Source organism: Canis aureus, chromosome X (assembly GCF_053574225.1).
Source record: "Canis aureus isolate CA01 chromosome X, VMU_Caureus_v.1.0, whole genome shotgun sequence".
In the NCBI taxonomy this organism is placed as follows: Eukaryota; Metazoa; Chordata; class Mammalia; order Carnivora; family Canidae; genus Canis; species Canis aureus.
The window spans coordinates 46,964,789-47,036,877 of NC_135649.1; the positions used below are offsets into that span (position 1 = coordinate 46,964,789).

At 39.9% G+C, this 72,089-nt stretch overlaps 2 protein-coding genes and 1 long non-coding RNA gene across 6 annotated transcripts; 1 reads left to right on the top strand and 2 right to left on the bottom strand.

Annotated features, from left to right (window-relative positions):
* Window positions 1-3,805: 3,805 nt before the first annotated feature.
* On the bottom strand, window positions 3,806-15,508 carry TCEAL3 (transcription elongation factor A like 3). 3 transcript variants are annotated; one of them, XM_077888575.1, is made up of 4 exons: window positions 14,946-15,508; window positions 5,954-6,222; window positions 5,005-5,074; window positions 3,806-4,671 (listed from the first exon to the last, which is right to left on the bottom strand). In XM_077888575.1, the coding sequence occupies exons 2-4, from the start codon at window positions 6,216-6,218 to the stop codon at window positions 4,059-4,061; spliced, it is 948 nt and encodes a 315-aa protein (XP_077744701.1). In that variant the 5' UTR covers window positions 6,219-6,222; window positions 14,946-15,508; the 3' UTR covers window positions 3,806-4,058. The 3 variants fall into 3 exon arrangements, with proteins under 3 accessions (XP_077744701.1, XP_077744703.1, XP_077744704.1); XM_077888577.1 differs by lacking the exons at window positions 5,954-6,222; window positions 14,946-15,508 and adding an exon at window positions 5,611-5,783; XM_077888578.1 differs by lacking the exons at window positions 5,954-6,222; window positions 14,946-15,508 and adding an exon at window positions 5,599-5,783.
* A 106-nt stretch (window positions 15,509-15,614) lies between these two features.
* On the top strand, window positions 15,615-18,068 carry LOC144308252 (uncharacterized). The gene is made up of 2 exons (XR_013374793.1): window positions 15,615-17,570; window positions 17,765-18,068. It is a non-coding gene; the product is annotated as an uncharacterized LOC144308252 (long non-coding RNA).
* On the bottom strand, window positions 15,659-17,952 carry TCEAL4 (transcription elongation factor A like 4). 2 transcript variants are annotated; one of them, XM_077888573.1, is made up of 3 exons: window positions 17,801-17,952; window positions 17,146-17,212; window positions 15,659-16,809 (listed from the first exon to the last, which is right to left on the bottom strand). In XM_077888573.1, the coding sequence occupies exon 3, from the start codon at window positions 16,780-16,782 to the stop codon at window positions 15,829-15,831; it is 954 nt and encodes a 317-aa protein (XP_077744699.1). In that variant the 5' UTR covers window positions 16,783-16,809; window positions 17,146-17,212; window positions 17,801-17,952; the 3' UTR covers window positions 15,659-15,828. The 2 variants fall into 2 exon arrangements, with proteins under 2 accessions (XP_077744699.1, XP_077744700.1); XM_077888574.1 differs by having other exon boundaries at window positions 17,747-17,803.
* Window positions 18,069-72,089: the final 54,021 nt, after the last annotated feature.

Here is a 72,089-nt window from a genome sequence, read left to right on the forward strand (position 1 = left end):
AAGTTTTCATTTCTCTTAGGTAAATACCTAGTAGTGAGATTACTGGGTCATATGGAAAAATGTATGGCTGCCAAACTTTTCCAAAGTGGCCATACCATTTTTTTTCAATTTAAAAAATAAACTCTAGAGCCAACATGGGGCTCAAACTCATGACCCCAAGATCAAGAGTGCCATACTCTACTGCCTTGAGCCAGCCATGCTCCCCAGGCCATGCCATTTTGTATTCCCACCAACAGTGAGAATTTCAGTTGCTCCATATCCTTGCTAGGAAGTTTTAATAACAGCTTATTTTGTTTTTGTTTTTGTTTAGTTTAGCCACTCCAATAGGTGAGTAGTGATATCTCATTATGGTGTTAATTTTCATTTCCCTGAAAATTAATGTTGAACATATTTTATCTTATCACTTGCCATCTTCATATTTTCTTTGGTGAAGTGTCTATTCAAATCTTTTGGCTATTTTTAAATTGTATTATTTTCTTGTTATTTGTCTTATTACTGAATTGTAAGAGTTTTTTGTATATTCTGAAGACAGATACTTTATCAATTATCTTCCTCCAAGTGGAAGCTTGTCATTTCATTTTCCTAACATTTTGGTGGCTTTTGAGGAGTTGTTTAAAAATATTTTAATATTTATGTGGTCCAGGGGCATCAAGTTGGCTCAGTCGGTTAAGTGTTTGCCTTTCGGCTCGGCTCATGATCCCAGGGTCCTGGTATGGTGCCCCACATCAGGCTCCCTGCTCAACGGGGAGTCTGCTTCTCCCTCTCCCTTTGCCTGCGACTTCCCCTGTTTGTGCTTGCTTGCACTCTTTGTCAAATAAATACATAAAAATCTTTAAAAATATATGTATTTATGTGGTCCAATTTATAAACTTTTTTGTTAGCACTTATATCCTCTTATGAAAGGTTTGCCTAACCCAAGATAACCCCTTTATTCCTATTTTTGTAACAATATTTTATTTAAAATATATTTTACATAATCTCCACACTCATTGTGGGGCTTGAATTCACAACCCCTTGGGCTCTGGATCCCAAGATCAAGAGTTGCATGCTTCACTGACTTAGCCAGCTTGACACCCCTCTACCAATATTTTAAGTTTTATTGTCTGCATTTAAATGTTTTATCATTAGCGTTTGATTTTTCCATTTCTTAGTAGGAAAAACTGGAACTTATTAAGTAGGTGGTGGCAGAAAAATAATATCAAAAGTATATAAACCATTACAACATTAAATAAGCAATATTTTATTTTGCAACTACAGATTATCCCATATTTTTTACTATTTTTAAATGAAGCTTTAATAATTTTTGTTTTTGCATTTTGATTTATGAGCCATTTTGAATTCATATTTTGCATATGGTGTGAGGCAAGGGTACTTTTTTTATATAGATGTCGGCTATAGACTGAATGTATAATCCCAAAATTCATATGTTAAAAATTCTAACATCCAATGGTATCTGGAGGTGGGATCTTTGGGGAGTGATTAGGCCATGTGGTGGAGCTGTCATGAATGGGATTAGTTCTATTATAAAAGAGACCCCAGAAAGCTCCTTTGCCCTTTTTGTCATGTGAATATATCTCTTTATGAACCAGGAATCAGGCCTCACCAGACCCCAAATTCATTAGTGCCTTGATCTTTTACTTCACAGATTCCAGAACTGTGAGAAATAAATGTGTGTTAAGTCACACAGTCCATCCACCAGAACTAAAACAACATCTAATTGTTCCAGAATCATTGTTGAAAAGTCTATTTTTCTCCATTAAATTACTTTCGGATCTTTAAAAAAATGAATTGATTATATACCTGTACACCTATTTCTGGAATGTCTGTTTTATTCCATTGATCTATATGTCTATGCTTATGCCAATACTACACAGTCTTGATTACTGTAGCTTTATAGTTAAAGTCAGGCAGTGAGTCCCCCAACTTTGTTCTTCATTTTCAATATATTTTGGCTATCTTATGTCCTTTGCTTTTCCATGTAATTTAGAATCCCAGTTTGCTGAGATTTCTATTGGGATGGCATTGAATTTATAGATCAATTTTGGAGAGAATTACCATGTTAACTTTATTGAGTCTTCTAATCCATGAATAATTATCCTCTAAATTCAAGGATCCTGATTCAGTCATAATTTATTAAGTATATGTGTCAAGGACAGTGTAAGGTATATCAGGATGAATAAGAAAGTGCTTTGATAAAGGAAAATACTAGTGGGTTAAATAAAATGCCTAACATCAAGTTAATATTTTTAAGAGCACTATTACCCTTTTCAGTTGGAATTGGCTTGCAATGGAAAGGGATATTTTCAGCTTGAAACTCAGTTGTGTAATCTTCTGTGATTACGTGTAGACAGGTCCCTTGATTTTGTATGGCAAGCCAGCCAAGGTACTTTAGAAAATTCACACTAAGAAAGGTATATAAATTGGGGTGCCTGAGTGGCCCAGTCAGTTAAGCATCTGCCTTCATCTGCCTTCAGATCAAGTCATGATCCCAGAGTCCTGGGATCTGAGCCCCAGTCTGGCTCTCTGCTTGGTGGGAAGCCTGCTTCTCGCTCTCCCTCTGCCTGCCGCTCTGCATACTTGTGCTTTCTCCCTCTCTATATCAAATAAATAAATAAAATCTTTAAAAAAGAAAGATATGTAAATTTATATATGGTTTCCTTGGGGTACTGTGGTGTAGTGTTCAATTCAAATCACCATCCATTGTCTGGTCCATAGATTAGTCTCAGGACAGCCCCCAGTGTACCCCAAATATCTGAGTCCTCTGAAGAGAAAACAAACTATAAGCAAATATAAAATGAACTAAAAGTGGTAATGCCTATACTAAGAACTATGGAATACAGGACAGCCCAAACAGCTGTGGGGCAATACCACCTGAGTAGCACAACGTTGAGGCTGGGAGAGGCTTTATCCACACTCCTATTGCAGTCAAGTAGGGGCTTTGGCCCTCTAGGGATGATAGGGAATCAGAGGGGCTTTGTCATGACTCCGTATCAATAACTGTTAGTAGAGGATACAGGGCAGAGCTTGAACAGGAATGCCCAGCAGATATGGTAGTACCCAGAGAAAGGTGGCACCCTCTTCTCAGCTGCTTGATCTTGTTCCTAGGCACTGATGAGACCTACCTTCAGTCTTCCCCTGAGTATTTGACTGTCTAGGGTCCTAGCAAAGGTGCCAGCCCAACATAGCCCACATACTCAGTATCCCATCTGATCCACTCAGCAGTATGTGAAGTTAAGTTTTATTCCCATTTCACAGATGACAAGACTGATGCTTACAGCACTGAATCTGTTGTTATAACCACCGGGTCGATTTCTCTAGCTATGAGTCCCAGAGATAATGTGAGTTTTATGTATCATTTTACATTCGGGCAACAGGAATTTTAAGTGTCTTCATTGCCCTCATAAATTCACTGAATATTTCAGTTTATCATGTATTGATTTCTAGATTTTTTTTATTATGACAAACAACCATCCTTTAGGAAGAAGTGGTTAGTGACAAAGCAAATAAAAAGAATCACACATGGTGGGAACCATAAGATGGTATTGGACTCTGAAGGAGTGGCAGTGCCCACTGACGTGGTTATAGCTAGGGGGAGGCATGGGAATGAGTAACATTCAGAGGAATGGCACGGAGGTACCTAACCATCAGGTGATTGGACTCCTGTTTGAATACAAATGAGACCTTTTTTGGCTACCATACAGGAAAAACCATCATTTACTTTTTAGTGTATACATTTTCAGAGCTTTCTCTGTGCACAAATGCATTATGCAAACATATTTCTACAAAAATGTTCTGATACTGTATATGTGGTTCTGAAAACTATTTTTATTGTTATTTTACAGTGTACCATGAATATTTCTTCCATGCACATGGGTTAAAATCCCCTACTGAAAGACAGAGAACACTGTAATTGGATCAAAAGGCTGCTGGTAACAAAAGTGACACCTAAAGCAAAGTATCAGCTTAAGGTTAAAGCACATAGCCTGGCAAATGCCTGCCAGGGAAAGCAGGGTCAGCAATATTCTCATTAGAGAAGTTAGAATTGAAGGCCAAAGGCATTAAAGATATGGGATATCATGTAAACCCCTTTGGCCTCTACCTCCGCCCCTCACCCCCCTGACACCTCGTTGCCCCCTTGGGGCAAACGGATCCTGTACATCTCTTTGCATCCAATGAAAACCACCCATTTTCTGTTTTTTCCTTAATTCTTCCTGAGCCCTTGACATATCTCCACATTCTCTCATCATCTCCTCACTTCCCAAGTGCTTTTCCTGTAAGTCCTCCTGATAGTCCTTGGGGGAATCGTCTGTCCCCCTGTCCGTTTTTCTTTTTGCTTTCCTCGGCACATAATCTTCAGCTGGGCGCTTTTCGGCAGCCCGTGGCTCACCCTCAGGCTTTGCCTGGGATTCTGGCTTGCCCTCACCATGTGGTTTTCCCTCATTTTCAGACTTGCCCTGCTTTTCTTGCTTTCCCTCATCATCTGGCTGTCCCTTATTCTGGAGCTTTCCCTCATGCCCTGGCTTCCCTTCCTCTTCCAGCTTTTCTTCCTCATCTGATTTTCCTTCATCTTCAGGCTCTACTTCATCTTCTGGCTGTCCCTTGATTTCCAGCTTTCCTTCATTTTCATTGTAGAGTTTTTCCATGTTGAGATTTCCCCTTCTTTTCCTTGTCCTAGGGGGTGGGGGAAGAGAAGACAAAGGAGACAAGGGAGACTGAGGGCTTGGAGGTGGAATGCAGGTGCTGATAGTACTAGCATCCTTCCCTTGGCTGGGTTCTCTTGACCTGGCCAAGCCGTCCAAGTGTGACTTCTGCCCACCTTTTACCCTACAATTCCTCCCACATGTGAGAGCCAGCCATTTCCCTGGCAGGCCCTACCATTTTCTGTACCATCCTTCAGCGTGGTATGGAGGATGGGCAGTGGGGACCTCAAATTCTGCATTCGGTGTGCCCTCTACACCCTCCCCACACTGTTTCTGTCCAGTGCCCTTCCTCCCTTTCACTCACCTGCAGGGATTCTGGACAGGTTCCTCCTCCTTTTCTAGCCTTGTAGAGTGCTGGGGATAGACACACAGACCTGCAGATAGACAGGAGACAGGGGCAGGGCCTGTGCACTCAGCCAACTGAAGTTTCTTTCCTGAATCAGCCCTACTCAAGGAACATTTCCCTCTCCTACCTCCCCTGCCTCCCAGCCGCCATTACTTTTCAGGCCTCAGGATCCAGACCAGGATGCTTTCCAAACTGTTTAGGTCTGGGTCCCCCTCCCCTGCAGGCAAGCCACCCACTCCCACCCCCTTTCCGCTGAGGTCAATATTTCCTTTTAGATGCAGTGTGAGGGGGTTTATTTCTAGAATATGTCTACATTTCACTGTCGCAGGGCGCCCCCCCCATTTCAGGTCCAAAAACGGATGGAGGGCGCAGAGGAGGGGCGTGGAGGAGGCAGCAGCGGGGCCTGCTATGGGGTGCTCCTCCCCACCTGCCCACATCTCCGCTGCGCCCCCCATCCTCACCAACCTCCCAGACCCCTTCCTGCTCCGTGCTGCTCCCGGTTCCTACTCCCATCCACCTCCACCCTTGCTCAGGGTTGCCCGCAGCGCCCACCTTCACACTGACCTGCCGGGCCCGGGCAGGCCTGCGCCTCTTCGGGCTCGCCGAAGCCCGCTCGCCCCTCGTCAGCCGCCCGGGCAGCTCAGGTAGCTGGTTCCACACGGGCGACGCGAGCGGACAGAGCAGGGACCGGACCGCGGGGCGAGCAGGCGAGCGGGCGGGAGCGGGGGCTGCTGCCCACGTCGGCGCCCGGCTGGTCACGTGAGCGCCGCGTCAGCCGAGCTCAGTCCCCCAACCCGCCCCCTCACCCCCATCCCCAAGGGAATGAGCAACCACACACAGTGGGGGTCGGGGTGGCAAAGAGAGAATCAAGAAGAGCCAGGCGGCTTCCCAAGGGCAGGTGCTTTACCTGGCGCATCGCAGGTCCTCGTACAGCATCCCTCTGAGATGCACGTCATTGCCAGGTGTGACTGCTGATCACAGGGAGGGTACGGGACTTTGCCAGGAGCGCTGAGCAACTGCGTCCCACAAGCAGCTTTCAAGACCCGTTCTGACTCCAGAGCCCAGGTAGTAGTGCCGGCCAGGAAGCAGCCCTGCCACCTTGAGTGGCTGTGTTCCTGGGCCTCCTCTCTCCTCAGTCCACAAGTTCTCTCTCCTGAGAGATTTCTGTTCATTTCCCTTTAAGCACAGATGATTCTCAAATCTCCATCGCCAGGATGTTCCCTCCCCTTGAGCCCTAGACCCCTTTTGGTTTCCCATTGGCAGTATAAGAGAGTGCTGGTCTCTTCACACCTTTCCCAACATGGGTTGGAATACTTTTTAATTTTCACTAACATGATAGGTAAGTAGTAGTGTCTCAATGACATTTTATTTTGCATGTTTTGGGGACAAATTTAATACCATTGTAAATTGTTCATGTCTTTCCACATTTTTGTTGGGTTATTGGTCCTTCTCCCCTCATCTTTCAGTATTCTTTATACATTAACTATATTAGGATTTTGTTACAAATACTTCCAGATTGTTAGTTGCTTTTCTACTTTGTATATAGTGTATTTCTATCATGCATTAAAACGAATAGTCAAAATTTTTAATAGTTTTATTTTTAAGGTTTTATTTATGAGAGAGAGAGACAGACACAGGCAGAGAGAGGCAGGCTCCACCCAGGGAGCGCGACGCTGGATCCGAGGTCTCCAGGATCTCGCCCAGGGGCTAAAGGCGGCGCTAAACCGCTGAGCCACCCAGGCTGTCCACGAGTAGTACAATTCATCAAACTTTTTATTTTATTGCATCTAGATTTTGATTCATAGTCAATAATGCTTTTCCTACTTGAGGTCAAAGAGGAATTTACCCATGTTTTCTTGTAGTATTCATAAGGTTAACTATTTGTCCCGAGGGCATCTGTGGTTAGGAATAGAGGTTAAGTAATACACCAATGCCAAACTGAGTTGAAGCTACAGCTGACTCAAAGCAGCAAATCAAAGCCCAAGACTCATTACAAGGGGAGAGATTTCCTAACAAACCATCACCCATAGGATGCTGGGAACCTCAAATGTTTCAACTTAAGTGTAATTATAAACTGGAAGTAAACTAGCTCTCACAAAATCTTTTACTTTGGCCTTGCAACATCTAGGTGAACTAGTAAACTAAACTTTGAACATAGATTATGGTGTTTCCAAACAGGAAGAACCGTTATAAACCCTGACCAATGCAAACAAAATCTTCTCTGGAGTTAAGTGTCCATTATCTTAAGCCCCAAATTATTTCAACAAACAACTGTTCATGTACAATGCCCACACAAAAAGATAACCAGGAATACAAATAAAAAAGACATCAAAAGTAAGCAGTAGACAAAACAGTCAACGCAAACAGGTCCATTAACTTTGAATTATCTGAATCATCAGATTGTTAAACGACAATGCTTAGTGTATTCAGATAAATAAAATCCGATCTTGAAAATTTCAACAGGATGCTAAAAATCAGAAAAGAGTGAAAAAAAATGGGAATTCTAAAACTACAAAAAAACTCAGCTGAAATTAAAAACTCAATGGATAGCTTTAACAGATTAGATGCAGCTCAAAAGAGAACTAAAGAACTACAAATTATGTTCAGATGAAACTATCTATAAGGCTGCACAGGTAGTCAAAAAGATGGAAAACTCTGATAGGAGGGCATGATAAAATCTAACAAATGTTTACTTGGAGTTCTAAAAGAAAAGAGAAATGGAAGTGTTCAGAGGCAACCTTTGAAGATACAACTGAGGATTTTTCAGAACTGATGAAAGACACTGATCCATAGATCCATGAAGTCCAAGGTATCCCAGAGTAAAAAGAAACACACATAGATGCATAATAGTGACCTTGCAGAGAATCAAAGACAAAAAGACAATCATAAAAGTAGCCAGAAAAATAAGAGTATGCCTTGAAAGGAACAAAAGTTAGGTTGATTGATGGCTTCTCAATAGCAACAATGGAGGTATGAAGACAGTAGAATGCTATCTTTAGTAACTTGAAAGAAAATAACTGCCAGCCAAAAAAATTGACAACCAACAGAAATACCTTTCAAAATTAATGGTGAAATAAAGACCTTTGCAAATAAAATGAGAGCTTTCCATCAGCAGGGAAGAACCAAAGGAAATAGTGAATGCTAAAGGGCATTTTTCAGATAACAGGAAAATGACCCCAGATGGTATGCTGGATATCAGAAAGGGAAAAACAATTTAAAAGATAAATATGTATGCAAACTTGAATCAATACCAACAAATAACATGAGTCAAGAGGGCTGGAGTAAAAGTATTTAAAGTTCTGGCATGGAACACCTGGGTGACTCAGTGGTTTAGCATTTGCCTTTGGCTCACATTGTGATCCTGGAGTCCTATGATCAAGTCCCATATCAGGCTCCAGCAGGGAGCCTGATTCTCCCTCTGCCTAAGTCTCTGCCTCTCTAAAAGTGTGTCTCTCATGAATAAATAAATATAATCTTTAAAAAATTAAGTTCTGGCATTATCAGGGGAGTCTGTGAAAGTACAGAATTAGTATTAGCCTTTGATAAGTTGACTGTGTGCTCTAATTGCCAGAAAACCATTAAGGCAGAGTAAAAGTGTAAAACTTCTAAACAGAGGGGGAAAATAAAATAATCCTAAAGAAGAGAAAACTAACATAGATCAGATGGGACACAGAGAAGGAACTTGATAAAATGGTTAACATATCTATTAATATCAGTAAGTACATTAAATGTAAATGATTTATATGAAGCAATTAAAAGACAATGATTTTCAGACTGAAAACACACAATGTTATATTGTTTATAAGACAAATATAAAAATAAAGACTGAAAGTAAAAGTATAGAAAAAAATTATAAAATGAAAACAGTAACCAAAAAATCCATTATGGTAAAACAACAAAATAGACTTCAAAGCTAAAAACATTACAAAACATAAGGAGTGTCACTTTATGGTATTTTAAAATTTGTATGCACTTATGAAATTGACCTCAAAATAAATAAATAAAAATTCGACAGAACTATAAGGAGAAATAACTAATCTTCCATTTCAGCATTAACAGTCCTATCTATGCAACTGTGGAAATAAAGTGTTGAAAGAAAAAACTCCATCAAATTAAAATTTTTATAACCAGCAAAATTATCCTTCAAAAGTGGAGAAATAAAAATTTTCTCAGACAAGCAAAAACTAACGACTAGCAAACCTTCCCTTAAAGAAATGTTAAATGAGGGATCCCTGGGTGGCGCAGCGGTTTGGCGCCTGCCTTTGGCCCGGGGCGCGATCCTGGAGACCTGGGATCGAATCCCACGTCAGGCTCCCTGCATGGAGCCTGCTTCTCCCTCTGCCTGTGTCTCTGCCTCTCTCTCTCTCTGTGTGACTATCATGAATGAATAAATAAAATCTTTAAAAAAAAAAAAAAAGAAATGTTAAATGATTTTCTTCAGGCAGAAGAAAGTTGATCACCAACTCAAAATAGGTCAGCAACTCCAATCTTCATAAAGAGAAATGGAAGTGGAATAACTGAAACTACAATGAAATTTTTTTTCTTATGCTTAAATGATACAAAAGACAAATGTCTAAAATAATATTAACAATATAGTGATTATAGCATATGGATAAGTGAAATGAATGATGAATACCCTGTAATAAGGTACCTATACTACACATCGGTGAAGCAGAAGAATGCTCTTTGAAAGTGATCCTAGTTAAAATTATGTATTGTAAACTTGAGGGATATCACTAAAATTTTTTTAAAGAAATATAACTGATACACTAAGAGAAGACAAATGGAATCATGTAAAATACTCAAAACTAGAGAAGGCAGAAGCAGCAGCAAGCCTTGGAAATAAATAGAAGTTATAAACATGGTTGATATTAATCTAAATATATATCAAAAATCATTTTTAGTATGAATGCTCCTAATAGACCTATTCAAGACAGAAATGGTCAGAATGATCAAATAAAATCGTTTTTGGACAAAAGGCCCACTTTAAAAATAAAGACTTTGAATGGTTACAACTAAAGCAATGGAGAAAGATTTATACCACCATATATACTAATCAAAAGAACAATGAACATAAAAGGATGCTGGAGTTCAGTGGGTAGAGTATTTGGCTCTTGATCTTGGGGCCATGAGTTCAAACCCCACAGTGAGCGTAGAGCCTACAAAACAAACAAACAAACCAACAATGCTGGAATAGCTATGTAACTTCAGATAAAGCAGACTTGAGAACAATTAAAGTTTCAGAGATTAAAAAAAAAGGCACTACATAATAATAAAGGGATTAATTCTGGAAAAAAACATATAATAATCCTAAATATATATGCATCTAACAAAAGTGTCAAAATATAAGAGGCAAAAACTGACAAAACTGAAAGGAGAAACAAATCTATTATTAGAATTACAGACTTCAACCCCACCCCCCCCAGTCAGTAATTGACAGATTAGGCAGGCAAAATATCTACAAGGATATATTGACCTGAACAGCACTATCAATCAATTTGATCTAAAATGTCATTTATAGAACATTCCATCCAATATCAGAACATGATTATTTCAAGTTCACAGAGAACATTCACCAAGAATCCATATTCTAGACCATTAAATACACCTTAACAAATTTAAAAGAATAGAAATCCTAAAGGTATGCTCTCAATGGAATTAAAGTAGAAATCAACAACAAAAAGATGGAAAAACACAAACATTTGGAAATTAACACATAACTAAACATTCTAAACAGGAGTCAAGGAAGAAGTCTCAATAGAAATACAAAAATATTTTGAACTAAATAAAAATAAAATATAACCTATCAAAATTTTGGGGCTGTAGAAAAAGCAATGCTTAGATGGAAATTTCTTATGTGAGAAAAATGAAAAAGATCTAACATTGATTAACATAAGTTTTCTCCTCAGGAAAGTAAACAAAGAAGAATAATTTTAGGGGATCCCTGAGTGGCGCAGCGGTTTAGCGCCTGCCTTTGGCCCAGGGCGCGATCCTGGAGACCAGGGATCGAATCCCACGTCGGGCTCCCGGTGCATGGAGCCTGCTTCTCCCTCTGCCTGTGTCTCTGCCTCTCTCTCTCTCTCTCACTGTGTGCCTATCATAAATAAATAAAAAAATTTTTAAAAAAAGAATAATTTTGGGATCCCTGGGTGGCGCAGCGGTTTGGCGCCTGCCTTTGGCCCAGGGCGCGATCCTGGAGATCCGGGATCGAATCCCACATCAGGCTCCCGGTGCATGGAGCCTGCTTCTCCCTCTGCCTGTGTCTCTGCCTCTCTCTCTCTCACTGTGTGCCTATCATGAATAAAAATTAAAAAAAAAAAAAAAAAAAAGAATAATTTTAAGCATAGTGCATGCAGAAGAAAATAAATTAATAATTAGGAATCAATACAAGTAAAAAGGGAAGAAAGTAGAAAAAAAAAACCAAAAGGCAATTCTTTGAAAAGATTAAAAAAAATTGTTAAATCTCTTGCCAGGATAATCAAGAAAAAAGATCCAAATTAACAAAATCAGAAATGAAAGTAAGGTTATCACTAGTGATTACATGAACATTAAGAAGATAATGAAGAAATTCTATGAACAACTCTATGCCTACAAATTTGATAACTTAGATACAACGAACCAATTCCCTTCAATAAGGCAAACTGCTAAAACTCACACAAGGAGAAAAAGATAACCTAAATAAGTCCTGTATCTATTAAAGAAATTAAATCAATAATCCATAACCTTCCAAAGATACAAATAACCAAGACCAAATTCTACCAAAGTTTAAAGGATCACCAGTGAACATTTAGAGGTCATCAGGGAATTCTACCACACTTCTGAGTAAGAAATAATACCAATTCTCCACAATGTCTTCCATAAAACAGAAGTAGAGAGGGATGCTTGGGTGGCTCAGCAGTTGAGCATCTGCTTCTGGCTCAGGCATGATCCTGGTCCCAGGATCAAGATCCATACTGGGCTCCTTACAGGGAGCCTGCTTCTCCCTCTGCCTATGTCTCTGCCTCTCTCTGTGTGTGTCTCATGAATAAATAAATAAAATCTTAAAAAAAGAAAACAGAAGTAGAGAGAATGCTTGATTTACTCTCTGAAGTAAATTCACTATTACTCTAATTCCAAAAACACACAGAAGACATTACAAGAAAGGAAAACTACAGACCACTATCTCTCATGAACACAGACACAAAATCCTCAATAAAGTATCAGAAAATTGAATGCAACAATGTTTTAAAAATTATGTACCTAAAAAGTGGAATTTATTGTAGGCATGCAAAACTGATTTAACATTTGAAAATCAATTAGTATAATCCACCACAAACACAGGCTAAATAAGATATATGATCTTATCACTTGATACAGGAAAAGTATATGACAGAATCCAACATCCATTTATCATAAAGGTTCTCAGAAGGGAACACCTCAATTTGAGTATCTATAAGAAATCTATAACATCATACTTAATGGTGAGGAGAACACTTCACTCTAATATCAGGAACAAGGCTAGGTACTCTTTTCTCATTGCTCCTATTAAACATCATCCTGGAAGTCTTAGCTAGTGCAGTAACACAAAAAAGGAACTAAAACATATACAGATAGGAATGGAGGAAATAATACTGTCTCTTTACAGATGACATGATGGTCTATGTAGAAATGCCACAGCACTGACAAACTGGCTACAAGGTCTGTAAAGCTGTAAAACTAATATACAGAAGTATTCAGAAGTCAATTGCTTTCCTATATACTGGCCAAAGAACAACTGGAATTTTAAATTTAAAGATACCATAAATTACAGCACTCTCAAAATGCAGAATGTGCCTACAGAAACTAAGTGTATTACAAATGTATGAAACAACCCCACTGAAAGGGATGGGGGAATAAGGTGTTGACACAGATAACTTTGTAGGTGAGTGGAGTCTATAAAACTAAGGGAAATTTTTTCTCTATATATAAATAAATATATAAAAATAATTAAAGATGGAAACATATATAAACATGCATCTATACACATGGGTTATTTCTTATTAACAGATCTCTCTGCTCTGTCAGCTGCGAGGGCCTAGAAGCAATGATACCCCAATAGTAATGAGTACTCTTGGCACCCAGATCTTGGTTTTGATACCATTCTCTAACCAAAGGTATCAAGGCCCCTTGGAGAAATGGCTTGGACAGAAAATATACAGGACTACACCATCTTGTAGTGCCAGAAAGTGTTAAACACTCACATATATGGGCACACATGCACACACACAGTGATGGAAGGAGGTACATTAAATAAACACAAGAGCCAAGTGAAAGAGCTCCCAATGGCCAAAGTTGGAAAATATGTGTAGTATTAGATTATAATACAAAATTATAAAATACTGATTACTGGACCATAAGGTAGTTATATTTTTAACTTTTTGAGGGACAGTGGAATATTATTTAGCCATAAAAAACAATAAAATCTTGCCTTTTGCACCTAGAGTATAATGCTAAGTGAAATAAGTCAGAGACAAATACCATATGCTTTCACTCATATTTGGAACTTAAGAAACCAAAAAAAATAAGAGAGAGACATAGCAAGAAACAGACTTTTAATTATAGAGAACAATCTAATGGTTACCAGAGGGGAGGGTGCTGTAGGGATGAGTGAAATAGGTGATGGGGATTAAAGAGTGCATTTGTCATGATGACCACAGCGTGATGTATCAAACTGTTCAATCACTGTATTTGTACACCTGAACTAATATTATGCTGTATGTTAACTAGAATTAAAATAAAACCTTTTTTAAAAACAAGAGTCCATACTGATATAAATAAAATACATTAATAGGAGAATAGTCAAATATTTTATAAATTACAAATAAATCTATAGATACTTCACTCTCAGGTAGGTGTAACCTAACATCACTGAGTCCTTAAGTGTGGACTATGCAGTGACTTTCTTCTAAAGAGTACAGTATGGAAAGGGAGAAATAAGAGTAATTTTGCCATGGAGAATCCTAAAACTACCTCACCCAGGTGATGAAAGTTAACATCAACAGTGTAATATTGATAGTTTTGATAGTATGTACTTTTTTTTTAAAACACCCAACATGGGGCTTGAACTCATGACCTCGAGATCAAGAATTTAATATTTTTTTACTATGCCAGCCATGCACCCTGTAACATGTACCCTTTACATGATGTGGTGAGTATGGCACTTCCTTCCTGGTGTTCTTCCCAAAAAGCATTTAATGCCTATGTAACCACAAGAAAAAAATCAAGCAAACCAAAACTGTGGGACATTATACAAAATGCCTGACCAGTACTTCTCATAAGTGTCAAGGGCATCAAAAACAAGGAAAGTCTGAGAAACTGTCACAGCCAAGAGGAGCCTATGGACAAGATGACTAAATGTAAGGTGGTAACCTGTATAGGATCCTAGAACAGAAAAAGGACATTAAATAAGATGTATCAATATTGGTTCATTGTAACAAATGCACCATACTAACATAAGATGTGAATAGAGGATACTGGGTATGAAGTATACAGAAATTCTGTACTATTATTGCAATAATTCTGTAAATCTATAACTCCTAAAATGAAAGTGTATTTAAAAAACACTAAAAGTAAAAGGCTAATGAAGAGTTGGGGGTGGGGCAGGGATCACATAGATAGATGGATCTGTTGAAATGGTAAGGCAGGGCTTAACACAAACTTCTTGAGACAATTCCCTAAGAGAAGTATCAGTAGACAAGAGATTAACAGGTGAGAACAGCACAGCATCTGGTCAGATTTTTCTGGCTCAATCTCCAGTATCTAAATCCAGTGGAGATGGCTATATGCAAAAGCACACACAAATCAACAAAAAGTCTGGAAAGGAATGTTTTCTAAAAACTTTATAAAATATCAAGGCTCTATGACAATCGGGTAATACCCACCTGAGTTAGGGTAACTGTTGTAGGTAGAGAATTCTCCATCTTTCTGTTGAGACACCGTTGCTTTAGTCCATTGTGGTCTCCAGCCCACCAGTAGCAGCTGGGGCTTCAGGAGGGTACAGAGCCCCTGAGAAGGAGCACAGTGCCCAAGAGACATGGCATTACCCTGGGGACAGTGATACCCACTTTTTATCTGACTTACTCCTGGACACAAGTGAGAGGTCTTTTATAGCTCCCCTAAACATATGACAGAGTTCTGGTTCTGCTACTGCAAGGCTAAGAGTTGGAGCCAGATCAACACAGCTCCTAGTATTACCTCATCTGATCTTCTCTACAGCCCTGGAAGGCAAGTATTATCCCATTTGATAAGATGACAAGACTGTTACAGCAATGGATCTGTAGTAACGGCCAGGTTGAGTCTTCCAGCTTCCAGTCTCAAACATGAATTTTACAAAACATTTTATATACTGACCAAGGATTTTTGGTGTCTCCACTGTATTCATAAGCTAAACGAACAGTTATTTTGATTGCTTGGTATATATTGTTTTCATAATGAAAGTAATCTATGTTTTTTAGGAGAAAATATACAATGAACAAAAAAGAACAGAAAAAAAAATCAGCCACAGATAACCAGGACACAGCTTTCAGTTTCCTCTGTACATAAATCACTAAGTAAATACCTTCGTAGTTTTACAAAAATGGACTGATGCCATATATATGGTTCATCAAACTCTTCTTTTTAATTTTACAATATGCCATAAACATTTTTCCATGCAATGGACAAAAATCTACTGAAACATCAAGGGTTGCAGTTGGATAACAGAGTGATAGCTAAAGCAAGTATTAGCATAAGGTTAAAGCACAGGGCAAATGCCTGCCAAGGGCACTACACAAAAGGAATGTCTTCAAAGCCCCTCTGTGGGGCCCTGCACCCACCCCTCAGTTCCCTTGGGCCCCTCGGGTGGAAGGGGTCCTGTAAACTTTTTTGCATCCACATAAACCCCCCCAATTTCTGTCTGGTTTTCTTCACCTCATCCTCTACCCTGGCCATCTCATCAAATTCTCTTATCATCTCTTCATTGCTCAAATGCATATCGTGTATGGCCTCCTTATATTCCTTGAGGCACTGAGCCAGCCCCTTGTTGGTTTTTCTTTTGGCCTTCCTGGGTACATCATCCCCAGCTGGGCGCTTTCCTGCAGCCCTTGGTTCGATGGCTGGCTTTTCTTCTTTTGGCTTTTCCTCATTCACTGGCTTTCCCTCACTCTCTAAGTTTTCTTCTTTTGGCTTTCCCTCACTCACTAGCTTTCCTTCTTTTGGCTTTCCCTCACTCACTGGTTTTCCTTCTTCTTTTGGCTTTCCCTCACTCACTGGTTTTCCTTCTTCTTTTGGCTTTCTCTCACTCACTGGTTTTCCTTCTTCTTTTGGCTTTCCCTCACTCACCGGTTTTCCTTCTTCTTTTGGCTTTCCCTCGCTCTCCACTGGCTTTCCCTCGCTCTCCGCTGGCTTCCCCTCGCTCTCCGCTGGCTTCTCCTCGCTCTCCGCTGGCTTCCCCTCGCTCTCCGCTGGCTTCCCCTCGCTCTCCGCTGGCTTTCCCTCGCTCTCCGCTGGCTTTCCCTCGTTCTCCACTGGCTTTCCATCCTTTGGCTTTGTCATACTTTCTGACTTTTCTTTATCCTTTAGTATTTCCTCATCTTCTGTCTTTCTCTCATTTTCTAACTTTTCCTGGTTTTCCAGAGTACAATCTACTTCGGGTTCTTCCACATCCTGTGGCTGTTCTTTGTATTCCATCTTTCCTTGGTTCTCAGTCATTCCTTCATTTTCATTGCAGAGTTTTTCCATGTTGAGATTTCCCCTCCTTTTCCTGTCCTAGGGTGGGGAGGAAGAGGAGACAAAGAGGAGACAAGGAAACAGGGCTTGGGGGTGGAATGCAGGTCTGGATAGTACTGGCATCTTTCCCCTTATCAGGGTTCCCCTGACCTGGCCCGGCCTTTCCGTGTGCCTTCTGCCCACCCTCTCCCCTCACACACATGAGCCAACCATTTCTCTGGCAAGCCCAGCCATTTTCTCTATGCTTGTTCAGCACAGCAGCGTGTATAAATGTGTTAGGAGGTGGGCAGTGGTGCCCCATATTCTGCTGGTGCTCTACCCTCCACACTCCCCACCCCCCTGGATCCCTGCCCAGAGACCCCTTTCTTCACTGACCTGCAGGAATTCTGAGCAGATTCGTCCTTTTCTAGCCCTGCAGAGTGCTGAGAACAGACACGCAGACCTGCAGATAAGACAGGACACAGGGGCTGCGCATTCGGGTGGATGCACAGGGACTCGGAGCCCCTTTCCAGAATCCCGGCCCTTCTCATCCAACGTTTCCCTCCCCCACTTCCTCCGCCCCCCACACCCCAGCCGCCATTTCTTTTCACGCCTCCGGCGCCAGACCAGGATGTTTTCCAAACTAATTTTGGATCTCTGTGTCCTTCTTCCCCGGAGGCAACTCGCCTCCCCACTCTCGAGGTCAACTTTTTTTCTCTACGCATGGAGTGGGAAAGGGGGTTTATTTTTACTGTCTCACTGGCGGGGCGCCCCCAAGCTCACCAGCTCCGGCTCCAAAATGGACGGAGGGCAGCGAAGAGGTGAGGAGAAAGGGGACACGGGTACTAGGGGTGTCCGCTCTTCCGACCCTCCGCCGATTGGTCGCTCGCTCACCCTTTAGCCATTTTCCCACCGCCATCTCTACCTACACTCTCGCCAGCTTTCCTCAACACGGACCCCATTCCCACCCTTTTTCTTCTCCGTGTCCGTGCCTCACCCCCATCCCCCATTCCAGGGTTCCGCAGGCAGCGACGAAGGCCCTCACACTGACCTGAAAGAACCTGGAGCAACAATTAAGAGCTAGCAAACCGCTCCGGATCCGACCGCAAGGAAGAGGGCGGGCTCCCGGACTGGTGCCCAGATCTGCGCCGGGTTGGTCACGTGAGCGTCGCGTCACCGGAGCTCGCCCCCCTCCCCCCTGCCGCCCCGCCCAGCAGCCGGGGCGGGGGGCGTTGCGGGTCACCCCGCACCTCTCTGGGCAGTTTTGACCTTTTTCTCTTCTTGAGGTGATCCAAGGAATAAATTTAATAAAAACCTCAGAGGCTTTTTTAATGGGTTGAGCGGTGCGGGGGAGGAGTCTTGACCATGTTGCTCTTAATTTCCATTGAAAGAACTAGAGCCAGCCAATGAAATCGTATGAATGTGAACTTTAATGTCGTACATAGAATATTGCACTTTTATTTTCTAAAGATTTATTTTTTTATTTTAGAGAAATAAAGGGGGAGGGGCATCCAGCGACTCCCAGTTGAGCTCGGAGCCCCTACCGGGCTCCATCCCAGGACCCTGAGATCCTGACCTGAGGGGAAATCAAGAGTCTGAGGCTCAACCGACAGAGCCACCCACGTGCCCAGAATATTGCACTTTAGAAAAAAATTAGGAAACTGTTCCCCTCAAAATGAAATTATTCCTTTTTCCTGACATGCGCACATACATTTTCTAATTATTGAAATCTAAAACTAAAATTATATTTGAAGCAGAATAAAAGAACAATTTTTTTTCTAAGTGAGAGACTAAATATACAACAGACAATGACCTGATCGTACATGACAATAGAACTGAGAACCGCAACCTCTGCAGCAAGCAGCCTCAGGAAGCCAAACCACAGCCTCTGATCAACGATTGACAACCTCCCTATTTTTTGAACCCCTCTCAACAAGAGAAATCCACATATGCTCCCCAAACCAATCACATAAGATGTTCTCTTAGCCTGCTTCTAGCAACCCTATGCCAACAATCTCCAATCCGAGAATAATACTTAGTCTTCTCTTTTGCTTGAGCTAAAGTTTTTCCACTCCCTAGAGACTTCCAGTCTCTGCCAAATAAAAGTAATGGTGGCTGACTGCCTTGTTATAACAAGTTCTGAATAAGTAGTCTCTGTTTCCACTTAAGCTTTTTGTGTAGAAGGCCTTTAAAAATAAGATAACAAAGACATGAACAATTAAGGAAAACCATTGATCTATCTGAAAATGCATACCGATTTCTTAAGGGATTGGGGACATATGCACTCTTTCCTGCTCTTGAGTGGTATGGTAAAAAAAATGTTCTGAAAAGTAAGCTGGTAAATTGTTTTAAAATAAATATGAAAAATAAAATAAAATAAATAAAATAAAATAAAATAAAATAAATATGACATTTTTTAAAATTTTTATTTATTTATGATAGTCACAGAGAGAGAGAGAGAGAGAGAGGCAGAGACATAGGCAGAGGGAGAAGCAGGCTCCATGCACCGGGAGCCCGACGTGGGATTCGATCCCTGGTCTCCAGGATCGCGCCCTGGGCCAAAGGCAGGCGCTAAACCGCTGCGCCACCCAGGGATCCTAAATATGACATTTTGGTTCAGTATTTCCTTCTAATATTTACCCATGGAGAGAATTAATAATGTGCTAAAACTAATCTTATGTTTTAAAAAATGCTTTGTATTTTTTAAATTCCCATAATAACTGTTTGTTATGCGTTTATTCTTTGCTGGAACTGGGAATACAGTATCAATTATGTAGGCTTTGTATGTAATGGAAAAATGGAATATCACAATTGTCCATCAGTACAGATTTCATTACATACTTCTTAATACATTGTTTACCCTGGTTATCCTTGGATGTTTGATTAAGAAAAATAATTAAAATGTTGGGCTCTAGAAAAAAAAGTAAAAATTATTAACTATTTATAAATCACAATTACTATGGGTGGTGGGACACAAAGGATAACCACAGGATGTGGTATTGCCCTCTAGAGAATACCACCTAAGTGCCAGGCACTGTGTTGGCTACTTTATCTTACCTAGTTTGGATTTCATTTATACCTGATAAAGGAACTCACACTTCAAGGAAGCAGAATGATTTATAAAGCTACAAGCTAAACTCAATGTGGTATTGGAATAAGCATAGCAGGAGGAATAAACCCAGAAATCCCACTAACATACCCAAGTATAAAAGTATTTAGTATGTGATAAGAATCCATCTCTGGTCAGTAGTGAAAAATAGGTTATTATGGAAATTATATTTGTATAATTAAATAGTTAAAAAATGAAGATTCTTATTTTCTGACATAATCAAGTACTTATAAGTAAGTACAATGAAATAAAAGGCATCCAGATTGTAAGGGAAAGAAATAAAGCTTCCTTTATTTGCAGATGACATGACCTTATATATAAAAAATCCCAAAAAATCCACTAAAGAGCTATGAGAACTAATAAATGAGTTCAGGTCAATATAAGAATCAATTGCATTTCTATATGCTAGCAGTAAAAATTTGAAATGGAAGGTAAGAAAATGTTTCCATTTAAAATAGCATCAAAACAAATAAAACACTTAGAAATAAATTTATTTATTTAGACAGATAATAGGTGTTGACAAATATGTAGAGAAATTGGAACAATCACACAGTGATGGTGGAAATGTCAAATGGTGAAGGCACTGTAGAAAATGATAAAAGAAACCAATCAGAAAAGACTAGATATCATGATTTCACTCATATGTGGAATTTAAGAAACAAAGCAAATGGGACGCCTGGGTGGCTCAGTGACTGAGTGTCTGCCTTCAACTCAGGGCGTGATCCCAGAGTCCCACATTGGGCTTCCCTCTGGGAACCTGCTTCTCCCTCTGCCTATGTCTTTGCCTCTCTCTGTGTCTCTCATGAAAAATAAATAAAAAAAGAAACAAAGCAAATGAAAAAAGACAAAAAGACAAAAAACAGGCACTTTAAAAATATTTTAAAATTATTTATGCCAGAGAGAGAGAGAGCACACAGGAGCAGGGGCAGAGGGAGAGGGAGAAGCAGATTTTCCTGCTGAGAAGAGAGCCTGACACTGGGCTCAACCCTAGGACCTTGGGATCATGACCTGAGCTGAAGGCAGACACTTAACCAACTGAGCCACCCAGGTACCCCTAGACCCTTAGATATATAGAACAAACTGATGGTTACCAGAGGGGAGGTAGGTGGTTGGGCAGGTAAAGGAGATTAAAAGTACCTTATCATGATGAGCACTGAGTAATGTATAGATTTGTTTAATCACTCTCTTGTACATCTGAAACTAATATAACACTGTACATTAATTATACTGGAGATAGGTAGATAATTGTAACTTCCCAGACATTCTACACTAAAAAATAAAATTAAAAAGACTACATATGGTATGATTCCATTAATATGAAACGTCTAGACTAGGCATATTTTTAGAGACAGAAAGATTAATAGTTGCTTAGGGCTTGGTTGGGGAAAGTTAGTGGAAAATGAGTAGTTACTGCTAATGAATATAGTTTCTTTTGGGGTGATGAAAGAGTTCTAAGATACATAGTGGTGATGGTGGCACAACTCTGTGAATAACTAAAAACCACTGAATTAGGCATTCTAAATGGATGAATTATATGCTATGAGAATCAAAACTGTTATAAAAACCTGTCATAATTTTGATAATTTCAAAGTATTTTATTATATAGATTTTTTGAAAAAAATATTTTATTTATTCATGAGAGATACTGAGAGAGAGGCAGAGACATAGGCAGAGAGAGAAGCAGCCTCCCTATGGGGAGCCCGATGTGGACCCAACCCCAGACTCAGGATCACACCCTGAGCCAAAGGCAGATGCCCAACTGCTGAGCCACCCAGGCATCCCTATTATACAGATTTTTTATTCAGCAAATTGAACGAAGTTCACATAATTTTTTCCTCTATTAGGAATGTTTTGTATTTATATGTTAGTGTGTTTCTTTGGTCATTTTCTTTGGATTTATTCTTCAGTGTATAAATGTCTAGTAGTATTGACATCTTAGCAATATTAAGCCTGTCATACCTGATTTGTATGTATTGATTTCATATCTTACAACTTTGCTGAATTAGTTTATTAGTTCTAACAGTATTTTTTGTGTGGAATCTTTATATTTTTCTATATATTAGAGTATGTCATCTGTTAACAGAGATAATCTTTCTTCCTTTTCAATTTGGGCTTTTAATTTATTTTTCTTACCTAATTGCCCTGGATAGAATTTTCAGTACTATGTTGAATTAAAGTGGTAAAAATGGGCAAACTTGTTTTGTTCCTGATCTTAGAGGAAAGATTTTAGTCTTTCACCATTGAGTATGATGTTAGCTGTGGGATTTTCACATTGTACTTTTTTAAAAAGAGATTTTATTTATTTATTTGGCACAGAGAGAGAAAGAACACAAGCAGGGGGAGAAACAGAGGGAGAAGGAGGAGTAGGCTCCCCGCTGAGCAGAGAGCTGGACTTGACTTTGGCAATCCCAGGATCCCAGTATCATGACTAAGCCAAAAGCAGATGCTCAACTGACTGAGCCACCCTTCACATTTACTTTGAAAGCTTCTTATTATTGGGGTGCCTGGATGGCTCAGTTGGTTACCCATCTGCCTAGAGCTCAGGTTGTGGTCTTGGGGTCCTGGTCCTGGGGTTCTGGTCCTGGGGTCCTGAGGTTGAGCCCCACATCGGGCTCCCTTCTCTGCCTGCAACAATGGCATCAGCAAGATACAGGCCTCCAATCCTCAATCTGCAGTCACCTTTCTTTGTGGTTCCACTTCATTTTGCTCTAGTATCCTAAGAGCAATGTCCCAATGCCCACAGCAAACATGCTGTAGTCTGACAGGCTCCACTTATAATTGATGGGGCCATAGCCTCCAGTCTGGGGCATGTCCTATTTTATTGGACATCTTCATCATCTTCATTGCTACCATGCTCCAAGGAGCACACATTTTTACTGAATCTATGCACATCATTCTATTGCAATGGAAAGTAAGAAGATCCAATTAGAGTTTGTAAATTCTACAGAGGGTTAGGGGTCAGTGAGAAAAAAAGTCAGTAACAAATGTTTTATTTCAATTTACAAATACATTATGTAGTAAATTGTTATGGGTTACAGATAATGTCAGAAAGATGTGGGGCCACATTATATACCCAGAATATAGATTAAACAATATTCCAAACAAAAACTACAATCATCCCTCATCAGGTCAATTCAGTCCTATATAATTAACTCTTGTTCCGCTGGATCTTGGGTTAGTAGTCTCATGGACCCATCTACTGAACGAAAAAAGCATCCTGGAAATCATGACTAAGTTCATTGGTATGGTTTAAGTTGCTGAGGCAAAGACTTCAGAAGTCCATATCCACAAATGTACTCTTTCAAGTGTCAGTAGGGTAAAATACCTAGCATAGTCTTTTTTAGGGAAACATCTCCTTTCTAGCACTGCAGCAACTTTGCATCAGTCCACATTGGCCATGTAGGCTAGACTTGAATCTCAGCTCATCTGAGTCATGAAAGAATGCCTTTTGTTGGTTTTCCAGAGCATGAGAGCACGGAAGCCTTCTGAGAAGCTGTTACCACAGCATTTCCCACTTGCCTTCTTATCTAGCAGGAAGTTATCATAAGAGCTTCTTGTTGCTTCCTGGAATCTGATGAAGTGTAAGTCTTTCTGCCTCTCTTTTTTGAGGTACTATAGGCCATAAAACTGTTTCGCTCCAGGACAGTATTGACTCCCCAGAAATAGGGTGTCCTATAATCCATGTTGCAGTCTTCTGGCTCCTTTTGCATTTTTCCCCCAATGCTAAGGTAAGAGGAACCTTTGGCTACTCATCCTTTTAATATATATGTAAATAATGTAAAGGGCTCACTCATTGATTTCTTTACTAGACAAATTCTCAACCTCTTTGTATTGACATCGATTTCCACAGCGTTCTGAAGCAGTTCTTCTTTCCCAAAGACATAAACTCTGTCATGTAGCTGATTTCAGGGACTTTGGGCAAGCATCACAGTAAAACAAAACCTATTTATTTAAAAAACCCTATTTATAGATATGACATTTTGGTTTATAATAAGAAATATATATTTGGTCTTTGTCTCTGTTCCTAGCACAGAGCTCCAAAAACACTTAGAATTTCCTAAGTGAAGAGAGCAATAATATTATCTTTTGTTATGCTAATGAGGCAATTTGTAAAGGCCTGAGGTAACCTAAGATTGGGCTGGTTTGTAGGGGAAACAATCTTGCAATTAGAGAGTTGGAACTTTCTGTCCTATCCCACACTACCCTTTGTGGAAGGGAGACGGGCTGGATACAGAGTTCAATAACCATTTGCAGGAGCTCCTGGCTGGCTCAGTCAGTAGGGCAAGAGATTTTTTTTTTTAGATTTTATTTATTTATTCATGAGAGACAGAGAGAGAGGCAGAGGCAGAGGGAGAAGCAGGCTCCCTGCAAGGAACCTGATGTGGGACTCCATCCCAAGGATCCTGGGATCACGCCCTAAGCCAAAGGCAGATGCTCAACCACTGAGCCACCCAGGTGTCTCAGGGCAAGAGATTTTCGATCTTGGGGTCATGAGTTCAAGTTCCACATTGTGCATAGAAATTACTGGAAAAAAAAAACACTTAAAATAAGCAACGGTCAATGATTTAATCAATCATGCTTACATAATGAACCCTCCATAAAAACCCAAAAACATGGGGCCCAGAGCCATTCTGTGTTGGTGAACACGGTGATTTGGGGAAGGTGGTACACTTGTAGATGGTATGAAAGCTATGCACCCTTTTCCCTATACCTTCCTTTATGCATCTATTCCATCTGGAATTTGGAAGAGTTATATCTTTTTATATTAAACCAGCAATATAGTAAGTACAATGAGTGAGTAAAATAAGTAAATAAAATGTTTCTCTGATTTCTGTGATCCATGGTAGCAAATTAATCAAACCCAAGGTGGGGGTGATTGGAACTTTCAAATTTATAGCTTATCAGTCAGAGGCATAGGTGAAAACCTGGACTTGAGATTGATGTCTGAAGTTAGTGGTATCTACTCTAGGTAGATAGTGTCAGAATTTATTGAAATGTAGGACGCCCAGCTGATGTTCGAGAACTGTTTCATGGTGTGGAAAAACATGGGAATCGTGTCAGAATTGGAATAGATTACAGAAGCTTAAAATAGCTGTGGTTAATTTATTTTATTTATTTTTTTTTTAATTTTATTTATTTTAGAGAGAGCACAAGTGGGGTGAGGGGCAGAGGGAGATGGGACAGAGAGAACCCTAGGCTGACTCCACACTGAGCATAGAGGCCTGATGCAGGGCTAAGATCAGGACCTAAGCTAAAACCAAGAGTTGGATGCTCAACCAACTGAGTCACCCAGATATCCCTGTGGTGAACTTATTGATGGTAATTTTCGAAAGTGAAAAAGTTGAGGAGCTTATAACAAGAATAATATAATTGACAAGGAAATTTTGTTTCTATGGCATGCAAAACAATGATAAAAAAGACAATCCACAAAGTTTTAGACAAAATGTGTTTAAGGATCATTATTATGCATATTTTCAATGAAGACAATGAATATTACATCTGATTTGCAAAAAATAGATGAACATAATTTTTAAAAGGGAAATTAAAAAAAATTCAAGATATATAATAAACCAGGGCACCTAGGTGACTCAGTCATTAAGTATCTGACTTTTGATTTCAGCTCAGGTCATGATCTCAGGGTTGTGAGATCAAGCCCATGTTGGGCACCATGCTGGGTATAGAGCCTACTTGGGATTCTCTTTCCTTCTGCTCCTCCCCCATACCCCCACTCCTGCTAGCACATGAGTTCTCTCTCTCTCTCAAAAACAAAGATATATAATAATCCCAGGACATAACATACACAATATACCATGAATATACCAAGCATGCAGTAAGAATATACTTCAAGGGGATGTCAAATAAAGAGAAAGATTTGTTAAGTCTAGGGTATGTCCTAAACATCTATATTTTAATAGAACTTCATAGGATAGTCATATTCCTCACTATATGTGAGGCCTGATGTTTAGTTCCTAGACCTGTTCTGAAAGCATAAGCAAAACTATAGTTACATTAGTTCCATTATTAACTTAGCTCCACATTGTTTTGTTCCCTACATATGCTTTATTCACCTCTCAATATCATTCATGATCATTAATTTTGCCTTTTTACCCCTAATGCCTGTTTACCCACTGATCATAGAAACCTAGTGGGGACTGGACAGCAACATCTTTCTTTTTGAATCTGATCATACCAGGTCCCAAATATCACCTCATTGTCTGGAAAAGTGCTTACCTCTAGATTGTTTCAAGGTCCCCCCACCCAAAGTTTCAAGAAATCCTCTACCATCCTATTAGCTGTCCCTAGTCTTGGGGCAAGGCAGCTTTAGGAATGATCCCCTGCCTTCTCATTGGGCTGCCCTTCTGATAATAAAGTTTTCTTTACTTCAAAACTGGTGTCTCAAATATTGGCATACTGCATATTGGGTATACAGACAAATTTGAGTTTGGGTCACATATCTACATGGGTTTACCTAGGTATCATTGTATAGCTTGCAGGTTCCATCACATATTTTGTTTCTGAGATTCATCTACATTTTGTTTTGGACTGGTATGTTGTATTTCACTGTATGGTTGTACCATGATTTATTTATCCAGAATAATCTGTTAATGAATGTTTAAGTTATTTTCAGATTTGTGCTTTTAAAAAGGGTGGTATAAAGGCCTTTCCTGTATAGGCCTCCTTGGGCACACCTGACAGTGGCTCTGAGTATTTACTTTGGGTCCATTTGAGGTATCATCAGATAGGCACAAACTGCTAGATATGATCAAATTGCTCTGTAAGTTGATATAAGGTTACAATCCAACAAAATGTGTATGAGTCCCCATTACTCTGCTTTTTCCATCTAAAGAGGAAGTGAAGTGCCTGGTTCCAAACACAGGACTTTGAATCAAGCACATCTGGATTATGATAGCATTTCTTTATCTTAATAGTTGTGTGGCTCTGGCCTGTACTTTAACTTCTCTGAGCCTCACTCTTATAATCCGTAAAAGCATATCCTGATACCAAACAGATTATCTAAAATGTATGGAAGAGACTGATAGCAAATATTGGTTTCCTTCTCATTCCATCTTTTCCCTTCCTTAAGAGAAATTTCATTTTCCTCAAGATTGTCACTATGTCTTAGAGAGAATTTTGAGAATGCTAAAAGAAAAACAGACACCTTCAGCTACATTATATAAGAGATTTAGAGTCATTTCTGTGACAAAGAATGCTATAGAATGAATTGTCTGATGGAGTGGGGTGGGAGAAAAAGACTTAGCATTTTCTACTGAATGATTATGCCTTTTTGGGTCTAGTAGGTTCAATTCAGGTGTATTCATGAGCTGGGAGGCTGGGACCTTCTTGGAGCTCCAGAAAGAGGAGGCATTTGCTGACTGTGGATTTATAGGGAGGGACACTGAAGCAAAAGTCAGAAGTGCTGCCTGAGTCTCAGTGCCTGAGCCTTCACTGTTGACAGGACCTTCGGTGAGTCATCTCTTCTCTTCTCTCCTCAGCTATCAAAGATAATTGTACCAGGGAGCCAGGTCAAAGAGGGTATGGTACCTGGATAGAGTAACAACTATATTCCAGGGACTATGCCATCTACTTTATTTGTATTTTTTCCCTTTTTGTCAAGCACTTTTGCTCAAATGGCCTTCATGGTACAAAATCAGTATCCTGTGAAAGAACAACATTATTTAGATGTTAAGAATGTTAAGATGTTAAGAATATTATTCAGATGTTAAGAAAGTAAAGAAATCTTCTCTGAGAAATTACATTTAAAGGGTAACCTGAAGTGTGAGCAGGAGAGAGCTAGGGTGGGAGAGAATCCCAGGCAGCAAGGGTAGCATGTGCAAAGGCCCTGTGGTAGGAAGCAGTTTAGCCTTTTTGTAATGGAGTGAGGCCAGTGTAGCAGAGTGAGTGTGAGAGAGGGAGTGGTCCCAGAACTAGTAAGGAAGGCAGGGGCCAAAGCACACAGAGTTCTCTAGGCCGCGGTCAGGAGTTTGCATTTTACCTGCAGAGCTCTGGGAAGGCAATGGACAGTTTACAACCGGGTGAGAGTCTACTTGCTTCTTGTAGCCAGGAAGGTGTCGCACTCTGAAAGTAGAAATATCTCACTTCCTTGCAAACAGAGTGGAGCAGTCAGAAAAGCAGCCTTGTGGATGGAGCCTCTGTTGCTGAGGTGACAGGACTGTGTCCTTGTTACTTTGGAAACCTGATGTATGGCTAGTGACTGATGATGACATAAGACAGGCCTTGGGCTAGGAAGTGAGACTCCTGATTCTCCCACCCCTGTGAATGTATTACACAAGGTAAAGAGGGTTGGGGGGCAGCTGATCCTTCAATAGTTTATAACTCTTGCTAAGGGAAGAAAAAGGTCATTGAGACACACAGTCCACTTTCCTTTTCTGGGTCTGAAAGACCTAGAAATTCCTTTTTCAAAAAAAGATTCATTTATTTATTTGAGAGAGACAGAGAGAGAGAGGTGGGGAGGGGCAGAGGCCGAGGCAGAGGGAAAAGGAGAGGGAGAATTCCCAAACAGACTCCCTGTTGAGTGCAAAGCCTGAAGTGGGGCTTAAGCCTGGGACCCTGAGATCATGACCTGAACTGAAATCAAGAGTTTGAGGCTGGGGATCCCTGGGTGGTGCAGCGGTTTAGCGCCTGCCTTTGGCCCAGGGCACGATCCTGGAGACCCGGGATTGAATCCCACGTCGGGCTCCCAGTGCATGGAGCCTGCTTCTCCCTCTGCCTATGTCTCTGCCTCTCTCTCTGTGACTATCATAAATAAATAAAAATAAAAATAATTTTAAAAAAAAGAGTTTGAGGCTGAACCATCTGAACCATCCAGGCACTCCTGAAACATCTAGAAATTCTTATGTTCATGACAAGAGACCCATATTCCTCTTTGACTTTTTTTTCTTTATTTTATTTTATTTATTATTTTTTTGACATTTTTTTCTGTTATTATAATACTCAGACTCAGGTCCTGATCATTTGATGTTCTTTAAAAGATATTATTGGGATGCCTGGGTGGCTCAGTGGTTGAGCATCTGCCTTTGGCTTAGGGTGTGATCCCGGGCTCCAGGGGCTCCTGGATCGAATTCCACATTGGGCTCCTTGCAGGGAACCTGCTTCTCCCTTTGTCTATGTCTCTGCCTCTCTCTCTGTGTATCTCATCAATAAGTAAATAATCTTAAAAAATAGATTATTATTATTCACTCAGGGCATAACATTTTCCCTTAATGAATTATAATTCAGAAGGAATAAAAAAAAGAAGGAATATAGATCACATTTATTTAAATTTTAGTTGTATCCACTGAACATTCTATTTTTTGCATTTTTCTATTATAAACAAGAAGAAGCTAGTTATCATTCCTACATTAATTTTAGTGGAACAAAGAGTTAGACAAATGTTTTAAATGTTTATTGAATATCATTTTTATACTTCTCAGTACTGTTATTATCAGAATATCTTCCACATATGCTATTTCATAATGGATTATAAATAGAAATAATTTATGTGTAGTTTATAATGCCCTCCAGCTATAGTGAAAATCTTTTTCCTGACCAATATTTCTCCATCCTGTTCCCCAAAGGTAACCACTGCTATCATTTGATTTTACTTGGCATTCATTTTTCTATGCATATTGAAATATACATACATGAATAGATACATTGCTCTTTTCATCAACTGATTTTTCAGATATGACATTGGAATCACAGAATAACACTTAAATTCTTCATTTTTAAAATGACTATTTTAAAAATAATTTTCATTAGGTTATAATTTAGAAAAAAATTAAATCCTTTTAGTATACAGTTCCATGAGTCTTGAAAAATGCATACAGTTGTATAACCACTACCACAATCAATATATACAAGAGTTACATCTTGGAAAAAATTCCCCTGTTCCCTTTGTAGTCCCATTTTCCCCATCCCAATCCTGGCAACAATTTGTTTTCTGACCCTGAAATTTCGATAGCTGTAGGTTTTCATTTTGTCTTTTCATTTAAATTGTGTTCTATGGCTGGAAAAACTGGACAGACACATGCAGAAGAATGAAACTGGACCATTCTCTTACACTATACACAAAGATAAACTCAAAATGGATAAAGGATCTAAATGTGAGACAAGAATCCATCAAAATCCTAGAGGAGAACACAGGCAACACCCTTTTTGAACTTGGCCACAGCAACTTCTTGCAAGATACATCTATGAAGGCAAGGGAAACAAAAGCAAAAATGAATTACTGGGACTTCATCAAAATAAGAAGCTTCTGCACAGCAAAAGAAACAGTCAACAAAACTCAAAGACAACCTACAGAATGGGAGAAGATATTTGCAAATGACCTATCAGATAAAGGGCTAGTATCCTAGACCTATAGATAACTTATTAAATTCAACACCCAAGAAACAATCCAATCCTGAAATGGGCAAAAGACATGAACAGAAATCTCACAGAGGAAGACATAGACATGGCCAACAAGCCCATGAGAAAATGCTCCACATCCCTTGCCATCAGGGAAATACAAATCAAAACCACAATGAGATACCACCTCACACCAGTGAGAATGGAGAAAATTAACAAGGCAGGAAACCACAAATGTTGGAGAGGATGCGGAGAAAAGGGAACCCTCCTGCACTGTTGGTGAGAATGTGAACTGGTACAGCCACTCTGGAAAACTGTGTGGAGGTTCCTCAAAGAGTTAAAAATAGAAGCCCTATGACCCAGCAATTGCACTGCTGAGGATTTATCCCAAAGATACAGATGCAGTGAAATGGCAGGACACCTGCACCCCAATGTTTATAGCAGCAATGTCCACAATAGCCAAACTGTGGAAGGAGCCTCAGTGTCCATCGAAAGATGAATAGAGGGATCCCTGGGTGGTGCAGCGGTTTGGCGCCTGCCTTTGGCCCAGGGCGCGATACTGGAGACCCTGGATCGAATCCCACATCAGGCTCCCGGTGCATGGAACCTGCTTCTCCCTCTGCCTGTGTCTCTGCCTCTCTCTCTCTTTCTCTGTGACTATCATAAATAAATAAAAAATTTAAAAAAAGAAAGATGAATAGATAACGAAGATGTAGTCTGTATATACAATGGAATATTACTCAGCCATTAGAAACGGTGCATACCCACCATTTGCTTTGACGTGGATGGAACTGGAGGGTACTATGCTGAGTGAAATAAGTCAATCGGAGAAGGACAAACATTATATGGTCTCATTCATTTGGGGAATATAAAAAAAATAGTGAAAGGGAATAAAGGGGAAAGGAGAGAAAATGAATGAAAATATCAGTGAAGGTTACAAAACATGGGAGACACCTAACTCTGGGAAACAAATAAGTAGTGGTAAGGTAGTGGAAAGGAAGGTGGGAGGGGGATGGGGTGAGGTGACGGGCCGGGCACTGAGGGGGGCACTTGAGGGGATGTGCACTGGGTGATATGTTATATGTTGGCAAATATTTTCTTGAGACTTCTTGTTTGACCCATCTGTAAAATGGCATGAGAATGCTTCACCCACAGGATCACTGAGAACAGTCACTGATACACACGAGCAAGCCCATGGCCCCGAGGTTGCTGTGGAATCATGAATGTCGATATGAATTCAGGTGAATTCTTACTCCTTTTCAACTTTGTTGTTGGAGGATAAACCAGGAAAGGAGGAGAAAAAGGTTCTGTGAGAAGCCCATTAAATCGTGGTTGTTATGATCACGATCCAGTTGTGTTAGTGTGATTGCCACTAACCCAGGGCCTGGCATGGTGCTGAACAAATACGCCAGTAAATCATAGTGATTCCTGATCCGTCTCTCCCTGTGTAGCTCTTCATGCCGGTGGCCCAACTCACATCAGGTGCTTGAAGAAGGCAGGTTCTGAGGATTTGTGTCCTGACAGCTGCTGAAGCTTCTACTCCAGATTCAAGAACAGCAGTCTTCAGAAGACTCCAACACTTCACTCTCCTGGTGGAAATTGATGCCTGGCTCAAGTTTGTTCATAGATTTGAACAAAAGTGTGATGTGGAATAGCTCTTGTGAGGTTCATAGACTAGTCTAAAAATAGAGAGCTATTTTGATCTCATTGTGGGAGAAGTGGTTTAGCAGGTGGAATTTTATTCCTTCAGTGTCTACATGCTGTGTAGTAACTATTGAGGTTCATCTTAGGGAAGCCTTTTTTTCCTGAAACATAATTGTCTAGTTGGTAAAGGAAGTTGGTCTTTTTTTTCAAATTTTTATTTAAATTCCAGTTGTTAACATATAGTGTAATATTGATTTCAGGAGTAGAATTTAGTGATTCATCACTTACATACAACACCCAGTCCTCATCATAACAAGTGTTTTCCTTAATACTCATCACCCATTTAGCCCACCCCCGACCCACAGCCCTCCAACAACCCTGTTTGTTTTCTGTCCTTAAGAGTCTCTTATGGTTTGCTTCCCCCTCTCTTTTTCTCCCCTTCCTCTATGTTCATCTGCTTTGTTTCTTAAATTCTACATATGAGTAAAATCATATTGTATTTGTCTTTCTCTGACTTATTTTGCTTAGCATAATACATTGTAGCTCCATCCATGCCATTGCAAATGGCAAGATTTCATTCTTTTTGATGGCTGAGTAATATTCCACTGTATGAGTATGTCACATCTCTATCCATTGTCAGTTGATAGACATTTGGGTTCTATCTATAGTTTGGTTAGTGTTGATAATGCTGCTATAAACATTGAGGTGCATGTACCTCTTCAAATCTGTATTTTTGTATCCTTTGGGTAAATACCTAGTAGTGCAATTGCTGAATCTCAGGGTAGTTCTAATTTTGAGGAACTTCCATCCTATTTTCCAGAGGGGCTGTACCAATTTGCATTCCCACCAAAAGTGTAAGAGGATTTCCCTTTCTCTGTATGCTCACCAACATCTACTGATTCCTGTGTTGTTAATTGTAGCCATTCTGACCGGTGTGAAGTGATATCTTATTATAGCTTTTTAAAATTTATTTTAGTTTATTTTTATTTTTGTCTTTAAAAAAGATTTTATTTAATTATTCATGAGAGACACAGGGATAAGGCAGAGACATAGGCAGAGGGAGAAGCAGGCTCTTCGAAGGGAGCCCGATGTGGGACTTGATCCCAGAACTCTGGGATCACACCCTGAGCTGAAGGCAGACCCTCAACCGTTGAGACACACAGGCGTGCCTATAGTTTTTTAAAAGATTTTAATGTATTTACTCATGAGAGACACACAGAGAGAGGCAGAGACATAGGCAGAGGGAGAAGTAGGCTCTCTGCGAGGAGCCTGGTGTGGGACTCGATCCCAGGACCCTGGGATCATGCTCTTAGCCAAAGGCAGACGTGCAACCACTGAGCCACCCAGGTGCCCCTCAGTGTAATTTTGATTTGCATTTTCCTGCTGATGAGTGATGTTGAGCATCTTTTCATGTGTCTGTTGTCCATCTGAATGTCTTCTTTGGAAAATTGTCTATTCATGTCTTCTGCCCATTTCTTAGCTGGATTATTTGTTTTTTGGGTGTGGAGTTTGATTATTTCTTTACAGATTTGGATACTAACACTTCATCAGAAATGTAATTTGCAAATACCTTCTTCCATTCCGTAGGCCACCTTTTAGTTTTGTTGATTGTTTCCTTCACTTCAGCTTTTTATCTTTATGAAGTCCTAATAGTTCACTTTTGCTCTTGTTTCTCTTGCCTCTGGAGATGTGTCTAGTAAGAAGTTGCTACAGCCAAGGTCAAAGAGGTTGCTACCTGTGTTCTCTAAGATTTTCATAGTTTCCTGTCTCACAATTAGGTCTTTCATCCATTTTGAACTTAGTTTTGTGTATGGTGAAAGAAAGTGGTCCAGTTTCATTCTTCTGCATGTAGCTGTCCAGTTTTCCCAACACCATTTGCTGAAGAGCCTTTTTCCATTGCATATTCTCTCCTGCTTTGTCAAAGATTACTTGACCATATACTTGTGGGTGGAAGTTGATCTTTAACATGCATTTGCAATAAGTAAACATGTAGTTTTCTCATCATATAAATAATAATTGGCAATTCCCATGTACCTCATAGCTGGGTGTGGAGATATGCAGTTGTTAGATCTTCATAGCAATTTGACATTGTAATATAGATTTTTTTCCCTGGTGACTATATACTTTTTACCATTATATAATGACACTTTTTAATGGGCCAGAATCCAGAAATTTTCCAAGTGTTCATTTAAAATGTCAGTGACTAGAATGTAATATTTTGTTTTTTGTATGTGTTTTGTTTTTGAGAGAGAGCATGAACAGGGGGAAGGGCAGAAGGAAAGAGAGAATCTTAAGCAGGCCCTACTCCTAGTGTGGAGCCTAATATGGGGCTTGATCTCATGAGCCTGAGATCATGACTTGAGCCAAAGTCAAGAGTTGTATGCTTAACAGACTGAGCCACCCAGGTGCCCCTATTTTGCTTTGTAAGGAGGCTCCAAACCCAAACTGGGGCTGGAACTCATCACCCCAAGATCAGGAGTTGCTTGCTCCACTGACTTAGCCAGGTGGGTGCCCCTAGAAATTAATATTTTAACAATTATTTGTTATCCTATAGTTTGCCCTATTATAATGATACTTAGCAGTGCCATGTTCCCTAAAATAACCAGTTACTCTTAAATATCACTATGATCAGTTTCCTAATATATAATACTTTTTTTTTTAATTTTGGGAGGAAATGAACATCAACTTTCTCTTAATATTTGGATATATTTCATAGGAACTGATTATTTCTGTTTTAGTTCTTTTTTTAAAAAAAGATTTTATTTATTTATTTGAGAAAGAGAGAGAGATAACAATAGAGATAGCAAGAGATAGCATGAGCAGGGAGGAGGAGAAGCAGGTTTCCCGCTAATCAGGGAGCTTGATGTGGGGCTCGATCCCAGGACCCTGGGATCATGATCTGAGCTGAAGGCAGACTCTTAACCAACTTAGCCACCCAGGCACCCCTCTATTTTGGTTCTATGTACCGTGGACCAATTTGACAAGACATAGTGTGGATCTGTTAATACTGTAAGAATATAATGGTAGGAATCTTTCTTTTTTTTAATTTTTTATTTATTTATGATAGTCACAGAGAGAGAGAGAGAGAGAGAGGCAGAGACACAGGCAGAGGGAGAAGCAGGCTCCATGCACCGGGAGCCCGACGTGGGATTCGATCCTGGGTCTCCAGGATCGCGCCCTGGGCCAAAGGCAAGCGCTAAACCGCTGCGCCACCCAGGGATCCCCAGGGAATCTTTCATCTAATTAATTGCATCATAGAATTATGAATATATAAATACTCTACAAATACTTTATTCAGGGTATTATTAACATGCAATATACTCTACATATTTAAAGTTTTTGCTTTAATAGTTTTAATATGTATACACCTGTAAATCCATACTACAGTCAAGATAATATCATCACCTTAAAAAGCTTCTTCATACCCCTTTGTAATGCCCCATCCATCTCTCTCCAGTCTTTTTCTCCTTGTTACTCTACCACATTTCCAGGCAACCACTCATCTTCTGTACTATGGATTAGTTTTCTTACCCTATAATTTTATGTGGATATAATCATATATTGTGTATTCTTTTATGCTAATCTTCTTTCCTTCAACCTAATTATTTCTAGATTTATTTATTTATTTATTTATTTATTTATTTATTTTTTTTTATGATAGGCACACAGTGAGAGAGAGAGAGAGGCAGAGACACAGGCAGAGGGAGAAGCAGGCTCCATGCACCGGGAGCCTGACGTGGGATTCGATCCTGGGTCTCCAGGATCGCGCCCTGGGCCAAAGGCAGGCGCCAAACCGCTGCGCCACCCAGGGATCCCTTATTTCTAGATTTATCCATTTGTTACACGTGTTAATATTTCCTTCTTTTTTGTTGTCTAATATTTCACTTTATGGATATACCACTATTTGTTCTATCTGTTCACCTGGTATTGGATATTTGGATTATTTTCAGTTGTATAAATAAAGCTGCTATGAGTATTTGGGTATAAGTCTTTGCTTGGACATATGTTTTATTTCTCTAATACTGAGGTGTGTTTACCTAGAGAATTTGTAAAATTAACTTTGTAAGAGTGCTAAACTGTTTTCCCAACATGGTTGCACAATGTTTCATTGTCACCAGTAGTGTATGAGTGTTCCATCCTCCACAACTCTGTCAGAACTTGGTATGGTCACTGTTTTTATTTTAACCATTTTCAGAGGGGTATAGTGAGATTACATTTCCCTAATGACTAGTGATGTTCAACATCTTTTCATTAATTAAATAATTAATTTTTACTTACAAATTTATTTTTATTGGTGTTCAATTTGCCAACATATAGAATAACACCCAGTGCTCATCCCGTCAAGTGCCCACCTCGATGCCTGTCACCGAGTCACCCCACCCCCCACCCACCTCCCCTTCCACTACCCCTAGTTCGTTTCCCAGAGTTAGGAGTCTTTCATGTTCTGTCTCCTTTTCTGATATTTCCCACTCATTTTTTCTCCTTTCCCCTTTATTCCCTTTCACTATTTTTTCATTAGCTTTTTAAAAAAAGACTTTATTGATTTATTTGACAGAGAGCACAAGCAGGGAGAGTGGCGGGCAGAGGGAGAGGAAGAATCAGGCTCCCCTCAGAACAGAGAGCCTGATCCCAGAGTGGGGCTCTAACTCTGGGATCATGACCTGAGCTGAAGGCAGATGTTTAACTGACTGAGCCACCAAGGCACCCCTTATTTGCTTATTTGACATTTGTATTCCTTCTTTGGTGGAGCATCGTTTCGTATCTTTTGCCCACTTATTTATTGGAGTGTCTGTTTTCTTCTTATTGACTTTGCAAGATTTTTTATTCTGGATACAAGTCCTTTATGAGATAAGACTTGCAAATATTTTCTTGTGGTCAGAAGCTCATGTTTTAATTCAACAATGTCTTTGAAAGAACATAAGTTTTTAATTTTGAGGATGTCTAATTTTTCATTTATGGTTTTGATTTTGCTTTTGATATCATATCTAGGAAATCTTCTCTTAACCTATGGCCATAAGAATTTGGGATCCCTGGGTGGCGCAGCGGTTTGGCGCCTGCCTTTGGCCCAAGGCGCGATCCTGGAGACCCGGGATCGAATCCCACATCGGGCTTCCGGTGCATGGAGCCTGCTTCTCCCTCTGCCTGTGTCTCTGCCTCTCTCTCTCTCTCTCTGTGACTATCATAAATAAATAAAAATTAAAAAAAAAAAAGAATTTTTTTGTGTTCCCTTCTAGAAGTTTTATGGTTTTAGCTCTTGTAATTTTATTAGTGATTCATTTTTGAGTTCACTTTTGCATATGGTACCATATATAGATCACAGTTTATGTTTGAGTATATGGATACATACTTGTCCCAGAACCATTTGTTGAAAAGACTATTCTTTCTTCACTGAATTGCCTTTGTAGGTTAGTGAAAAAGCAGTTATCTATATATGTGTGGGTATTTGTGAATTCTTCATTTTCTTGCTTTGCTATATATTTCTACCTTTGTCCTAATATCACACTATATTGATTGCTTTAGATTCATAATGAGTCTTGACATAATGTAGCACTTATTTTCTAACTCCTCTTTTTCGCATTAACACATGACGTTTAGAAAATGCCTGCCAAAACAAAAACAAAAACAAAAACAAAAAACAAAACAAAAAACAAACAAACAAACAAAAACAAAAAAGAAAATGCCTACCAATTTCTTCTAAAAAAATGTATGCTAGGATTTTTTACAATTGCATCGAATCTATAGATCACCATGAGAATAGATATCTTAACAATACTGAGTCTTCTGACTCCTGAAGAAGATATGTCCTTCCTTTGTGTAGGCTTTAATTTGTCTCAGCCATGTTTTGAACTGTTCAGAGTATGGTCCTTACACATCTATGGACATAGCTGTACTACATAGATTACCTCTGTGTAGTTTAGTTCATACTTTCTGATGGTGTGTCAGTAGCAGTATTTCTTTTAACCAATTTTGCCTAGCCCCTCATCCCTCTTCCCTCTGGCAACCACCAGTTTTTTCTTTGTATTTATGGATCTGTTTATGCTTTGTTCATTTTTTTTATTTTCCATATATAAGTGAAGTCATATGTTATTTATCTTCCTCTGACTTATTTTACTTAGCATAATATTCTGTAGGTCCATCCATGTTGTGACAAATGACAAGATCTCATTCTTTTTTATGGCCAAGTAATATTCCATTGAGTGTGTATTTGTGTGCATGTTTCTGTATACCACATCTTCTTTATCCATTCATCTATCAGTGAACACTGAGGTTGCTTTCATATCTTGGCTATTGTAAGTAATGCTGTAGTAAATATAGAGATGCATATCTTTTCAAATTAGTGTTTCTATTAGGGGGCATAAATAACCAGTAGTGGAATTACTAGATTATATGGAGGTTCTGTTTTTAATTTTTTGAGGAGCCTCCATACTGTTTTCTACAGTGGCTGCACCAATTTACATTCCCACCGACAGTGCACCAAGATTCCTTTTTCTCCATATCCTTGTCAACACTTGTTATTTCTTGTTTTTTTTTTTTTTTTTTGATACCAGGAATTCTGATGGATGTGAGGACACCAAATTGTGATTTTGATTTGCATTTCCCTGATGATTAATGATTTTAAGTATCTGTTTGTGTGTCTGTTGGTCATCTGTATGTCTTCTTTGGAAAAATGTCTTTTCAGGTCCTCTACCCTTTTCTTAGTTGATTTGTTTTTGTTTTGTTTTGTTTTGTTTTGTTTTGCTGTTGAATTGTATAAGTTCTTTAGATATTTTGGATATTAACTCCCTATCAGATATATTATGTGCAAATATCTTCTTTCATTCAGTAGGTTGTCTCAATGGTAATATATTTTTTTAAAGATTTTATTTATTCATTTAAGAGAGAGGGTGAAGAGAAAGCGTGAGAGAGCACAAGCCAGGGGGAGGAGAAGAGGAAGAGGGAGAAGCAGACTTCCCGCTGATCAGGGAGCCCAATGCTGTGCTCCATCCTATGGACCCTAGGATCATGACCTGAGCCAAAGGCAGATGCTAAACAGACTGAACCACTCAGGCACCCCTCAATGGTAATCTTTTTATTACACTTTTCAAGGATTTTTAAAAAGATTTTATTTAGTTATGAGAGAGAGAGAGAGAGAGAGAGAGGCAGAGACACAGGCAGAGGGAGAAGCAGGCTCCATGCCGGGAGCCCGACATGGGACTCCAGGATCACGCCCTGGGCTGAAGGCGGCGCTAAACCGCTGAGCCAACCGGGCTGCCCTACACTTTTCAAGTATTATATTTTCACTGCGTTGCCAGTAGCCAAATGTTGCCAGGATTTTTTTCTGTTGAAAGCACAAGTTACTCTGGGACAGAAAAAATACTTGATGCTTAACACCTGTATTAGTCAGTGTTCTCCAGAGGAACAGAACCATAGCATATTTATATAGAGAGATTTATTTTAAGGAATTGACTCATGAGATTGTGGAGGCTTGGCAGGTCCAAAATCTGATAGGGGAGGCTGGCAGGCTAGAGACTCCGGAATGAGTTACAGCTGGAGTCTGAAGGCTGTCAGCTAGAGAAACACAAGATGCTGATGTTGTGGATAAATTCCAAATGCAAGTCTCCTGGCAGAATTCCCTCTGGCTCAGGGAAGATCAGCCCTTTATGTTTTTCAGACCTTCAAGGGATTGAATGAGGACCACCCACCCACCATATGGCTTGCTGCTTTACTGAAAGATTACCCATTTAAAATGTCTATCTCATTCAAAAGTAGTCTCACAGAAACAAGCAGAATTATGTTTGATAAAATATTTGATCATTTTAGCCCTGCCAAGTTGATGCATAAAGTTTACCATCATGATATTCATTTGCCTAGATTTCCATATTGGCTTTTAGGTATTACTGGCAAAGTACTTAAACTAGGGAGAAAAATGTTCCAGAGAAAATTCTATAGGTCATCTCCAGAAAATCAGTTACTAAAATTAAATAGATTCGTAGCATTCAACTTTATATATGGTTAAATTTGAATTGTGAAATTTTTCTTCTTTATCTCCAAATAAATCTACCTCAATGAATTCCTGGGCTCTTGGGTGGTAAGAAAAAGAGGGAGAGAGTATGTATAACTCTGTGTGTGTGCACACACATGTGTATATGAGTGTATTGTTGAAGCTGGGAGGAATATTTATTGTGAGGAGTATGTGTGGTAAGTTACTATCAATTATGTCAATCCTCCTCAGTTCCTAGCACATGTTAGGAGACAAATCAAGATGACTGCTATATGTTTTTTCCTAGCTTTCCTTGGCCAGCATGGTTACCATGGTGATTCTGACTGCTGTGGGACTTGGTACAGCCTGAAAATCTGTTTATGATTCTTGCTTAAATCACTCATTACTATGATAGTTGTTAAGTGTTGCTTTTATAATTCTATCATTCCTTTTAGATTTATTAATTGATATTCAAATGTTGGGTAGAGTGTCCCACTCTCTCCTATACTTTTATTTATTTATTCATCCATTTATTTACTATGACTCATAGATTCCTATTTTGCTGAAAGGGTTACCATTTAACATTATAATTATTTATTTTGTTGGTCACATAGTCACAGAAATGGCCAGTGTTTGTCACTTCAATTTGGCTTCTATGTCTGTCACCTCCCTAGAATTCTTTGAGCATGGACTTGTTCTGTGAGCTTGAGTATCTCCCAGTCACAGAAAGGAGGTAATTATGTTCCTCAGATTACATTTTCCCTCAATTACATTGCTTTGAAGATTTAAAGAAAAAAGTAGGAAAATAACATCCTATAGCATCTGGCATCTAGTAGGCCCTCAAAATGTTAGTTCCTCATTCTAATTTGGCCCCCTCCATTCTGTCAATGTAATGCCTGTGACATGAACATCATAGCATGACTATCAGATAGAATACTTGGACATAGAACAGCAAGCAGGGATGAGCCCACATTTCCATGATGTGCGAGCTTCAGTTTCACTGCTGTGTGCGGGAGGGGGCTGTGGAATGGAGCTGGGGAAGAGGCACAGTGTTACTGTACAGCTTCCAGTAACCTGAGTGAGGACAGGCAAGCACGCTCACCCATTCCCCTGTTTAATGTGCTTTCCATTCCACTCACTTTCCTCTCTAGTCCATGTGCTGTCTGTCAGGCATTGTCAGCATGATCTACCCATTATTAAATTTCCAATCCACCTCAGGTTTTTGGTAGCTTCTTAAAGATAATTGTGTAGGTTTACATGTCTTTAAAATTTTTTTAACTTTTATTTATTTATGATAGAGAGAGAGAGAGAGAGGCAGAGGGAGAAGCAGGCTCCATGCACCAGGAGCCCAATGTGGGATTCGATCCGGGGTCTCCAGGATTGTGCCCTGGGCCAAAGGCAGGCGCCAAACCGCTGCGCCACCCAGGGACCCCGGTTTACATGTCTTTAACAGATGTAAAGAATGATGTTTTAATTCTTTAATTTCTTCTGCATTTATTAGTTAGAATTCTTCTATAAAACAAACTTCCTCTTATCAACTACATGATTACATTGAGTGTGGTCCAGACAGAAGGGAAGGATGAATGCTTACTTCTTTTGCACTATTTCCACTTTTAAAATAATGAATTGTTTCCTTTGGATCCTCCAAAGATGAACTATGAGTTTGTTCTTGTGTTTTTTGTTTTTCTTTAAGAGTGTCATCATGAGCTCTAGATGTTTATATACTTGAGCCTGTAATCTACTGCGGCCATTAATGTTTTCAGTGTTCAATTGGTCTTAGGTTTGTGGGAGTCCCTTTGTGTTGGCTTTTGTGTCTTTGATATGCTTTCTACTTTGAACTGTTTAGTCCAGGGTCATCTGGTACAGTCCCTACTCAGCCCCTGGAATTAGCTGTTTTTTAAAGGAAGTCTGGTTCTTTTAGGGGGAAATATTTTTTTAGAGGATTCAGTCTGGGAACTAGAGATGCTCATTGCTATTGGGTTGGTCACTGTTGATTGTCCTTTTTACTACCTGGTGCCTGTAAATATGTATTATATTTTTATGGGAATATATGTCATTATATACATGTTCATTTGTAAATGATGGGATATTCTATACCACTGCTCTGCAATAAAAATTTCTGCAGAAATGAAAATGTTCTGTATCTGTGCTATCCAACTTGGTAGTCACTAACTACATGTAGGTGTTCAGCATCTAAAATATGGCTACTGTAACAGAAGAACTGAATTTGTTATTTCATTTAATATAACTAATTTAAATTTAGGGGTGCCTGGGTGACTCAGTTGGATAAATGTTCCACTCTTGGTTTTGGCTCAGGTCATGATCTCAGGGTCCTGGCATCAAACCGCAGGTCCCCAGGGTCTAGCTCCATGCTCAGTGGAGAGTCTACTCCCCCCCCACCTCGCCCCTCCCCTTGCTATTGCTCTCTCTCTCTCTCAAATAAATAAATCTTAAAAAAATAAATAGTCCTGTGTGTCTATGAATATTGTATTGGACAGAAACAGCTCTATACTTTTTTTGTACCTTCCTTTTTTCAACGAACAATAGTCATAGCAGTACAGAAAGGGAGTCCTCATTGCTTTTCTTTTTCTTTAATTCTCATTGCTTTTCCAGCTGCAGCATATGCCAGGATATAGATGTGCATAGCTTATTCATCCAGCCTCCTATTGGTAGACAGCTATCTCGTTTCTAGTTTTCTACTGTTATGAATTTTTCTTTAAAGAATTATCTTGTACTTATGCTTTTTCATTTTTTGTATTATTTCTTTAGGATAGATTCTTAAAAGAGAGATTACTCATTCCAAGAGGAAATACATATGTAATTTTACTAGATAGTATCAAATCCCATCCACAAGGTTTGAACCATTTTATATTACTTTCAGTGATGCATGGGAATGCTAATTTGCTCACAGGCTATCTAATTAGTGAGCAGTAGGATTTTTTTTCTCTGAATTTCTTATCATGAGTTAGGCTGAGCAATTTTTACAAGATTAAGGTACTTTTTTGGGTGAAATACTTTTTTTGTATGAATTGCCCCTTTTTCTTTCCTGGTGTTTTTTGGGGAGTATTTTTGCTTTGTTTTTGCATGACTATATATATTATAACCACCTGTGATGTAAGTTGCAGATATTTTTTCCAGTTTGTAATTTTTCATTTTTCTTTGTTTATTTTTTTGGTTTTGTCATGTAATTTTTAATTTTTAAATGGAATTACATACATCACTAATTCCCTAATTACTTCTAGATATCTAGGCATAATTGGAAAAGTTTCCTCCACCTCTAGGTTATAGAGATATTTCAATAGGTGTCCTTCTGTGGATAGGAGAGAGATAAAGAGCAGTAGATCATACTAGGGTGTCAGGCATGGGAGGAACATTTGGAGGGGTGACTATATTGTAAGAAATCTGTGAAAACCATGTCACTAAGTCAGGAGGATTAGATGGTGAGGTCTGGATCCCAGTCTTGGGCTTGTTTTTTTGAGAACTCAATCTCTCCTCTTTTTCCTGTGGATGTGAGTCCAGACCCACACAAATGGGAAATGAGGTCTTTAATGAAGTGGAAACTCCATGCCACTTTAGATGGATCCCTCACAGGTCTCAGTGAGAGGACCATCTTCCTAGTGATAGAGACACAAAATCATTTCCTGAGTCTTCCACATAACTTGGCCACAGACTAAAGGGAAAGTAAAACCTTTAGTTTGCAACCATGAGAGAGCCAAGACTGAAACCACCTTGCCTTTCACTCTCTTTCTGGGAATGAGGTCTCCTCAGGAGAAGGTTGTAGCCTCTGAGTGTTATTCAATGGAGGAGGTGTGTTATAAGTTGCCTCAGCTTCCCAGGGTATAGCACCTCACTGCTCAACTAACTTATTTCCTGTTCAGATGATGGGTTTTCATCTTGACTCAGAGTCAAGCTTGGGCTAAGGTTACTTGGAGTGGAGTCCACTTGAGGTCATACATCACCATCCCTGGGCCGGACACTAATACTCATCTTTTGGCCTATGGATATTTCTAGATCTCCAGTCTAGATATCAAGAGAGGGAAGATGTGGATGCAGATGTGGAATTGGACTGACAGTACTTGTCACACAGAAGACATCTGATTTACATGTAATAAACCTGATATGTAGATGTAGGCATAAGTAGGATATAAAATGATGTATATGTCCTTTCATTGTTTTTCTATAAATATTTTTCAAGGAGCATTGGGATCATAGCACAGTTACTGATTTTGTAATCTGTGAAGAAAACATTTTGTTTCTGTTTCTAAAAATTAGGTCTTTTCATTGGGAAAAAATAACTTGTAGAAAATGAAGAAAGATGTCTCTAAGTAGATGCATGTGATCCTGTAGCATGTCATCTGTAAAGTGGGCAAGTTGGTGCTTACCTCACAGAGCTGCTGTGAGGAGAAATGAACAAACCAACAGGAAATATCTGACATTTAATACTGTAAAACTTTGACGTATATGTATCATCTCTCCTCTGTTCTCTCCCCAACAGAGGAGATACCTTTACCTTGAACAACTCATAGAGATCACTGGGATTTGAAGGAGCAGGAAAGCAAATGTATATGTTACAAGGATATATCCCATATGTATTCTCTTACAGAGCTTCTAAAATAGACACACCCATTTTCTCACTTTATATGCTATAGGAACTCTAACAGAATTGGCAGATATGATATTGTTTTCAGTAACTTTTAAAATCAACTATGTTGGGATCCCTGGGTGGCGCAGCGGTTTGGCGCCTGCCTTTGGCCCAGGGCGCGATCCTGGAGACCCGGGATCGAATCCCACATCAGGCAGGTGCATGGAGCCTGCTTCTCCCTCGGCCTATGTCTCTGCCTCTCTCTCTCTCTCTCTCTCTCTCTCTCTGTGACTATCATAAATAAATAAAAAAATTAAAAAAAAAATCAACTATGTTTAGTCTTAGAGTTCCCAGGTTCCTGCTAGCCCAAAACATTATCAGGTATCTCATGAACATGAAACATCTTCCCTTTATCCAGGCCTAATTTTCTGGCTTTTATTCACACTGTTACTCATCTAGGCCTGTGCATCAGGAACCTGATCTGGGCCATCCTGGTAAGAGATGACAATGACTGCAGGGAGATAATTTTCTTATGTCCAGACTACATCCACATCCCTATGTTCATTGAGGAATTCATTCCACTTGAACTTGAGCTGATTTCTATGACAAGTGCTGGACTGTGTATGTATATTCCTTTCCTTTTACTATTTTAGTTGCATAAGGAAGGTGCCTTAGAGATGTTTTAATCCACATGTGTTGGTTGGGCTGGGCCTTAGGCTGAAGGAACCTGTGACTAAGTTTCCCCCCTGAATCCTACTGTTAAAGCATCTCCCCTCTGGAAGTTGTGAGTTGAGAGCACTGGGTGATCTCATGTACCCTCCTGCATTCCCTCCACTGTAGCTTCCCTGCTTGGCTAACTGGGAGGTTAGACCCATGAGAATGCTTTCAGTCCAAGGGGCTTTATTTGGAGAGAAGAGAAAAAAAGCATGCTGTGAAAGTACTTTCCTCTCATGACCTTTTTAAAAAAGATTTTATTTATTTATTCATGAGAGACACAGAGAGAGAGAGAGGCAGAGACACAGGCAGAGGGAGAAGCAAGCTCCATGCAGGGAGCCTGATGTGAGACTTGATCCCGGGACTTGATCCTGGAACTCCAGGACCATGCCCTGGGCCGAAAGCAGGCACTAAACAGCTGAGCCACTCAGGGATCCCTCCTCTCATGACCTTTACTAAGTCCTGGGGAGTGGAGACATCAGAGGACTTCTCCAATGTAAGATTTATTTGAGCAGCATGTTTGTTCTTCCCCTAGGCATCTATAGTGTCCCTGATACTGTCATATAAATTCAAAAGTTAGGTCTGAGACCATCTAGTACTTAATCCCCTTGGTTTAGTGATGTTCCCCATTCTGTTGCTGAGCCACTTTCCTATGGTGAGGTCTAGGGATATTTTTTCATTCTTACTATTTTTTCACCTTCAAAACGAATACACCTTTATGATAGTTAAAAATAGATAATGCTCAAAGAAAAAAATCATTAAATATCTTTGAAAGTCTATTTCCCATGGATAAACACTGTGATCATTTGTATATTTTTTCAGAAATTCTACTATATATGTATAATCATGTATTTTTAAGATTAGCAATGACATGACCATCTACTTATAGTTATGCAAATTACTCTTTTTATGATAAACATCATATTATTAAAGTCAATTCAGGCCAGTCAATATAAGCCCACATAATAATAAAAGTGACCTTAAAGGGACGCCTGGGTGGCTCAGCAGTTGAGCGTCTGCCTTCGCCTCAAGGCGTGATACCGGGGTCTCAAGATCGAGTCCCACATTGGGTTCCCTGCATGGAGCCTGCTTCTTCTTCTGCCTGTGTCTCTGCCTCTCTTTCTCTCTGTGTCTTTCATGAATAAATAAATAAAATCTTTTTAAAAAAGTGACCCTAAAATCTCTAATGATCCATTCTCGTTTGATAATAATGATAAGAAAGGTCAATATTATTACTGACTCCCTTTGTGCCCCATAATGTTGTATGTGATAAACCTATACTTACTCAGTCATCACCACAGCCTATGAATTGGAGCTATGGTTGCCTCATTTTATTTATTTATAATTTATTTATAATTTATTATTATTCTTTTTTGTTGCCTGACTTTAAACATCAGAGAACTGAGGGCAGGGCTAGCAAGTCACAAGACCAAGATTTGAACAGATTCTCTTTGGCTGCTGAGCCCCTACATTTAACCAGCATGCACTGACCCTCAGTCTTACTGTCCATTACGTTTAAATGGCCATTGAATAGTCACACTACATGTCGTATACTCTAGGCAGGTTTTCTTATTCATTGGGGCAGCTCCATGATGAAGGTATGGTAAATCTCATTTCACAGGTGACCAAGCTCAGATTGACAGAGCCTACCTAAGTCACCTCTCTAGATAAGTGGCAGAATGGGAATGAAGTTCTATCCTGTGCCCTCCCTAGAGAACAGAGCAGTCTCCCTTTTAGAAGATGGGCTTCTAGAGCTGGAGAACTGATTGGATCAGCTCTCCTACTATTGTGGCCCTGCAGGTACTCACTAAGCAACCTCTCTGATGAAGATAACAGATGAAATCTCACCCTTTGTGCTAAGGCACCTGGGTATTGGGCCACATGTGTTGGCTGATCCTCAAAGTGCTGAATTAGGCTAAGGCAGAAGCACAGATCAGACAGGTGATCTAGAGGGAAGGAAAGCAATATGTACAGAGCTACTTTAAGCAAATGCATTTTATATTTAATCTCCTTTTTTAAAAAAGATTTTTTATTCATTTATTCATGAGAGACACATAGAGAGAGGCAGAGACATAGGCAGAGGGAGAAGCAGGCTCCCAAGCCTGATGTGGGATTCGATCCAGGACCCCAGGATCACGACCTGTGCTGAAGGCAGGTGCTCAACCACTGAGCCACCCAGGTGCCCCTAATCTCCTTTAGTCTTAATAGCTATTCAAAATATACATTATTCAAATCAGGGTGCTGACTTTAAGGAGATTTAAATAAATTAGGGAAACAACTTTTCTTTTTTTGTTGTTTATTTTATTTTATTTATTTATTCATGAGAAACACAGAGGGAGCGGCAGAGACATAGGCAAAGGGAGAGGCAGGCTCCCTGTGGGGATCCCGATACAAAACTCCATCCCGGGACCCCAGGATCATGACCTGTGCCAAAGGCAGGTGCTCAACCACTGAGCCATCCAGGTGCCCCAACAACTTATTTTCTTAGGATCAACAGCTAACTGTGGTATTACTTTTAAAAAATATTTTATTTATCTGACACAGAGAGAGCACAAGTTGGGGGTTGGGGGGAGCGACAGGCAGAAGGAGAGGGCGAAGCAGGCTCCCTGCCATGCAGATAGCCAGATGTGTGGCTTGATCTCAGGACTCCAGGATTATGACGCTAGCCAAAGGTAGACACCTAACCAACTGAGCCACCCAGGCACCCCAGCTGTGGTATCATTTTTCAAATTTTCACTTTTTGTCTTGAATGCTCCTGGGCTCTGAATGACTTAAATCCTAGGGGCTACTACCTTACATGGTCTCTGTGTATTACTCACTTAATTTTAGAATTGTCAGCAATTATGATATTATTGAAATTTAAAACACATTCTAAATGGAGAATATACTAAGAATTGTGTGAAAACAAGGGAGAAATCATTTGCAAACTATAACTCATCTACTGGATTAGTATCCATAGTTTGTGAAACACAGTAACAAACAAAAATTGGCTTGTAATTTAAACACCAAATTCATGTAAAGTTATAAGTGAACAATAAATGTCAAAATATGCCCAAACCACAAACATTAGTAAGATCCAAGTATAAATGCTTAGATTCATATTGAATGGAAAATATAGTATGCAAAAGATGAGAAATGTGATTCCTTTTTTTGAAAAGACCCTGTGTGTATTTATGTGTGCAATTGTCTATTTTCACATACCCTTCATCCACAGGGACACCTCTGGAGAGAAGGCACCATTCTATGACAACAGACCCTTTTGAGACGGGGTAGGAGTGTGGCTGGTGAGGGATGCAAGACAATTTCAGTTTATAAATGTACTTTCATATGTTGTTTGAGATACTGTACTCAGGAAAATAGTATTTTGATGAAGATTTGAAAGCAGAATATACTTATGAAGAGATTTAGAAAAGTAATGTACACATGTATTCAAGTAGGAAAAATATAAAAAAATATAATTGAAAGTGTTTCTCCCTATATGTGTGTTTATAGGTCTCTTCTTGCTGTATCACCCAAAATACTCATATTCACAAGTGCAGCTTTATCTCCAGTTCAAACCAAAGCTGGACAGCCAATTGCAGGTTTAGACAACTTAGAAAATGATGATGGTATAGCTGGATGGCTGCTAGTGGGTAAAAAATTCCATTAAACTCTGGCTGAAACCATTATACCAAGATACAGACTTCCATCCCTTTCTTCCTCTTGCTGAGCTCACAGGTTTGAGACTCTCAGAACTGACATTCTGGATCTGGCTACCTGGTGGCATCCATCTCCAATTTTTTCTTCTTTAAGGAAAGGAGTGCATTTAGTAAAGGAGAAGAAATATCAGATGGTAAGACACACCAATTCTGTTTGGAAAATTAATATGAATATTAAAGCAATTCCATCCACAGTTGATCCTAAATCTACTTCATGTTCATTGATGTTTTTCTTCCCTCCCCAACGTGGGTTGATGTGTCCACACTGTAGAAGATCTCTTCCAGAGAGCAAGGTATTCATCCTCCACTATCCCGCCCTTGTACAGGCCACCCAGACCTTCTCCCACCCCATCTGTCATCTATCCATGACACAGCACGCAGCTGTCCAGACCCTGCACGGATGCCTGGTCCTCTCAGTCCCTCCTTCCCCACGTGCCTCTTCATGTGTTGTCCACTGCCAAGGCATGCTACTGTCACCTAGTGTTTCATCATCTGCAGTCCCCAGAGTATATGTTTTTTTATTTTTTTTTTGAGTATATGTTTTTAAAATATTTTACACCCATTCTGTTTTCTCAGACAGAATCAGAATCATTCTGAACAGGGGTTCAAAGGCTGTATTTTAAATGAGAGGGCATTGTGGGGTTTTTTTGCTCTTAGATGACTTTTCTTTGTAGAGGTTTAATGATGGTGGTGAGTTAGTGCCATCTTGTGACAAAAATATGAACTGCACATGGAACTTCCCTGAGCAGGAAGGTGGGAGGGAGAGGCTGTGGCACAAACCAACCAGAGCCTTCTGGAATTCTGGGTGGAAGGGGACATTTCCAAGATACTGAGTACCTTTGGACAGAAAGTGTAGCCTCCTGTGTTGAAGAAAAAGCTCTATGTGAGTGGAGATAAAAGATCCTTTTAATTTTTATTGGCCCATGAATTGAAAGATTAATTTAGCCATAGAAAATAGTGACATAAGCCCAATAACATTAAAAAAATTAGAATATGACTAAAGCAGCATTTCAAATAAGTGAAGATACAATGGATGATTAAGAAGTGGTATTGATATAGCTAAATAACTAGAAGTTAAAAAATACAGAGGGGCCCATTTCTCTATCTTAAAACAGGAGGATAATTTCCAAATGGTTCTGAATGAAATGTGAAAAAAAAAAAACCCATGCAAGTATTAGAAGAAAATATAGGTGAATTATTCTATAACCTGGAAGAGGAAGAAAGTTTCCTCAATATAAAACAATATCCAGAAGCATTAAGGAAAAAGATTGATATATTTGACAACATAAAAACAATGACAACTCTGCATGGCAAAAACATGCTAGCCAATTAAAGACACTGGAAAAAACATTTGCAGCTAACATCTTTAACAAAGAATTGAGGGGATCCCTGGGTGGCGCAGTGGTTTGGCACCTGCCTTTGGCCCAGGGCGCGATCCTGGAGACCCGGGATCGAATCCCACGTCGGGCTCCCGGTGCATGGAGCCTGCTTCTCCCTCTGCCTGTGTCTCTCTCTCTCTCTGTGTGACTATCATAAATAAAAAATAAAAATAAAAAAAATAAAAAATAAAAAAAACAAAGAATTGATATCCCTCCTATTTAAATTATCAACATAGAGGCATGAAAAAACAACAGCCCTATCAAAGACGTAAGAAATTAACAGTTAACAGAAAAGTTGTCTTTAAAGATATGAAAAGTCTCCAGCTTGCATTAAGAGAGATGCAATTAAAACTACACTAATATATTGTTTCTTAACTATTAGGTTAGCAAAGATACAAATGTTTTGTCACTTTACTTAGTTGGTGAGAATGTGGAAGAACATGTCCTGACATGTTTTTTTCACACCATGCTCACAGGGGGGCAAAATGGTATAATCACTGGGGTAGGCTTAGTAGTGGTCCCCAAAGATACTAGATCCTAATCTGTGGAGCCTATAAATATAGCTTATATGGAAAAGGTTCCTTGCAGATGTAAGTAAGTTGATGATTTTAGATATAGTAATAAATATAGATATAGCTATTCACTCTGGCATTATTTGAATAGTAAAAGAATGGGAACAACCTAATGCAGAAGTTATCCTGGATTATCAAAATGAGCCCTAAATGCAAACTCAAGTGTCTTCATAAGAGAGAGGCAGAAGGAGAGTTGACACAGACAGAAGAAGGGAAGGCAATGTGACCAAGGATGCAGAGGTTGGAGTCATGAAGTCACAGCTAGAGAATGTTGGTAGATATCAAAAGTTGAAGGAGACAGGGAAGTTCCCCTAGAGTCTCTAGGAGTGAAGCCACTGCTAGCACCTTGATTTTGGCCCAGTGAAACTAATTTTGGACTTTTAGCCTCCAGAACTGTGAGAAAATATTTCTATATAATGACACTGGATATGTGGTAATTTATTGCACTAATATAATCATTATGGTGAGGAGTTTGAAAATATCTAGCAATTTTATATACAGCCTTACTTTTTGACTCAGAAACCCTATTTCCAGAAATGTTCTAAAGACATACTGGAAATGACACAAAAAGATTTTTTTAAAGATTTTATTTATTTATTCATGAGATACAGAGAGGGAGAGGCAGAGGCACAGGCAGGGGGGGAGGAGCAGACTCTCCGTTGGGAGCCTCATGTGGGACTCAATCCTGGATCCCCAGATCAGAACCTGAGCCGAAGGCAGATGCTCAACCGCTGAGCCATCCAGGCATCCCACAAAAAGATTTTTGATATAATAAATATAGATATTCACTCTGATACTATTTGAATAGCAAAAGAATGGGAACGACTTAAATATTCATCAATTGTGTAATGTATGAATAAACTGTCACACAGTCATACAAAGCATACACTAAGTATGGTGTAAAGAATGATGAATGTTTCCACATAGGCCTGTGGAGGGATCTCCAGAACATAATGTTAAGTGAAAAAGTCTGTGTGTTTATTTTTTTAAAGATTTATGTAAAAGAAAATAAAGATTTATTTATTCATGAGGGGGGTGGGCAGAGATACAGGCAGAGGGAGAAGCAGGCTCCCTGTGGGAGGCCTGATGTGGGACTTGATCCCAGGACCCCAGGATCACAACCTGAGCCAAAGGGAGACGCTCAACCACTGAGCCACCCAGGTGCCCCAAGTCAGTGTATTTAAAGATGTAAATAACATGATACCTTTTATCTAGGAAAGGGGAAACACAAATATAAAAATGTTTTATTTGAGGAGGGAGGGGCAAGATGGCAGAAGAGTAGGGTCTCCAAATCACCAGTCCCAACCAAATTACCTAGAGAACCTTCAAATTATCCTGAAAAACTATGAATTCGGCCTGAGAATTAAAGAGAGAACACCTGGAATGCTACAGTGAGAAGAGTTCGCGCTTCTATCAAGGTAGGAAGACGGGGGAAAAAGAAATAAAGAAACAAAAGGCCTCCAAGGGGGAGGGGCCCCGTGAGGAGCTGGGCTAAGGCCGGGGCGAGTGTCCCCAGGACAGGAGAGCCCCGTCCCGGAGACGCAGGAGCTGCACCAACCTTCCCGGGCGGAAAGGGGCTCGCGGGGAGTTAGAGCAGGACCCCAGGAGGGCGGGGATGCCCTCGGGCTCCCTGGGACAGTAATAGAGCAACTGCGCGCCCAGGAGAGTGCGCCGAGCTCCCTAAGGGCTGCAGCGCGCACGGCGGGACCCGGAGCAGCTCGGAGGGGCTCGGGCGGCGGCTCCGCGGAGGGGGCTGCGGGGACTCGGGAGCGCGAATCCAACAGCGCATACCGGGAGCACAGGGCACGGGGACACAGCCCAGGATCCGGCCTCCCCCGGGACAGGCAGAGGCCGGGAGGGCCCAGGACAGCAAGGACGCTCCTGCCCCGAGCTGAGCAGATCAGCGGCCCCGCCCCGGAGCCTCCAGGCCCTGCAGACCGAGAGCTCCGGAGTTCCTGTGGGGGCTGAATCCAGGTTTCCAGAGCTGGCCCTGCCACTAGGGCTGTTGCTCCTGGGGCCTCACGGGGTAAACAACCCCCACTGAGCCCTGCACCAGGCAGGGGCACAGCAGCTCCCCCAAGTGCTAACACCTGAAAATCAGCACAACAGGCCCCTCCCCCAGAAGACCAGCTAGACGGACAAGTTCCAGGGGAAGTCAAGGGACTTAAAGTATAGAGAATCCGAAGATACTCCCCCGTGGGTTTTTTGTTTTTTGTTTTGTTTTGTTTTGTTTTGTTTGTTTTGCTTTTTGATTTGTTTGCTTCCCCCACCCTTTTCCCCCCCGTTCTTTCTTTTTCTTTCTCTTTTTCTTCTTTTTTTCTTTTTTCTTCCCTATTTTTTCTCTTTCTCTTTTCTTTCCTTCTTTCTCTCCTCTCTTTTTCTCCTTTTCCCAATACAACTTGCTTTTTGGCCACTCTGCACTGAGCAAAATGACTAGAAGGAAAACCTCACCTCAAAAGAAAGAATCAGAAACAGTCCTCTCTCCCACAGAGTAACAAATGGATTACAATTCAATGTCAGAAAGCCAATTCAGAAGCACTATTATACAACTACTGGTGGCTCTAGAAAAAAGCATAAAGGACTGAAGAGACTTCATGGCAGCAGAATTTAGAGCTAATCAGGCAGAAATTAAAAATCAATTGAATGAGATGCAATCCAAACTAGAAGTCCTAATGACGAGGGTTAACGAGGTGGAAGAACGAGTGAGTGACATAGAAGACAAGTTGATGGCAAAGAGGGAAACTGAGGAAAAAAGAGACAAACAATTAAAAGACCATGAAGATAGATTAAGGGAAATAAACGACAGCCTGAGGAAGAAAAACCTACGTTTAATGGGGGTTCCCGAGGGCGCCGAAAGGGACAGAGGGCCTGAATATGTTTTTGAACAAATTCTAGCTGAAAACTTTCCTAATCTGGGAAGGGAAACAGGCATTCAGATCCAGGAAATAGAGAGATCCCCCCCTAAAATCAATAAAAACCGTTCAACACCTCGACATTTAATAGTGAAGCTTGCAAATTGCAAAGATAAAGAGAAGATCCTTAAAGCAGCAAGAGACAAGAAATCCCTGACTTTTATGGGGAGGAGTATTAGTGTAACAGCAGACCTCTCCACAGAGACCTGGCAGGCCAGAAAGGGCTGGCAGGATATATTCAGGGTCCTAAATGAGAAGAACATGCAACCAAGAATACTTTATCCAGCAAGGCTCTCATTCAGAATGGAAGGAGAGAGAAAGAGCTTCCAAGACAGGCAGGAACTGAAAGAATATATGACCTCCAAACCAGCTCTGCAAGAAATTTTAAGGGAGACTCTTAAAATTCCCCTTTAAGAAGAAGTTCAGTGGAACAATGCACAAAAACAAGGACTGAATAGATATCATGATGACACTAAACTCATATCTCTCAATAGTAAATCTGAACGTGAAAGGGCTTAATGACCCCATCAAAAGGCGCAGGGTTTCAGACTGGATAAAAAAGCAGGACCCATCTATGTGCTGTCTACAAGAGACTCATTTTAGACAGAAGGACACCTACAGCCTGAAAATAAAAGGTTGGAGAACCATTTACCATTCGAATGGTCCTCAAAAGAAAGCAGGGGTAGCCATCCTTATATCAGATAAACTAAAATTTACCCTGAAGACTGTAGTGAGAGATGAAGAGGGACACTATCTCATACTTAAAGGATCTATCCAACAAGAGGACTTAACAATCCTCAACATATATGCCCCGAATGTGGGAACTGCCAAATATATAAATCAATTAATAACCAAAGTGAAGAAATATTTAGATAATAATACACTTATACTTGGTGACTTCAATCTTTCTTTCTATACTCGACAAGTCTTCTAAGCACAACATCTCCAAAGAAACGAGAGCTTTAATGATACACTGGACCAGATGGATTTCACAGATATCTACAGAACTTTACATCCAAACTTAACTGAATACACATTCTTCTCAAGTGCACATGGAACTTTCTCCAGAATAGACCACATACTGGGTCACAAATCGGGTCTGAACCAATACCAAAAGATTGGGATCGTCCCCTGCATATTCTCAGACCATAATGCCTTGAAATTAGAACTAAATCACAACAAGAAGTTTGGAAGGACTTCAAACACGTGGAGGTTAAGGACCATCCTGCTAAAAGATGAAAGGGTCAACCAGGAAATTAAGGAAGAATTAAAAAGATTCATGTAAACTAATGAGAATGAAGATACAACCGTTCAAAATCTTTGGGATGCAGCAAAAGCAGTCCTAAGGGGGAAATACATCGCAATACAAGCATCCATACAAAAACTGGAAACAACTCAAATGCAAACGCTAACATTACACATAAAGGAGCTAGAGAAAAAACAGCAGATAGATCCTACACCCAGGAGAAAACGAGAGTTAATAAAGATTCGAGCAGAACTCAATGAAATCGAGACCAGAAGAACTGTGGAACAGATCAACAGAACCAGGAGTTGGTTCTTTGAAAGAATTAATAAGATAGATAAACCATTAGCCAGCCTTATTAAAAAGAAGAGAGAGAAGACTCAAATTAATAAAATCATGAATGAGAAAGGAGAGATCACTACCAACACCAAGGAAATACAAACGATTTTAAAAAAATATTATGAACAGCTATACGCCAGTAAATTAGGCAATCTAGCAGAAATGGACGCATTCCTGGGAAGCCACAAACTACCAAAGCTGGAACTGGAAGAAATAGAAAACCTGAACAGGCCAATAACCAGGGAGGAAATTGAAGCAGTCATCAAAAACCTCCCAAGACACAAGAGTCCAGGGCCAGATGGCTTCCCAGGGGAATTCTATCAAACGTTTATTTATTTATTTTTTTAATTTTTACTTATTTATGATAGTCACAGAGAGAGAGAGAGAGAGAGAGGCAGAGACACAGGCAGAGGGAGAAGCAGGCTCCATGCACTGGGAGCCCGATGTGGGATTCGATCCCGGGTCTCCAGGATCGCGCCCTAGGCCGAAGGTAGGCGCCAAACCGCTGCGCCACCTAGGGATCCCTCTATCAAACGTTTAAAGAAGAAATCATACCTATTCTACTAAAGCTGTTTGGAAAGATAGAAAGAGATGGAGTACTTCCAAATTCGTTCTATGAGGCCAGCATCACCTTAATTCCAAAATCAGACAAAGACCCCACCAAAAAGGAGAATTACAGACCAATATCCCTGATGAACATGGATGCAAAAATTCTTAACAAGATACTAGCCAATAGGATCCAACAGCACATTAAGAAAATTATTCACCATGACCGAGTAGGATTTATCCCCTGGACACAAGGCTGGTTCAACACTCGTAAAACAATCAATGTGATTCATCATATCAGCAAGAGAAAAACCAAGAACCATATGATCCTCTCATTAGATGCAGAAAAAGCATTTGACAAAAAACAGCATCCATTTCTGATCAAAACTCTTCAGAGTGTAGGGATAGAGGGAACATTCCTCAACATCTTAAAAGCCATCTATGAAACACCCACAGCAAATATCATTCTCAATGGGGAAGCACTGGGAACCTTTCCCCTAAGATCAGGAACAAGACAGGGATGTCCACTCTCACCACTGCTATTCAACATAGTACTGGAAGTCCTAGCCTCAGCAATCAGACAACAAAAAGACATTAAAGGCATTCAAATTGGCAAAGAAGAAGTCAAACTCTCCCTCTTCGCCGATGACATGATACTCTACATAGAAAACCCAAAAGTCTCCACCCCAAGATTGCTAGAACTCATACAGCAATTCGGTAGCGTGGCAGGATACAAAATCAATGCCCAGAAATCAGTGGCATTTCTATACACTAACAATGAGACTGAAGAAAGAGAAATTAAGGAGTCAATCCCATTTACAATTGCACCCAAAAGCATAAGATACCTAGGAATAAACCTCACCAAAGATGTAAAGGATCTATACCCTCAAAACTATAGAACACTTCTGAAAGAAATTGAGGAAGACACAAAGAGATGGAAAAATATTCCATGCTCATGGATTGGAAGAATTAATATTGTGAAAATGTCAATGTTACCGAGGGCAATATACACGTTTAATGCAATCCCTATCAAAATACCATGGACTTTCTTCAGAGAGTTAGAACAAATTATTTTAAGATTTGTGTGGAATCAGAAAAGACCCCGAATAGCCAGGGGAATATTAAAAAAGAAAACCATATCTGGGGGCATCACAATGCCAGATTTCAGGTTGTACTACAAAGCTGTGGTCATCAAGACGGTGTGGTACTGGCACAAAAACAGACACATGGATCAATGGAACAGAATAGAGAACCCAGAAGTGGACCCTGAACTTTATGGTCAACTAATAATATTCGATAAAGGAGGAAAGACTATCCACTGGAAAAAAGACAGTCTCTTCAATAAATGGTGCTGGGAAAATTGGACATCCACATGCAGAAGAATGAAACTAGACCACTCTCTTTCACCATACACAAAGATAAACTCAAAATGGATGAAAGATCTAAATGTGAGACAAGATTCCATCAAAATCCTAGAGAAGAATACAGGCAACACCCTTTTTGAACTCAGCCACAGTAACTTCTTGCAAGATACATTCACGAAGGCAAAAGAAACAAAAGCAAAAATGAACTATTGGGACTTCATCAAGATAAGAAGCTTTTGCATAGCAAAGGATACAGTCAACAAAACTAAAAGACAACCTACAGAATGGGAGAAGATATTTGCAAATGACATATCAGATGAAGGGCTAGTTTCCAAGATCTATAAAGAACTTATTAAACTCAACACCAAAGAAACAAACAATCCAATCATGAAATGAGCAAAAGACATGAAGAGAAATCTCACAGAGGAAGACATAGACATGGCCAACATGCACATGAGAAAATGCTCTGCATCAGGGAAATACAAATCAAAACCACAATGAGATACCACCTCACACCAGTGAGAATGGGGAAAATTAACAAGGCAGGAAACCACAAATGTTGGAAAGGATGCGGAGAAAAGGGAACCCTTATACACTGTTGGTGGGAATGTGAACTGGTGCAGCCACTGTGGAAAACTGTGTGGAGGTTCCTCAAAGAGTTAAAAATAGACCTGCCCTACGACCCAGCAATTGCACTGTTGGGGATTTACCCCAAAGATACAGATGCAATGAAACGCCGGGACACCTGCACCTCGATGTTTATAGCAGCAATGGCCACAGTAGCCAAGCTGTGGAAGGAGCCTCGGTGTCCATCGAAAGATGAGTGGATAAAAAAGATGTGGTTTATGTATACAATGGAATATTACTCAGCTATTAGAAATGACAAATACCCACCATTTGCTTCAACGTGGATGGAACTGGAGGGTATTATGCTGAGTGAAGTAAGTCAATCGGAGACGGACAAACATTATATGTTCTCATTCATTTGGGGAATATAAATAATAGTGAAAGGGAATATAAGGGAAGGGAGAAGAAATGTGTGGGAAATATCAGAAAGGGAGACAGAACGTAAAGACTGCTAACTCTGGGAAACGAACTAGGGGTGGTAGAAGGGGAGGAGGGCGGGGGGTGGGAGTGAATGGGTGACGGGCACTGGGGGTTATTCTGTATGTTGGTAAATTGAACACCAATAAAAAATAAATTTAAAAAAAATAAATAAAACTTTTTAAAAAAATAGGTCTATTAAAAAAAGAATAAATTACTATCAATATTTAAAAAAACGTTTTATTTGTATTAAAAGTACAAGGACTTCTATTTTGGGGACCCTGTTACTCCTGCTAGGTGCAGCTGAAATCTCTGGATATTGTATGAGCAACAATATAAGGCTCTGAGAGGTAGAGAGGAAAAAGGCAGACTGGTTTGGGACTTTGGGACCCAAGTAATGACACACAGTGAATTCTATTGGTTGTATCTTGCCTCATATATCCCAGACTGGGTGCTGGAGGAGTAGGGAACAAAAAATGCCAACAAGAAAGACAAGAAGAGACCCAAGAAAATCTTTTCCCTGGACAAAGAACCAGAACAGGGGAAACCTAGCAAGAAAGAAAGTTTTTAGTCAACAAGTGCTCTAACACCACATAATGAAGCACAGCTCTACCTCCACCATGCCAACAAAGGCTGAGTGGGGAGCATAGATTCCATGCCCACATGATTGTAACTAGGCACCCATCTTCTCACCCTTGGAGGATATGAAAGAAGACTGCATGTAGAGCAATGACTTTCATTCCAGTGTGGGGGAAATAAGCAGTGGAGACCATGTGGGAGCCTACCTTCTACCCACACTCAGTGATAATGAGGTACCTTCCTTTCTTCTCCGGGCTGGTTCAGTAAGCTGACTGGCATGTTGGAAGTTTCACGAGGAGGAAGCCTCCTCCCCTCCACAGTGTCTGGGGAGACCACATGGAAGACAGTAAGGAAGTATCTTCCCCATCTGCCAGAGTGGTGTCAGTGGAGGCCTGGTGGCAAGTGAAACTCTACTTCTACCAAGCAGTAACAAGGCACCCCTTCCCTTCCACTCCCATGTGCATGGAGTGGATGTTAGTGGAGGCTGAGTGGGGATCCTGGACGTTTATCTTCCTTGTCAACTGTCTCTGGTTATGAATGCATGCTTGGAGTTGCAAACATCGATGAAGAGAGGATAGCAATACCTCGTAGCAAATTTGTGGTGAAGACTAAATCTAGCAAACAACATGAATAACCTATCTATAGGCCCTGCTTAACTAAATGCTACATAAATATTAGGTGTCCATACACCCCCAGATCAGATAACTCATGTAGCTCGTTTATCTGCCCCCTTAGATAGGGCCCCTGAACCTGGACACAGGTCAGAATCACCTTGAAATCCTTTTCTTTCTTTCTTTCTTTCTTTCTTTCTTTCTTTCTTTCTTTCTTTCTTTCTTTCTTTCTTTGAAATCCTTTTCTAAACTCTCACTTGAAACTCTTGTTAGGGGAAATGGGACTTCTGTATCAAAGGCCATTCAAATTATTCAGCTGTAATAACATGGACCTTACAAAAGAGATATGCCCATTTGACATAACACTGTATGTGAGAGTCTATTTCCCCTTTATTCTTCCAACACCAGGTATTACCATCTTGTGTATTTATTGCTAATTTGGTTGCTCATTTCCCCAGACTTGCTCCACTGGAAGGGTGATCACAGGCAGCTAGTGGTGGTGGTCTGAAGAGTGAAAGTGTTTTGATTTTGGTGAAAGGGGATATAGTATTGTATTAGGCATATAGTTACTCCAGGAAAATACAGTGATTGCTGGATCTATCTCTCCCTGTGTAGCCCTTCATGGTGGTGGCCAAATTCGTATCAGAAGGAGGCAGATTCTGAGGATCAAGTCATGAGGGCTGCTGAAGCTTCTACTCCAGATTCAAGGGCAGCGGTTCTCATGAGTCCTTAACACTTCACATCCCTGCTTGCATATAAATCCTGGCTGAAGTGAGTTCACATATCTGAACAAAAGATTGTTGTGGAATAGCTTCTGTGAGGTTCACAAACTAGTCTAAAAGTAGAGAAGCTGCTTTGATCTCATCATGGGAGAAGAGGTTTAGAAGGTAGGATTTTATTTGATCAGCAGCTATAGGCTGTGTAGTAGCCCTTGAGGCCCATCATAGAGACACTTTTTTCCCCTGAAAAGCAATGAATCATCCAGTTTAGGAAGGAACTTACTTGGTCTTTAACATAAATTTGCAATAAATATACCTAAGTTATTCTTACCATATAAATAATAATCATCAATTCCCAGGTCTTTCAGATGAGTGTGGAAACATGCAGTTGTTAGATACTCCTGGTGATTTGACATTGTAATATAGATTCTTCCCTGGTGCTCATGATTTTTTCCCATTATATAATGAAATTTTTTAAAGAGCCAGATATTTTTCAAGTGTTAAAGTTACCAGTGACTAGAAATTATTATTATTATTATTATTAAGATTTTATTCACTTATTCCAGAGAGAGAGAGAGCAGGGGTAGAACAGAGGGAGATTGACAGACTCTGCACTGAACATAGAGCCTGATGTGGGGCTCAATTCTAGGACCCCAAGACCAGGACCCCAGCTGAAACCAAAAGTCAGACGCTTAACTGACTGAGCCACCCAGGTGCCCCTAGAACTTAATATTTAAAAAAAAAAATTACCGTAGGATTTGCCCTCTTATAATGATACTTAGCTACATTCCCTAAAATAAGCAGTTACTCTTAAATATCATTATGATTATTTTCCCAGAATAGAATTTTTTATTTCCATACTTTATTTTTTTATTTTTTTTATTTCCATACTTTAAAAGGAAATGGAACATCACCTTTCCCTAAATATTTGGATATACTTCATTAGAAGTGATTATTTCCATTTTGGTTATATGTAGCATGGACCAATCTGATAACACATAGTGTGGATCTGCTAATGCTACAAGAACACAATTGTAGGAATCTTTCACCTGATTTATTTAATTGCATAAAATTATGAATATATAAACATGTAAAATTCTTTATTGATATATGGTCGACATACAATACACTGCATATTGGAAGTATGTGCTCTGATAGGTTTTGATATATGTATATTTCTGTGAATCCAATAGTATAGTCAAGATAATGAACATATTCATCACCTTAAAAACATTCTTTGTGCCCCTGGTTAATGTTCCATCTACCTCTCTTCAGCCTCTTTCTTTTTTTTTTTTTTTAAATTTTTAAAAAAATTTTTATTTATGATAGTCACAGAGAGAGAAAGAGAGAGAGGCAGAGACACAGGCAGAGGGAGAAGCAGGCTCCATGCACTGGGAGCCCGATGTGGGATTCGATCCCGGGTCTTCAGGATCGCGCCCTGGGCCAAAGGCAGGCGCCAAACCGCTGCGCCACCCAGGGATCCCAGCCTCTTTCTCTCTACATCACCCTACCCCATTCCCAGGCAACTACTGATCTTCTGTCACTATGGGTTAGTTTTCTTTTCCTATAATTTTATGTGAATCGAATACACAGTGTACATTTTGTGTGTCTTGATTCCTGTAAAATAATTATTTTTAGATTTATCCATTTATTGCATATATGAATACTTCCTTCTTTTTTAAATAATTGACTAATATTCCATTATATGAATATACCACAATTTGTTCTATCCATTTACCTGGTCATGGGATTTAGGTTGTTTCCACTTTGAGACTCTTATAAATAAAGCTGCTATGAATATTTGTATATGAGTCTTCATTTGGACATATGTTTTCTTTCTCTTTTGATCCTCTAACGTCATTCTTTTTTTTAATTGAGTAGTTGATACACAATGTTACATTAATTTCAGATGTACAACATCATGGCTCGAGAAGTTTACATATTATGCTATACTCATCACAAGTATAGCTACATCTGTCATCATAACACTTTACAAAGCCATCAACTATATTTCCTATGCTATGCCTTTTATTCCCATTTCATAACTGGATGCCTATATCTCCCATTCTCCTCCACCCATTTTGCACATCCTGTAGCCCTCTCCCCTCTGGCAACCATCAGTTTGTTCTTTGAATTTATAGGTCTGATTCTGCTTTTTGTTTATTCATTTGCTTTTTTAGAATCTACATATTAGTGAAATCATATGGTATTTGTCTGTCTTAGTCTGACTTATTTCACTTAGCATAATAACCTCTGGGTCCATCCATGTTGTTGCAAGTAGCACAATAAAATTTGTTCTTTTTCAAAGTTGTTTTTATAATCTAGGTCCTTTGCATTTCAACATGAATTTTATTTTATTTTTTACATTTTTAAAATTTAAATTCAATTTGCCAACATATAATAACATGAATTTTAGAATCAGCCTCTCAGTTTCTTTCATTTTTAAAAAAATATTTTATTTTTATTTTATTTATTCATGAGACACACACACACACACACACACACACACACACACACACACACACACACAGAGGCAGAGCAGGCAGCCCGACACAGGACTTGATCCCCAGATCGCCAGGATCATGCCCTGGACTGAAGGCGGCGCTAAATCGCTGAGCCATCTCGGCTGCCAGCCTCTCAGTTTCTTAAAAAACAAAACGTGTCATGTGCTTGTTGGCCATGTCTATGTCTTCCTCTGTGAAATTTCTGTTCATGTCTTTTGCCCATTTCATGATTGGATTGTTTGTTTGTTTGCTGTTGAGTTTAATAAGTTGTTTATAGATCTTAGATACTAACCCTTTATCTGATATGTCATTTGCAAATATCTTCTCCTATTCTGTAGGTTGTCTTTTAGTTTTGTTGACTGTTCCTTTTGCTGTGTAGAAGCTTTTTATGTTGATGAAGTCCCAATAGTTCATTTTTGCTTTTGTTTCCGTTGCCATAGATGTATCTTGCAAGAAGTTGCCGTGGCCAAGTTCAAAAAGGGTGTTGCCTGTGTTCTCTAAGATTTTGATGGATTCTTCTCTCACATTTAGATCTTTCATCTCTTGCCATCAAGGAAATACAAATCAAAACCACAATGAGATACCACCTCACACCAGTGACAATGGTGAAAATTAACAAGACAGGAAACAACAAATGTTGGAGAGGATGTGGAGAAAGGGGAACCCTCTTGCACTGTTGATGGGAATGTGAACTTGTACAGCCACTCTGGAAAACTGTGTGGAGGTTTCTCAAAGAGGTAAAAATAGAACTGCCTTACAACCCAGCAATTGCACTGCTGGGGATTTACCCCAAGAATACAGATGCTGTGAAATGCTGGAACACCTGCACCCCAATGTTTATTGCAGCAATGTCCACAATAGCCAAACTGTGGAAGGAGCCTCGGTGTCCATCGAAAGATGAATGGATAAAGAAGATGTGGTGTATATATACAATGGAATATTACTCAGCCATTAGAGACGACAAATACCATTTGCTTCGGCGTGGATGGAACTGAAGGATATTTTTATTTTTTAAAGATTTTATTTATTTATTCACGAGAGACACACACAGGGAGAGAGAGAGAGAGGCGCAGAGACACAGGCAGAGAGAGAAGCAGGCTCCATACAGGGAGCCCGATATGGGACTCGATCCGGGGTCTCCTGGACCATGCCATGGGCCAAAGGCAGTGCTAAACTGCTGAGCCACCCGGAACTGAAGGGTATTATGCTGAGTGAAATAAGTCAATTGGAGAAGGACAAACATTATATGGTCTTATTCATTTAGGGAATATAAAAAAACAGTTGAAAGGGAATAAAGGGGAAAGGAGAGAAAATGAGTAGGAAATATCAGTGAGGGTGACAGAACATGAGAGACTCCTAACTCTGGGAAACAACCAAAGGGTAGTGGAAAGGGAGGTGGGCAGGGGGTTGGGGTGACTGGGTGATGGGCACTGAGGGGGGCACTTGACGGGATGAGCACTGGGTGATATGCTATATGTTGGCAAATTGAACTCAAATTAAAAAAATAATTTAAAAAGTGTGCTATGATTTTTATTAGGATTACACTGAATCTGTAGATCAGTTTGAGGAGAACAGGCATCTTAACAATACTAGTGTTCTGAGACTTGAAGATGGTATGTCCCTGATTTAGTTAGATCTTTAATTTCTATCAGCATGTTTTATAGTGTTCAGTGTATCTACCTTACATACATGTGGAGAGATTACTCCTAAATATTTTATATTTTTATACTTTTTGGTGCTATCATGAATGACAGTATTTTTTAATTGCAATTTATACATATATCTTCAGTAAACTGTCAGCAGCCAGAATGTTAAAAAATAGCCATTGACTCTTTCTTGGTTGAAAGTTCAGGCTACTTACTCAATAATGGAAAAGGTACTTGATACTTACCATGCATTTGTTTAAAAGTCTATATCAGCTTTTAGAGGTTATTGGCAGTGTATTGAAACTAGGGAAAAATGTCCCAGAGACAAGTTTACTGTTCATCTAAAAAAAATCCATCACTAAAATAGTTTAGTAGTTTTCAAGTTTTATGTGTGTTTAGAACTGAATCCATTGGATTGTAGTGTTTTTCTTTTTTACTCCCCAGCTATTCCACTATAATGAATTCCTGGGATCTTGAGTGGGGATAGAAGAGGGAGAAACACATATGAATGTGGGTATGTATGCATGTATGTATATATAGCTAAAGCTGCCAGGAATATATTTTCAGGAATACTTGAGATTAATTATTGTTTGTTATGTCAGTACTGTTCAGTTCCTAGCACATGCTAGAAACCAAATCAGGGTGTTGGCTGTTTGTTCTTTCTTAGCTTTCCTTGGCCAGTATGTTTACCTTGGTGACTTGCTGTGGGATTTGGTGCAGACTGATGCACTCAGATATGTTGCCTAAATCATTTGCTTCTATGATAGTTATGTATGTCTGGAGAAATGTCTATTCATGTCTTCTGCTCATTTTTTAATTGGATTATTTGTTTTTTGGGCCTTGAGTTTTATATGTTCTTTACATATTTTAGACACTATAAAACATTTGGATACTAATAACATTATATACTTAGGACACTTTATCAGAGATATCATTTGCAAAAATCTTCTACCATTCCATTGGTTGCCTTTGAGTTTTGTTGATTGTTTCCTTCACTGTGCAAAAGCTTTTTATTTTGATGCAGTCCTAATAGTTTATTTTTTACTTTTGTTTCCCTTGCCTCTGGAGATCAGGAAGGAAGTTGCTACAGCTGATGTCAGAGAGGTTTGTTTCTGTCTGTCTTCTCTTCTAGGATTTTTATGGTTTCAGGTTTTCATCTAGGTCCTTAATCCACTTCAAATTTATTTTTGTGTATGGTGTAAGAAAGTGGTCCAGTTTCATTTTTTTATATTGCTGTCCAGTTTTCCCAACACCATTTGTTGAAGAGACTGTCTTTTTCCCATTGGATATTCTTTCTTGCTTTATTGAAGATTGATTGACCATGTAATTGTGTTTTTTTTCCTGAATTTTCTATTCTATTCCTTTGATCTATGTATCTATTTTTGTGCTAGTACCATACTGTTGTTTCTTTTTTTAAAAAAGTAGGCTCCATGCCCAACATGGGGCTTGAACTCATGACCCTGAGATCAAGAATCCCACACTCTACTGATAGAGCCAACTATGTGCTCACCAGTACCATGCTGTTTTGATTAGTATAGCTTTGTAATATAGTTTGAGGTCTGGCATTGTGATGATTTGCTTTTCTTTTTTTTAAAATAAATTTATTTTTTATTGGTGTTCAATTTGCCAACATATAGAATAACACCCAGTGCTCATCCTGTCAAGTGCCCCCCTCAGTGCCCATCACCCAGTCACCCCCACCCCCCGCCCACCTCCCCTTCCACCACCTCTAGTTCGTTTCCCAGAGTTAGGAGTCTTTCATGTTCTGTCTCCCTTTCTGGTATTTCCCACTTATTTTTTCTCCTTTCCCCTTTATTCCCTTTCACTATTTTTTATATTCCCCAAATGAATGAGACCATATAATGTTTGTCTTTTCTTTTTCAAGATTGATTTGGCTATTTGGGATCTTTTGTGTTTCAATACAAATTTTAAGATTATTTGTTCTAGTTTTGTGAAAAATGCTATTGGACTTTTGATAGGGATTGCATGAAATGTGTACATTACTTGGGGTAATATAAACATATTAACAATGTTTGTTTTTGCAGTCCATGAGCATAAAATGTTTTTCCATTTCTTTGTGTCTTCTTCAATTTTTTTTCTTCAGTGCTTTATAGTTTTCAGAGTACAGATCCTTTACCTCTTTGGTAGGTTTATTTCTAGGTATCTTATTATTTTTGGGTGCAATTGTAGATGGGATTGTTTTCTTAAATACTCTTTCTACTGCTTTGTTTTTGGTGTATAAAAATGGAATGGATTTCTGTACATTGATGTTGTATCCTGTGACTTTACTGCATTCATTTATCAGTTCTAGCAGTTTTTTAGTGGAGTCTTTATAGTTTTCTATCTATAGTATCATTTTGTCTGCAAGTAGTGAAAGTTTTACTTCTTCTTACCAATTTGGATGCCTTCCAATTTGGATGCCTTTTATTTCTTTTTATTGTCTGATTGCTGTGGCTAGGACTTCCAGTACTACGTTAAATACCAGTGGTGCGAGTAGCCATCCTTGTATTGTTCCTGACCTTAGGGGGAAAGCTCTAAATTTTTCTCCATTAAATATGATATTAGCTTTGGGTGTTTCTTAGGTGGCCTTTATTATGTTGAGATGTGTTCCCTCTCAACCGACTTTTGCAGTATCCCAAAGATTTTGAATGGTTGTATCTTCATTTTCATTAGTTTCCATGAATCTTTAATTCTTCCCTAATTTCCTGGTTGACTCTTTGATCTTTTAGCAGGATGGTCCTTGACCTCCACATGCTTGAAATCCTTCCAAACTTCTTCCTGTGATTTAGTTCTAATTTCAAAGCATTATGGTCTGAAAATATGCAGGGGATGATCCCAATCTTTTGGTATTAGTTAAGATCTGATTTGTGACCCAGTATGTGGTCTATTCTGGAGAAAGTTCCATGTGCACTTGAGAAGAATGTGTATTTAGTTGCATTTGGATGTAAAGCTCTGTAAATATCAGTGAAATCCATCTGGTCCAGTGTGTCATTTAAAGCTCTTGTTTCTTTGGAGATGTTGTGCTTAGAAGATCTGTCGACTGTAGAAAGTGCTACATTCAAGTGAACAAGTATAAGTGTATTATTATCTAAGTATGTCTTAACTTTGGTTATTAATTGATTGATATACTTGGCAGCTCGCACATTTGGGGCATAAATATTCATGATTGTTAGGTCCTCTTGATGGATAGATCCTTTAAGTATGATACAGTGTCCCTCTTCATCTCTTACTACAGTCTTTGGGATAAACTTTAATTTATCTGATATAAGGATGGCTACCCCTGCTTTCTTTTGAGGACCATTTGAATGGTAAATGGTTCAACAACCTTTTATTTTCAGGTTGTAGGTGTCCTTAGGTCTAAAATGAGTCTCTTGTAGACAGCAAATAGATGGGTCCTGCTTTTTTATCCAGTCTGAAATCCTGCATTTTTGATGGGATCATTAAGCCCATTCACATTCAGCGTTACTATTGAAAGAAAAGAATTTAGTGTCATCATACCTATTCAGTCCCTGTTTTCCTGGATTGTTTCCTTGGACTTCCTCTTTCTTTTACAGAGTCCCCCTGAATATTTCTTGCAGAGCTGGTTTGGTGGTCACATATTCTTGCAGTTTCTGCCTATCTTGGAAGCTCTTTATCTCTCCTCTTCTGAATGAGAGTCTTGATGGATAAAGTATTCTTGGCTGCAGGTTCTTCTCATTTAGGACCCTGAATATATCCTGCCAGCCCTTTCTGGCCTGCCAGGTCTCTGTGGAGAGGTCTGCTGTTAACCTAATACTTCTCCCCATAAACCTTAGGGATCGCTTGTCTCTTGCTGCTTTATCTTTGGAATTTGCAAGTTTCACTATTAAATGTCGAGGTGTTGAGCGGTTTTTTTTTTAAATTTTTATTTATTTATGATAGTCACAGAGAGAGAGAGAGAGAGAGAGAGGCAGAGGGAGAAGCAGGCTCCATGCACCGGGAGCCCCACGTGGGATTCGATCCCGGGTCTCCAGGATCGCGCCCTGGGCCAAAGGCAGGCGCTAAACCGCTACGCCACCCAGGGATCCCTGTTGAGCGGTTTTTATTGATTTTAGGGGGGGGGGAATCTGTCTATCTCCTAGATCTGAATGCCTGTTTCCCTTCCAAAGTTAGGGAAGTTCTCAGCTGTTTTGTTCAAATACACTTTCTGGTCCTCTCTTTCGGCGCCCTCTGGAACCCAAATTAAACGTAGATTTTTTCCTTCTGAGGCTGTCATTTATATCCCTTAACCTATCCTCATGATCTTTTAATTGTGTTTCTCTTTTTCTCCTCAGCTTCCTTCCTTGCCATCAACGTGTCTTCTATGTCACTCACTCATTCTTCTACGTCGTTAACCCTTGTCATTAGGACCTCCAGTTTGGATTGCATCTCATTTAATTGATTTTTAATTTCTGCCTGATTAGATCTAAATTCTCAGTCATGAAGTCTCTTGAATCCTTTATGCTTTTTTTCTAGAGCCACCAGTAGCTTTATAATTGTGCTTCTGACATTGAATTGTAATCCAAATTCTGTAGCTCCGTGGGAGAGAGTACTGTTTCTGATTCCTTCTTTTGTGGTGAGTTTTCCCTTCTAGTCATTTTGCTCAGTACAGAGTGGCCAAAAACAAGTTGTACTGGAAAAAGGAGAAAAAGAGAGAAAAAAAGGTGGGGGTGGGGTGGGGGGAAGAAACAAAACAAAAAACAAGAGGGGAGTATCCTCTGATTCTATATACTATAAATCCCTCAACTTCCCCTGGAACTTTCCAGCGCTGCTTGGTCAATAACTTGCTTTTCTCCTGTCCTTCCAGCTGGTGTTCTGGGGGAGGGGCCTGCTGTGCTGATTATCAGGTGTGTGCACCTGGGGGAGCCGCCTAGCTCCCTGCCAGGTGCAGGGCTCAGTGGGAGCTGTTTATCCTGTGAGACCCTGCTTAGTCCCAGGTACAAGGTGACACCAGGAGGAACAACAGGGGGCCTGTTGCATTGATTCTTATGTGTCTTTGCCCCAGTGGAATTGCAGCACCCTTGCCAGGGGTCAGACTAAGTAAACTAATCCAGATTGTTAATGTGGCTTTTGTTCCCTGAAGACTTTCTGTGCTGCTTTAGGGGATGAGAATGAAAATGGCAGCCTCTCAATGTCCAGCTCTGGAGCTGGAGCTGAAAGTTCAAGGTGCACTCCTCAGTGCACCCTCAGGGAAAAGCAGTCAATCACTCCTGTTTCCCTGGTCTTGGTCCACACTCTGTGTTCATCCAGCCTGTGCCTGAGGATTTCTGTCCCAGGCATGCAAACCCATTTCGAGTCCCCAAACCCTGCAGACTCCTGCTGCCTGCCCCTGCCTGCCATTGCTCCTGGGAGAGGAAGGGTGGTCCCACTGGTTTTGCTGCTTGCTGGGCCCCTGCTCAGAGAGCAGTAGCAATGACTGAGCCTAGTTCATAGTTTATGGCAACCCTGAGCTGAGAGCCCTCTCCTGGGCTTGCTGATGGCAGCCAGTGGGCTTCCCCACTCCTGATGTCTGAGAAATCTGTCACACTCAGGCACCCTCGGTCTTCCTGTGGCCCCAAGGATCCTGAGACCAGGCTGTCCTGTCTAGGATTCCACCCCCGCTTCACCTCCTTAGCACCTTTCAGGCAAGGAAGTCTTATAGGAGCCGACTTCTAAAAGTTTCAATTTTGCACTCTGCTGCAATATCACTTTCCAGTAGCTGGCTGATGGAGGCTCCATCCCCCTATAGTTTATCTTCCTTTGTATTGCCCCAGAATCACTTCTCCGTACCTCCTACCTTGCAGAAAGTGGTCGCTTTTCTATTTGTAGAGTTACAGCTATTCTTAGATCTCTGGTTGAGTTCACAGGTGTTAAGTATGATTTAATAGATATCTAGCTGAATTGCTGGGACCAGACAAATGTTAGGTCTTCTACCCCTCCACCCTCTTGGACTCTCCCCTGAGAGTGCAACTCTTGATCTCAGGGTTGTAAGTTTGAGCCCCACATTGGGTGTAGAGATTATTTAAAAATAAACTCTTAAAAAATAACCACTTATAGGGAAGGGCTTACTGTTGCCATTTTGTTAATTGTTTTCTGTGTGTCTTACATTTATTATGTCCCTCTTTTTCTCTCTTCCAGGCTTTCTTTTTGTTTTATTGTTTTTTTTTATTGTGATATGCTTTCCTTTGTCCTTTTTTTTTTTAAAGATTTTATTTATTTATTTATGAGAGACAGACAGAGAGAGACAGAGAGAGAGAGGCAGAGACACAGGCAGAAGGAGAAGCAGGCTCCATGCAGGGAGCCCAATGTGAGACTCGATCCCGGGACTCCAGGATCATGCCCTGGGCTGAAGGCAGGCACTAAACCACTAAGCCACCCAGGGATCCCCCTCTGTTGTCCTTTTGTGTATGTTCTGTAAGTATTTTCTTTGTGTTCACTATGGAGATTATTTACAATACCTTACAGTTATAACAGTCTATTTTAAACTGGTAAAAACTTGACCTCAATTGCAGATAACAACTCTGCTCCTTTACATCCCCCCCTTTGTTAATGGTGTTACAAATGCCATCATTTTATATTTTGTATCCATTAATTCAGTTTCAAAGTTACAATTATTTTTATGCTTTTATCTTTTAAATACTATGCTAGAATTAAAGGAGATTTTCACAGAGGAAGACATAGACATGGCCAACATGCATATGAGAAAATGTTCTGCATCACTTGCCATCAGGGAAATACAAATCAAAACTACAATGAGATACCACCTCACACCAGTGAGAATGGGGAAAATTAACAAGGCAGGAAACAACAAATGTTGGAGAGGATGCGGAGAAAAGGGAACCCTCTTACACTGTTGGTGGGAATGTGAACTGGTGCAGCCACTCTGGAAAACTGTGTGGAGGTTCCTCAAACAGTTAAAAATAGACCTGCCCTACGACCCAGGAATTGCACTGTTGGGGATTTACCCCAAAGATACAAATGCAATGAAACGCCGGGACACCTGCACCCCGATGTTTCTAGCAGCAATGGCCACGATAGCCAAACTGTGGAAGGAGCCTCGGTGTCCAACGAAAGATGAATGGATAAAGAAGATGTGGTTTATGTATACAATGGAATATTACTCAGCTATTAGAAATGACAAATACCCACCATTTGCTTCAACGTGGATGGAACTGGAGGGTATTATGCTGAGTGAAGTAAGTCAGTCGGAGAAGGACAAACATTATATGTTCTCATTCATTTGGGGAATATAAATAATAGTGAAAAGGAATATAAGGGAAGGGAGAAGAAATGTGTGGGAAATATCAGAAAGGGAGACAGAACGTAAAGACTGCTAACTCTGGGAAACGAACTAGGGGTGGTGGAAGGGGAGGAGGGCGGGGGGTGGGAGTGAATGGGTGACGGGCACTGGGTGTTATTCTGTATGTTAGTAAATTGAACACCAATTTAAAAAAAAAATTAAAAAAAAAAAAAAGACTGCTAACTCTGGGAAACGAACTAGGGGTGGTAGAAGGGGAGGAGGGCGGGGGGTGGGAGTGAATGGGTGACGGGCACTGGGTGTTATTCTGTATGTTAGTAAATTGAACACCAATAAAAAATAAATTAAAAAAAAAAATAAATAAATAAATAAAAAAATAAAGGAGATTTTGCAATACCGTAACAATATTACAGGATTTTGTATTTGTATACCTACCTTTACGGGGAGCTTTATATTTTCATATGTATTTGTATTGCTGTCTTTTCGACTTTTAGTATTTCTTGTAGGTCTAGTTGTGATAGACTCTCTCAGCTTTTGTTTATCTCTAAAGTCTTTATTTCTCCTTCATTTTTATGTATTTCTTTTTCTTTTTCT

What these genes read in the sequence shown, in the direction of transcription:
- TCEAL3 (XM_077888575.1), bottom strand. Translation starts at nt 6,218, where the DNA reads ATGAACAGAAATCTCTCAGGAGAGAGAACTTGTGGACTGAGGAGAGAG. An exon ending in GAGGACCTGCGATGCGCCAG is followed by an intron (nt 5,075 to 5,953) that starts GTAAAGCACCTG and finishes GTCTATCTGCAG; the next exon opens with GTCTGTGTGTCTATCCCCAG. An exon ending in CCTGTCCAGAATCCCTGCAG is followed by an intron (nt 4,672 to 5,004) that starts GTGAGTGAAAGG and finishes CCCACCCCCTAG; the next exon opens with GACAAGGAAAAGAAGGGGAA.
- TCEAL4 (XM_077888573.1), bottom strand. Translation starts at nt 16,782, where the DNA reads ATGGAAAAACTCTGCAATGAAAATGAAGGAATGACTGAGAACCAAGGA.